Here is a 71797-nt window from a genome sequence, read left to right on the forward strand (position 1 = left end):
GTGCTAGCGTACGTGGTCGACCAGTACAGCTAATTGCTACTACTGGTTAGCTTATTGCTACAAACACCAGTGTAGTAAAGTGGCTGGAAAAGGTATCGCGAGATTCAAGAAAGAAAATACCCTGTTTAGTAAAAGTATCGCGAGATAAGGATCGAATGACTGACCACGTATTAGTATGATAGCAGTCTGAGAGTCACGTGTTAATACAGCGTTTCAACCATCAATATCGCAGATGGTCAGATTTTATGATTGCGTGGAGCGAGATATACACGTGACCGTGTTCCCTCGTGTTCTCAGATAATTAACCTGAACGCGTGACCCAAATTCCAAAGCAGGTGCAGGACCAGGGCCCCTCTAAGGACGTTTAATTTGTTTCGTGTTACTTTCAAATGTCAGTGCCCATCCTCCTGAGGAACACGTGGGTACACGTGGCATCTCGTGTAGATGAATGGGAGGCAATCACACGGGTGTAGCTCACCGCTTTCACACCAGCGGTTTAGTTAGATCAGCTAATCTTGTATCTGCAGTTTAGTATTAATGTGTGTTAGCAGATAATTAAAGAGCATTCTTGTTTATTTTTTACTGTAACTCGGTATACACCAATCAGCCATAACATTAGTACCACCTGCCTAATATTGAGTAGGTCCCCCACCACAGATGCCCCCACAACTGATCTGAGCATAAGAGGCATGGACTTCACAAGACCTCTGAAGTTGTCCTGTGCTATCAAGCGCCAATATGTTAGCAGCAGACCCTGGGGCCTCCATGTATTATATCAATGAGCAGTTGTCAGTTCACAGGTGGACCACTTTTGGAAGTTACTGCACAAGACCCACAAGTCGTCTAGCCGTCACAGTCTGGTTCTCAGTGGCTCAGATTCTTATGCTTGCCCACTTTTCCTGCTTTTTACACATAACCTTCAAGAACTGACTGGATCACTTCCTGCCTAGCATATCCACCCAGATGCCACTGTAGGTGTTTTTTACTTCACCTGTCAGTGGAGTTAAGGTTATGACTGATCAGTGTGTATTTTTGGGGATTTGTTAGCTCTTCATTTAAGTTTGGTAGATTGATTGACACTACCAAAGCACTACCTGGCCATCAGGAGGCCCAAGATAATTCCCAGTGGGTTGCTATGGGTGTAGGCCATTGAGAGAGCCAGAAAGCGGTAGCTAGTGTGTGGCCCTCAGCCAGTCATGGAAATGCCAGCTCAAGTGCAGAATGGATAAACTGACCTTTTTCTTGATAATCCATGCTGTCTTCCGTTTAAGACAATATCGGGGTAAAACGTACTTCCACTCAATACAACTACTGCGACAACTGTGTCAAAATATCACTGTAGCACCATCACTCAATCACTAATCTATAAACCCCCCATTTTTTTGGTTTCATGCATTTCTTAAAGACAAGACAAAGTGAAAAGTGGATTCAGGCTCAAAGCACTGAAACAGAGCTAAACCGAGGATGCTGACCTGGTTAACTTGGCTAACTGCAAAAATAGTAGTAGAAATACAGAACAGTCTCTGTAACAAGTACAGTACACCAGCAATTTCTCAAATATCTATGAATATCTATGAAAAAGACAGCAGTGTGTGTGGTGTGAGTTTGATAGATTTTTTTTATATGTATATTTCACTAGCTACTCTACCTAAAAGCCACCCAAGCTACGCTTGCTAATACTGCCTTCAAGTCGCTGGAAAAATGCTGGAAATGTTCCCTCACACATTTTCAGCTGCGCATACAAGCTCTCCTGCTGTTGTCCGTCTATGCCAGTTATGAGGGTTTGTGACAAGTCCTTAATTCATACCATGAACCCCAAATAAAGCTGGTTGTTCTCTCTTCTGGAAAGGTGCCAAGTAAAAATGGGGGTCAGCAGTGATTGTATCATCTGAAAGATTTGGCTGTTAGTAAGCATATTGGACCTGGGAATGGTGCTGATGAGGCCTCATTTTATAATGTCATCTTTTAGATGAGATAATGTTCCCAAGGTTCTTGATAGTAAACCAGATCTTGCTTGTTACCACTTTCACATTAAAATTGGGCTGAAACTGATCTACACTCACTAATCACACACTAATCAAGGTGCTTATCAGGGTTCTTGGAAGTGATACTATAGCAGAACATCTTTAGATTCTAGATGCTTTTAATGTCCGGTTCTTTAAAGAACCCTTTTAATCCACATAATATAGCTATTTGTTTCTTTTCTGAGAACGGTACTCCTCCAAGGTAAGAACCATTTAGGAGGCTTTATTTATACGAGTGTACAGCTCAGCTGCCAGCCCCTTTTTCCACTCTTGCCCTTCGTAATGAACTGTGATGCTGGCAAGAATGCCAGTCTGCCACTCACCTTTCTCTGAAGCCGTAGCTGAGGGTGGCAGTGGGGGGAGGGGGGTGGGTTTGATGGGTGGTTCTGTGGGTGAGAGGGCAAAAATATTTCAAGACCCCATTCCAACTCTCCTCCCTTGACGCTGCTAGCCTAAATATAAACTCCCTCACTGCCACCCACTCCCAGCTGCCTCAGCGTAGGCACTCCAGACCTTCTGACCACGCACTAAAAGATAAGACTCACCCTCTTATCTTCCAGGGGTGGCACAGAGTAGCCAGACAAGGCTTTTCGCATTGAGCTCACGACTCGCTTTAGAACAAGTCATTGGGAAGAACAAGGTGTTTTGCAATGTGTAGTAAAGCTGTATGCTTTCTGTAGGAGAATTAATAAGATTCTGTTTAATCTGATGAATCCAGAATTTCACATTAGGGGTTAAAGGGGAATTCCACCAGTCCTTGTCTTCAAAATTTGCTAGCATAAACTTTTGAGACATTACAAACAATTGAACTCAGTTAGAGGGGTTGGATGTGGTCACTAAAGAGGAACCTATGGATTTCTTTACAGTGGTGTTAACAGGAACCAGCCATTTTTTCTTTTACTCTAAAATCACTGGTAACTCTACTCAGCTGTTATGAGTTTGTAATGTATTGTAATATACACTATAGAGACAAAAGTATTGGGACACCTGCTCTTTAATCATTTCTCCTGAAATCAAGGGTATTACAAAAGAGACACCTGCTGTATTACACCTGCTCACTTCATGTGACTAGTATCTGGAGTTGTATTCTGAAAAGATTTTACCCACACGCCCTTACACTCAGTAATTAGATGTTTCTCCGGTTAGTCAGACCAGATGGAATATGCAAATTCTCTTGTTGCGCTGCAATTATTACTGGTGTCTGGAGTGTACTGGGGGCGGTTTTGATTGTAGAATGCGTCTTGGAGAGACGGCAGCGTTTCCACTGCTATAACATATGGCTCAAATATATATATATATATATATATATATATATATATATATATATATATATATATATATATATATATATAATATCCTGATACTCAAGACTTATAAAGTGACCAGGTGTAAAGTGAGTGACACTTCATCCTGCATTTGTTGGAGTAACTTTCTCTACTGTCCAGGGAAGGCTTGTAACTAAATTCTGCAACGTTAATGAGGATCAGAATGAGCTCTAGCCCATGCCTGGCATTAGGCTACTCCAGAAGGTCTTATTATATTGGCAGGACTTCTCGACGGGAACTAGACAAGCTATGTGTGTGCATTTTTGCACATCTGTGTCAGCAATGGTTACAACTTTAAGTTGCTGAATATATTCATTAGTAGAGGTGTCAACAAACATGGACATATAGTGTAAGTAATGTTGATAGTGATAAAAAAGTAGCACCAAAATCTTATTTAGGCAATAGGCAATGTATTCTTAACCATTTTGTCTAAAAGCCATCTGTTAAGTTGCTTTTGGAGGCATTAAATGCTTCAGACGTTGAATCCCCCCGCCCCCAACACTGTACTATGCTATTTTTTCCATGAGGTATTGATAATGGATTACCTATTGCTTGTCTAATCAGGCTATGTTTATATCTTGGGGGTTATATTTATTCATTTCCACTTCATTGCTAACCTCAGAGTCACATGACTCAATAGAAGCAAGGTCAAGATCACATTAGTAAACAACAGTACTGTGCGCTCTGAAGACGTGCCAGTGGGAAAGCACTTCCTCACCGATTTTTCCTCACGTATTTCACGTTTATGTGGAGTTCATGCTGGAATTATTTAACAAAGACATGTCCTTCAGGCATCAGGAAGGTCACAGTTTGCCTGTTATCATCAGGACAACATGATCTCATATCATCCATCATGACTTAATGACCACTTTAGATATACGAGCAACTGTATCTGATTGAGTTATTCATTCACCACAGATTAGAAGGCATTGTAATATGTGTTTGTACACAGTGTTCCCTTGTTAACAATAAAAACGCAACACGGAGGGGATTTGAATGTCTTTCAATGAGGATCAGTCCTTTGTTTTAACATAATAACATATGCTGACAGTACAGCGTTAGCCATCATGTTATACAGCAATCCAGGTCTACTCCATTTTTGTATATAAAAGAAAACCTACATTCAGTTAGGCAATATAAAATTCCAGGCTTCAGCCATTGGCTCAAAAATAAGTTATTTCTTTGATCATATTTACAGAATTTGTTCTATGGCAGAAGGTGCTATCACTTAAACTACTATTTACAGTTCTATACACAGGCATCTTCAGGTGGTTCGGACCCGCTGAAAGAGAAGAAAGAGAAAATCAGGGTTAAAATACTGACACTATAAAAACTGGCACACAGTAAACAAAGAGTGATTCAAGATCGAGGGCTTTACCTATAAGCTATTCAACAGGGTGTTCTGGATGTCTTCGTAAACCTGGTTGTAGATGTCTTCCTTCGATTTCATACCATCCAGATATTCTGTGGGAGCAAAAGAGGAGTGTTAAAACAGTGAATTCCTCAAAACACTGTGATGTATGTAGTGCCCTCACATTTCAACCCATAAGGGGAAGCTTGGGTCACTTACGAATGACTCTGCAGTTGTTCTCCATCTCTTTCCTGTGTTTCAAGTACATGGGCCACACATGGCCGTCAAACAGACCAGGAGGGTCAGGCACTGTGTAGGTTCTTGTTCTACAACAAGATAAAACAAGGAGAGATTAACAAGACTGCCCAGTAGGTAGTGAGGATAGCAGATCTCTATGGATGAGGCAACTCATGGACTCCTACCTTCTCCTTCTTTTGCACTCCTCGTATGGAATGGTGACGTAGTAGCACTTGTTGAAGATCTCAATCAGAGGTCTGCAAGAAAGTTTAGAAATTTTGTTCAAAAGCAGTTCTGTGGTATCATTGGCCAAGCAACGCTTGCCAAAGAAATCCAAGCCTACTTGTAATTGTAGAGCAGAAAGCCCTCGACAAGAAGAATGTGGATTTGACTCTCTGGATCAGAACCATCAGCCAAGGGTGACAGGGTCACACCATGAGAGCGAGCAAATTTCACCGGGTTCTCGTTCCAGCCTTTTACAGTGTTCACCATGGCTTCCATGTCCAGAGCGGTGATCACTGCACATGGGCAACAGAAGAAAAAAGAGACAACATCTCACAAACCAGAATAATGGCACTATGAATATTATGTAACACTTTTTTTTTCTTCTGTATTGTTTTCTTCCTTTTTCTCTTTTTTACATTAATAGTTAGAATGTTAACATTTACAATCAAATCATAAGAATTATTTTTTAAGATTTTAGGTTTGAAAATGCAAAATTGCAAAGGCAAAATCGAAATGGTCATGGAAAGATGAGGAATACATTACTGTCGTTTTTTCCTACAGCCGAAAGCCACTCTTACCATCCCACTGTCTAAAGCCGTCCTCCCCGACCTCTATTTGATCTTGGGGCTGCAATAACAGTGACCAATAAAACATTGCTGCAGATCGCTCACGCAGTGCTGATCCCACCTGGACATATAATGCCAAGCCCTCAGGCTAAATATGGCTGTCTTTCTTCGGTGTCAGTCAATCAGCCATAGGTGTTGAACTCGGTTCGGTTGACTGAACCTCAATTAGGCAATTAGGCCTTAAGGTTCCAGCTGAATTTACAGCAGTGGATGGAGTGCACAGATTGGAGTGCACATTTGTTTGTGGGTTTGGACTAAAATGGTCATCATTAATATGGTGGAATTTGAGGTTACTGAAAAGTACAGAATGGCATTTCAGCAACTGAAAAGTCACTGATAACAGTGAGCCACTGGCAGGTGAGGTATGAAAAGGGCCCTTTAGAGATCAGTAATGTGTATTTAGCTGTTCTGCTGTAGTGTGTATACTAGAGACTGAGGGAAGTGATAAATCAATGGATGGCCGTGAGAATACAACTAGTGAAAATAAAACTTCTGAAACACAAATGAATGTCAGCTACCTCTAAATCCCTGCTGCATGTAAGGTTAGTCAGAGGTAGCCAAAATCATTCATTTTATGCCTCCTTGAGGTTGGCTGTCCAGGAGAACATCAGCATAGGAGTGTGTAGTAACCACATGCCACGGACAAAACACCCACAAACACAGAAGACAAATCCTACAAAGCTTACTTTACCTGTACAGTCTTTCTAGAAGAAATTCTAGAAAGACTCTACAACACTTTAGGTTATTTACAGTCATACATGCTAATGAAATATTAGCTAAACACAGTTTTCAAAAACAGTCTAACCTGACACAGATAGACACACAGATAGAAAGTGATCTATTTTAATACCTTGAAGAAGTCATCTTGATGTATCACACAACAGTTTGGTAGTATCTTCTCAAGTCTTTTCGTCAGTGTGGTTTTCCCACCGTTGGTCACGCTGTGAATAGAAACATAGGCCTGCATTAGTGGTCGTCACAGTAGATCACACCTATCACATTATCACCTTTGTATTAAACTGTATTGAACTGAAGAGGTAATGACCTGGCTTTGCTTCATTCAAACAGATACATCACCTTCAACTGAATGAAATACTACTACTAATAATAATAATACTCATAACCTGGATGTAATATGGATGTTATATATATATATATATATATTGTCAATGTCACACAAAAAACAGGTGTATCTCCAACTGATGAACTTTCAATGGGAGTCAATGTGGAGCAATTTCTATTGGTCCATTTATCATCAAAGTTGGACAAAATGTAAAGAACATCTGTCATGTTCATTCTGAGTCCAATTATGGCAAAAAAACAACTTTTTTTTCGAGATACAAGGTTTGGTACATTCTTCAAAAGTAAAAAAATAAAAATTAAAAATAAAAAGAGAGATACCATGCTGACTTACCCTCCTAATCCGATGATGAACTTCATTTTCTCTTTCTATTTCTTGGTCTTTGAGTTGCTAAAGTTGACCCTACTCGCCAGACAACTTAAATCGCAAGTAAAAGTAACGCGCCGGAATGCTTTCTAATGCTTTCTCCTGCTTTCTCCTGCTTTCTAATGCTTTCTCCTGCTTTCTCCTGCTTTCTCCTCCCTTCTCCTCCCTTTCTTCTCCTCCTCTTTACTATTTCATTGATGTACTTGACTTTCCTCATTATATAGAGCAGTGGGCCGGACGCCGGGTCGCGCATGCGCAACTCTCGCCAACGAGACCGCTCTTCCCATAACCACTCATGGTCAGCTGCGCAACAGCTCCGTCCAATCACATGGCTCTAAGTGCACGAGGGCAATATGGCCAGTTTTGCACCTGTCGTTCTTCGTCCGTCGCCACGTGGCTGGAGCAGTAAAGGTTGGGCATGGGGAGGAGGGTGAGGGGGTCGTAAGTGCCCACCAGGAGTTAGTTCACTTAACACTGTTTAACACTGGAAATACACAGCGTTTAATGTCTGATATCACACAGCCCGGCCGCCACTGATGTGTGTGTGTGTGTGTGTAAGGTGACTGGATAAAGCACAGTGACGCGTTTGGGTTGTTCCAGTCTATAACTGATTCCATATCACTTTCTTATTAATGACAGATCTATAATTATAGGCTAATAGCTCGTGACCTAGAAAAGCTCGAGCTGCTTTTTGAAGGGAAATTAGACAGAAATGGTTATTTTTAACGGGCACGTGGGAAGTTGAGACCGGATTTTTAGGGAGGGCTGGGTGGGCTGTGCTAATCAATGGCGCTAAAGGCAGATTCAGGGCTTTGCGCAACGTGGCGCCTCTGTCAGGTGCAAAAAGAGGGGTTCAGTGAAAAAAGTCACATGGAGTATACATTTCTTTTGGCAGTTGTTCTTTACATTATATCAGAATGTCACGATGAATAGACCAAAAGAAATGCTCCCAGAGGGAATATTTCTGTACACTGACTTAAATAAGAAAAAAAATTCATTTTCCTGTAAAGCTGCAATTTGGGAAAGACAGCTTTACCTTTGACAGCAACAATAACTATATGTGTATCCTTTTGGCTTTTAAAGTGCAGGAACCTGGGTGTAGTTCATGAGCCCACCTGGAATTGTACTTACACTAACACGAACACTGCACACCACTGCACACCGACTCTTTCACCCCTCACTATAAGAGCCCATATGTAATAACAATCTGTAACATCTGTAGATTTATTCGACTTTTATTAATAGGTGGTATGTTTAAACTGTGCAGCAGTTGTATGGGACATGTATGTAACACATATATTCTTATTATTTTATTTAATAAGTCATTTTCTGTCAAAAAGTGAAATACGGCGAAATGGAGACAATGACGGTATAGTGTATGGTAATGTGTAAATTCTTTGTATTTTACTTATTTTATATATACATATATATGTATATATGTAAATATAGTTTATTCAATATTCATTTATGTAGCATTTATAAATTCATTTTCACTAGCACAAGTTATTAACTCCTGTGTTTACACACTTATTTACACCTGTGCTCATGTGACATTAAAATAAAGCTGATTTATTAACAAATATATACAAGCAAATTAGTTTTGACTGAGGTCCGGAAAGACCATGAGTTTATTACATTTTCTGGTCCTGTTTTCTTGTGATCACATCTTATTTTCTTGTTTTCCCTAGGATAACTCTATTTTTTTTGTCGAGAAGATAAGATATTTAACACGGCCTCTCTGGATCACTGTAGGTATGTACAGTGGGGAGAACAAGTATTTGATACACTGCTGATTTTTCAGGTTTTCCCACTTGCAAAGCATGTAGAAGACTGTAATTTTTATCATAGGTACTCTTCAACTGTGAGTGATGAAATCTAAAACAAAAATCCAGAAAAATACATTGTATGATTTTTAAATAATTAATTTCCATTTTATTGTGGGAAATAAGTATTTGATCATCTATCAACCAGTAAGAATTTTGGCTCTCACAGACATGTTACTTCTTCTTTAAGAAGCCCTCCTGTTCTCCACTCATTACCTGTATTAACTGCACCTGTTTGAACTCGTTACCTGTATAAAAGACACCTGTCCACACACTCAATCAGTCAGACTCCAGTATCTCCACAATGCCCAAGACCAGAGAGCTTTGTAAGGACATCAGGGATAAAATTGTAGACCTGCACAAGGCTGGGATGGGCTACAGGACAATAGGCAAGCAGCTTGGTGAGAAGGCAACAACTGTTGGTGCAATTATTAGAAAATGGAAGAAATGCAAAATAACGGATAATCTCCCTCGGTCTGGGGCGCCATGCAAGATCTCACCTCGTGGAGCATCAATGATCTTGAGGAAGGTGAGGAATGAGCCCAGAATTACACGGCAGGACCTGGTCAATGACCTGAATAGAGCTGGGACCACAGTCTCAAAGAAAACAATCAGTAACACTCTACGCCGTCAAGGATTAAAATCCTGCAGTGCACGCAAGGTGCCCTTCCTCAAGCCAACGCATGTCAAAGCCTGTCTGAAGTTTGCAAATGACCATCTGAATGATCCAGAGGAGGAATGGGAGAAGGTCATGTGGTCTGATGAGACAAAAATAGAACTTTTTGGTTTAAACTCCACTCGTCATGTTTGGAGGAAGAAGAATGATGAGTACAACCCCAAGAACACCATCCCAACCGTGAAGCATGGCGGTGGAAACATCATTCTTTGGGGATGCTTTTCTGCAAAGGGGACAGGACGACTGCACCGTATTGTGGGAAGGATGGATGGGGCCATGTATCGTGAGATTTTGGCCAACAACCTCCTTCCCTCAGTAAGAGCACTGAAGATGGGTCGTGGCTGGGTCTTCCAGCATGATAACGACCCAAAACACACAGCCAGGGCAACTAAAGAGTGGCTCCGTAGGAAACATCTTAAGGTCCTGGAGTGGCCTAGCCAGTCTCCAGACCTGAATCCAATAGAAAATCTTTGGAGGGAGCTTAAAGTCCGTGTGGCCCAGCGACAGCCACGAAACCTGAAGGCTCTGGAGGAGATCTGTATGGAGGAGTGGGCCAAAATCCCTGCTGCAGTGTGTGCAAACCTTGTCAAGAACTACAGGAAACGTCTCATCTCTGTAATTGCAAACAAAGGTTTCTGTACCAAATATTAAGTTTCTTTTTCTGGTGTATCAAATACTTATTTCCCACAATAAAATGGAAATTAATTATTTAAAAATCATACAATGTATTTTTCTGGATTTTTGTTTTAGATTCCATCACTCACAGTTGAAGAGTACCTATGATAACAATTACAGTCTTCTACATGCTTTGCAAGTGGGAAAACCTGAAAAATCAGCAGTGTATCAAATACTTGTTCTCCCCACTGTATACTGTAATACATTGTAATGTAGAGTGTTTGGTCTGTATTTGAATGTGGAACCATATTCCTATATGAATAAGGGCTGTTTCTAATGTTCTGCAGTAAATGTGGTGTGCATTGTAACATTTGAAAAATGACATACAGCATGTTAGTTCATCAAGCTTTAAATAAGTTCAGTAATAGAGCTAATTTGAAACAGTTATTTCAAGGGTGTATTACCATGTTATGTAAATAAGTGAATTATTTATAATACATGTATATGTATCTGTGTAAAGGTATTTGTATGTATTTACTGTTAGATATTAATAGAAGAGTTTTTTATTTGTTCCAGCTTTAGGACTGTACAGCTTTGATATAAACCATTATTTTCAATCCCATGCTGTGGTATTTCTGTGATGTGTCATGTAATAAGGTGTTTAAGGTGCATGTTTTCCTATCCTGGAATTGAGCTGAAGACACTATCCTGATTGTTTTACTCTACACAACAACAACACACACAGGACAAAGGCGAGCAGCAATACTCAACAGAATACAAAGCCGTGTTTTTTTTAGGTAATGATATGTTTTGCCCTCTAAAATAGGAAAATAGCATTATTTACTCCACAGGTAGCACAAAGCCCAGCTGTAATGGGCACTTGACCACTAGAGAGGTGCCTTTGGAGCTAGTCCGTAAAAGCCGTCCTTGGTTTCGACATGACCCTCAGGCTGCCATGCTGCTGTTCTACATTGCGTCCGTGTATCGCTTTACCCCTCCTGAGCCGGCGCTTCTGTCACTTCTCCAGCATACCACTCATGATATTTCAATCACAATATCAACAAACGGATTGGAGAGAACCTCAGGTTGGAGAGAAAAGCCTGTAGCAGTGTTAGATCATATACGCTGGTCATCTGCTAGCTTGGTTTAGGTATGGGAACTGCTCTTTTGCTGGCCAGACTGCTGAGACATTTTATAGCTGATATAATTATAGTTATGTGGACTGCTGTGGAAATGTATATCACTCCATTCCCTAAGAACGACAGCAGGGTTCAGCTCATGGTATCACATGGAAGAGATTAATCCCTTAAACAGGCTATGGTGTTATTACAAACTTCTATTACCAAAGAATAGACCCACCAATTTCCACAGAAGGGGTTAACTTCTTAAACTACAGGCTTATTTCACTGCCTACTGTAAAGCTAAAACGTACAGTACGCGGTCATGATAAATGAGGAATTTATGTTTGGGCCCATATACAGACTCAAATCTGTACTTTAACCCTTTAAACACTAGTCTAAGTTTGAGTTATTAATCATAATATTTATTTTTGAGTAATTAATACATGTATAAACTATTTGGTCACTAGTGTAAAACTAACATGTATGTTATGGAAGAGTAAGAAGAAAATTCTCACTCACAGACACACTGTTGGTCTAGTTTCTTTAGAGAAGTACTACCAATACTATAGGACTCTCTGGAGCAGATAAACCTGAACCTATTGGCACTATGCCAAATGCCAGGCGTAGACTAGAGGGGTATAGGTGGAACAGTGGGACTGTGTTCTCTGGAATGATGGATAGTGCTTCATCCAGTACTTGTTGGATGAGCTGGGAAGTTGGGGATGAGGTGGGATGGTAATCATCCAACATCCTGACCTCACTAACGCTCTTTTTGCGGAATGCAATCAAATCCTCAAATCAAGTGGAGACAGTTACTCCAACAAACCCTTTTTAATAACCGATTTTAATATCCTATCCTATATTTTAGAAGAAACAATGAATGGGTGTCCCAATACTTTTGTGTAGCTAAGTGAGTTCTCCCATTGTTTGGGACTTCACTGGTAGAACAACAGGCCTAACATGTCAGATTAACCACCAACACAGGGAGGAATTAAGCTGTAGAATATATGTTGTTGTCTGTTACAAGCTATGAATATAGTGCACTGCCGTTAGTCTACAATTACCTTCCTATATGAGGGGCTAGCAGAAATTAGCATTGTTGTACAGGGGGGCTTTACCCTCTTTTGTGACTATGTTGTGATCTGCACTGAAGGCCTGGGTGTAGTAGTACTGCTATTGGGTCAAGCATTGGCATTTATTTCCTCCAAATAGGTAGCTGTATAGAAGAAGGAAAAAATGTTCATACACTAGGACAAATGTATCGGGACACCTACAAGAGCTTTAATGGCTTTAATGACGTCCCATTCTGAATCCATATGCATAAATATGGAGGTGGTCCGCCTTTGCAGCTCTTACAGCAGGTCTGGAACTTGGCAGCAAAACGTTGGACACTTAATTGCACTATGCCCATCAGCATTCAGCGACCCCGCTCTTTACGTGATCTTCCACTTCGAGTTGCTGTGGTTCCTAAACGCTTCCACTTTTCAATAAATCCACTCTCAGCTGATGGTGGAATATCTAGAAGGGAAGAAATTTCACCAGCTGACTTGTTGCAGCAGTGGCTCCTATTACATACAGCACCACCCTGGAGTTCAGTCAGCTCTTTAAAACCACCCACTAATTCAGTAATGTGTGTAAAGGCAGACTGCACGGCTAGGTGCTTGATTTTATACATCTGTGGCAATTGGACTGAATAAAACACCTGATTTCAATGATTAAGAGGTGTGTGTGCCCCAATACTGGCTCATTGGAGTGCTGAGGAGCGGCACCAATGTTACACTAGCCACATCCGAGTCACACTACAACAATAGAGCATGATATAATGTGATACGGTAGATACCAGTCCATACAGTAATACTACTTATCTCTAGTGTTAATGTAAAGATTTTGGCTCATTTCTATTGGCCCCGTTGTGATTCCATGGTTTAAAAAAGTAATAATTAGAAGGGTTTAATATGATATTGATGAGAGGCATTGCTTAATCATGTGCTTTTCCTGTTCATCAAAGCGTTTCTAATTGCTCTACTTGCGTAGCTTGCACATCGCGGCGGAATTTTCAACAGCGGGGGTTTAAATACTCCATGCCTGGGCAGATCTCAGTGGACCAGGCCCAGCACTATATTTGTCACTTTGCGTGTGTGTGTGTGTGTGTGTGTGTGTGTGTGTGTGAGCAAGGTGCCACCGCGTCACAGATGCTTCTGATGCAACCAACTGGAATACTAGCATGGCTCGCAGACATGTGATCTGTCCAGACTGGTCATGCTCAAGTCAGAAGTGACAGATGTTCATGTCAATGTGATGCCATTTTAACAAACCTGAACCATTGTGTTCCTCCATCCTGATTGGATCCAAAACATTTCCAGGGTGCGACGGCGGGTGGCCCTTACAAGTTCACCCATTGATTGTAATGGTTGTAGCTGTTTATCGTTGTAGCCCTTTATTGTCAGGCCAATTGAAAGATCAGAGGCTTTATTAGCAGGGCGGCCACATGCCTATGCTGTGCCCGATCTATCAGTATAAATGCACTTTCTTTCATGCATTTTGTCAATAGCTAAGTGTGCTGAACTAGTGGATATCAAGAACAGCCGAAGATCGTTTGAATAATTTATGATCCCAACCTCCTTAAAAGAAAGGTGCCACAGAAGCGTCTTCAGTTCTAGAGAATAGAAGGATCTTTAAAGATCATTTTTTCTTGGTAAATGATATGTGTGAGTGTGAAGAACTTTTTTAACCTCTTAAACTCATCGGAGCCACTGGTGAATCTAGAACATCTAGAATCTAGAACTTCTAGAAAAGTGCCACAAATGGTTCTTTGAGTGATCACACACAATAACCACTGTTTGAAAATAGACCTAAAGAACCTCCTCTCACATTTATACTGATCAGCCATAACATAAGTAAAGTGGTATCTGTCAAGGGGTCGGATCTACATATTAGGCAGCAAGTGAACAGCCAGTTCTTGAAGGTGATGGAAAAAATGGTCAAGCATAAAAATATGAGCCACTTTAACAAGAACCAAATTGTGATGGCTAGACAACTGGGTCAGAACATCCCTAAAACATCAGGCAGGTCTTGTGGGGTCATTCTGGTATACAGTGGTCAGTACCTTCCAAAAGTGCTCCAAGAAAGGTCATGGGCGCCCAAGGCTTATTGATGTGATCAGTGGAGGTCCCACCTCACAACTCTCAGAACTTAAAGGATCTGCTGCTAACATCTTGGAGCCAGATACACAGGACACCTTCAGAGGTCATTTAGAGTAACGTTGAATGGTCAGATCTGGTGTGGTGGCACATGGGGTCACCTACTCAATATTAAGCAGGTGGAGCGATGTTATGGCTGAGTGTATATTAAAGAAAATAAATGCCACTAAGGGTACCTTGAGTAATGCCATTATAGAATCATGTGCTCACATGAAGAACATTTTAAAGGAACCGTCACATAATGTAAGGATTCATTACCAGAGCTTAAGGGATCTTACTAGAACACATTTACATTATGTGGAGGTTTGAGGATCTTAAAAGTTTCTTTACACTCAGGCATCTCATTTACAAAAAATGTTTTCCAGTAAACCAATAGTTTCTCTACTGTAGGGTTGGGTATCAGGGGCTGGAGTCCAGCACAGTCAGCTGATTTCCTTGCTAAAACAGACCCACCAAACCTGGTAATTAACAGGTGAGTTGAATTAAGTCTGCTTGAGGGGGGAAATAAAAAGCTGTGCAGAAATCCTATATACCTATATAGCCTGTACAGAACCTGTAGGGTTCATCCTCCAGTGTTTTGAAGTGAATTCTACTGTAACAGCCGATTGTTGTTGTGGTGGTGGTGGTGGTGGCAGCTTCTTTCCAGGAAAGATGTCCATTATATTTTCAAGCTTTTCCACCAGAGCAGAACAGCCTGGTGTACACTGAAAACAGCCCACATCAGAAGGGTAATAACATTGTTCGGATTGTGTTATGGCTTTGCTAACGACATGTCCTGTGGAGTTAGGTCAACAGTTATGAGCCACAGAATTCCAGAAGTGATAGGACACATGGCATTCAGTTTTTATTTGAAGTCTCTTGGCTGAGAACACACTGTAGCAAAACTAAATGCTACCTGGCTATATATTATGTTTATGCCATACTTCAGTTCATTAGCCCCCTGAGGTAACTTGAGGTTAGGTGACTCAATAAAGGGCACAGTGACTATCATCAGCTTTGACAAACTCATGATGAGCTCTTAGCTAATGGCTTTGCATAACTATGGTTTGTTTTTTTGACCCCTAGCCTAGTGTCACTTATGAGCTGCCTGGCTAACATAGCGCTTGGACTGAATGCTGTAATGCTACACATTACATTCACATGTAATTTGCTTTATACTTTGGTCCACTGGCTACTACAAGGATCCCCACTCACTGGGACTGAACTCATACTTACCTCACTGTGGTTTGCTTCTTGATGCCTAACCTACCTGTTGAGCTAAGGGTTCATGTAACCCCCCCATCCCCATCACTAGCAATACCCCCAACAGTAGGAGTGTGAAGACTAGCACGTCTCCTCCGGCTCTTTTCCGAAGCCCTGAAGCCACTATGTAGCTGCCTATGAGAGCAAGGCCAATTGTGCTTGCTTGGTCTCAATCCACATAAAACCGCAAGTGTAAACCAGATTTCGGTCTGACCAACCAGAGACACATTTGACCACCGAGTGCAAGTGCACGTAGCTAAAATCTTACTAGTCATATGAAGTGAGCAGGTGTAAACGGGGTCTTAGCCATCGATATATGACGTCCTGTACCTTGCAGTTAGCTGTTTTGATCAAGGGCACAGTGACCATTAACAGCATGGACTCAACTCATAATTAGCTCTTAGCTGTTGACTAACATGCTTCCTGACACCTATCTTACTGCCCTTATCGAGAAGCTGGGTTAAGCTTTTTAACTCATTATGTATAATAACATTATGTTTGCGTTGTTTAGCTTTTACTTCGGTCTGTTAGCTACTGATCCACAACGTCTTGTCCCTTGGAGTTAGGTGCTTAGATCAAGGGCACAATGGCCATTATGAACCCATTATTAGCTCTTAGCTGATGGCTAACACTGTGGTATGCTTTTTGACCTCTGGCCTACTGCCCACACTGAGCTACCACCAGCCAGCTACCTTCACTAACTACATAAACAGCCGACCTCAGGGTGACCCAGAGTGAACCCATTGCAAGCGTGTGCCAGGCGTGTTTGACAACATGTAGTTGGAGAATGACTTTGGCGATGTTTGCCAACACCTACTTCGAGAAGGAAGGTGAATGAACTGATGAGTAGCGTTTTTAATAGAATCTTCTTTTTACCAGTGGAAATTTAGTTTAGAATTTAGACTGTAGGCTGTGATATGCAAATAGATACATTATATGTCCAAATGTTTGGGGACACCCCTTCTAATGTGTTGCACAGATTGTTTAAGGCCCTGTAGAGTAGTACTGCCAATAGGACTCTCTGGAGCAGATAAACATGAATCTATTGGCACTATGCTGCCTAATGCCAGGCTTGGTTTAGAGGGATATAAAAACCTCCAGCATTGAGCTGTGGAGCAGTGGAACTGTGTTCTCTGGAATGACGGTGCTCCATGCAATACTTCTGGGAAGACCTGGGGATAAGGTGGAGATCATCAACATTCTGATCTCATTAACGCAGAGTCTTGTCGCTGAATGCCTTGAAATCCTCACAGCAGTGCTCCTTCAAAATCTAGTAGAAAGCCTTCTTCCCTGAACAGTAGAGACAGTTACTCCAACAACAGCTGGATAAACTCTTTTTTTTTTTACACACCCCTAACAATGAATGAGCAGGTGTCCCAATACCTTTGTCCATATAGAATACTTTCATTGTACTGTGCAAGGAATGCATGCCATTGAATCAAAATAAATAATCTGGGCACGAATCAATGTCTATACTTTATTACACGTCATATCTACTCCAACATCCAATATTTTCACCATATTCACGTCATATATTATCTATGAAATTGATCTCATGATACAAATGCTTTACTTACAGTCCACTGTACAACAGTATGATCAGTATACAAGAACAATGTACAAGAAAGAGAGACTGCAGTATTTCACAAATCCCTTCAGATGCGTAAAGAACGTTTAAAACTGCTTAAGTAACATTATAGTAACAGTTGGGAACAGATGGCAGCACCCATCAAGAGTGAGCAGTATGAGCAGTGTCGAATAATCAGACTACTGAGGTGGAATGTGTGGTCAGAATTTCCCTGCTGTTCACTATTGCACTTATTTTTAGCATTTCACCCACATTTATTATGGAATGTAGTTATATCTGTTCAGGATAAATACCTTATAGGTGACATAAGATGTTTGACACCTCTAAGAACCTGTTCAGTGCATTTTTTTAAAGAATCAAGATGTCTTTTTAAAGTTTAAAGAACCTCAGATTGGCCAAGAACCATTCAGGAACACCTAGGAGTGTACAGGACCTTCACATTAGGTGATATTAGGAACCATCCATTAAGCAGCGTGCTATAGGGAACTGAAAGAGGTTCTTATAAGCTGTATTATTCATGTAATTAATTATTTTACACTTTAAAATAAAGCAAAATAATAAAAAACCCTTGTAGAAGATTCCTTAAGGAACATTTCAATGTGTGTTTGTGTGTTTTTCTGTATTCATTCATTTATTTATTGGTGTTACATGAGATGTAAGTGTCCAAAAACCTATTAAAGCTTTTCCTGGTTTTATACTAAGCATTTATTTATTTATTTATTTTTATTTATTTATTTATTTATAATACATTTGGTTGTCAAATTTTTCCCTTTGTTCTCACAGTTTTGTGCTGCCAATTAACCCACTCGTTCATAACTCCTCCAGCTCTAGCAATGCCTCCTCTGATAAAAGCTTTTTGAACGGCTGCTGATGTGGCGTCGCCTGGCAGCCAACACGCTTAGAAGAAAGCTCCGGGTCCCCGGCTCCACTGCACCAGCCTATGCCAGCCAATATTGCTTAAAGTGATGAGGGGAGATTGTGCTCTCTCTGACTCTGGCTGCTGATGACAAAGTGTCATGGCTCGGGACCTCTAAGCCATAGGGTATTATACTGCTAAATCAAAAAATAAAGGTGCCAAAAGGATTTGTATGCAAAGGGGAACCTCTTTTGGTTTGGCCCAAAAAACGTTTAGTGGAAGGTTCTTTAAAAAAAGCACCTTAATGAGAAATGAGTCTGTAAAAACCTTTTTAAACACCACATAATGTAAAGGAGGTTCTAAGACAACCCCTTAAATTAGTAAAATCCTTTAAATTGGGAAGGTTCTTGATATCTGTAAAAGACTTTCCAAACATGGTTCCTTAGGGAACCAACAGTGGTTCTTCTATGGCATTGCTCATGGAACCCTTTTGTTTAAGAGTTCTTGTGGAGGTTTTTTCTCTATGTTTGAACATCATTTACAAAAATAAATCCATCAGTAAAGAACCATCAACTGAAATGTTCTAGAGGCACCCAGATGTGGTTCTTTTGGAGCATTTAAGGGATTTACTAACTAGCTATGCTTAGTGTAATGTCAGCATTAGGAGGAGCTTCTCCAGTTGAGCTAGCGTAGAGGGGTCATGATACATTATACAGCATTTCTAACAGTCCACACGGTCCTTCTGGCTATGTGAGACCACCACCAAGGACCCTGGCACTAATTACTACTATACAGTACAGTAACAAAGTCCGTTTTGCTCATGTAAATGATGTTTGGTATGTAGGCTAGTGCACACAAAATAATGACCCACTGATGGAACATACATCGGTAACTAACGACTATTATTGTAATTAGCTAAGGTGTACCAACAGCACAACACTAAACATGGCTATGTACCATGAGCTGCTTTCCAGTCAGTCCTGTTACTATACACTATACTGTATATGGACAGTTAAAAAGAGTAGACCTGAATGAGTTCTCCTCTTTTCTTCCTTTTAGGGGAATAAAGATGACTCTGCAATATGTTGCTGCCACATGAGAACCTCGTAGCTCCATTTTTTCACACCATTTGAGAACGCCAGCTGCTTTTTACACTGTCTGGACACTTTGTAACCAGTGGGCCAAATGAACCCGACCTAAATAAAATCTAAATGTTAAAACATATGAATGCTTTAAGTTCTCCTGCAGAGCTGCCGTTTTGTAGATATTAGGTTCTATTGCGCCAGCGATGGACGGTTCCTTCTGCTGGAAAAGAAGCACGATTTCTACATTACAGTCCTACACTTGGCAACATCATGTAAAAACAGAAATTCTCCATGAGCTCCGAGAGAAGCTGGCTAGAAACGAGGCTGGATCATTCACTGGAGGGCTGGTTGTGCGTCTATTTTGTCAATCTCAAAAGATCTTAAAATAAGTTCTTGACTGTTCCAAAAAGTCATGTTTAAAAAAGACACTTTGTGAAGCTGCTGGAGTTTTCACAGGTGTCGCAGTTCGAGTGAAAGAAAACAGCTATTACACAACAGTCTCTTTTTCCATTCTTCATTTGTACAGCTGTGCCCCTCAGTTCGGGTCAAAATGTGAGTGACGCAGATATGGAGACCATTAACAGCTCCTCTTTAGACAGAGGAATGAAGATGAATTGCTGGATTGTAGGAAATGATGAAGATGATGGACTTAATAGAAGAAAGGTCACACAGCTATTGATGTTGTTGCTTTCATAGATCCTGCAAATGAAGTCAAAGAAATCACACTGAAAAAAAAATGGGCAGTGTTGAATAGATACATATGATTTAAAGGTGGCAGGTGGCTGCAAATGAAGAAAGTGTCACATGAACACAGTTGTTGCCCAAACTGGCAAACTTAAAGGAGCAATATGCAAGAATTGCCATTTCTTGCTTCTACACTCCCCCTAGAGGAATTTCTGCTTTGGCATGGACAAGGACGCACTTTCCACATGCATTTCTGGACAGGCTGAGGGATACAGAACAGACATTGAGAGTAAAATCAGTGTGGACTAAGGTGGTAGAATACAGGCCTTTTCAAACCAAGTACACCCAACTCATCAGTGCCTTTTGCTTTTTCTGTGCTCCCTATCCAGTTTTGCTCTCTTCACTTTCTCTCCTCCACAGTGAAAGCTACATAAAATTCCTGTTAAGGAATTAAGTTCTCACCTTAATTTCTCAGTATATGTATATAATGTATACAATATGATTTTGAAGCTACAATTGTAAGGTAAAAGTTTGAATGATATGGAATGGGGGGTTATAGGTTTCCATTACTTGTTGGCTAAAGAAGACTTTGGACACAGGTCAAAAAAGTTGTATGACCTGGCTGATCAAGTACATCTGGGAGGAAACTTGTGTTCACTATTCTATTAATCAAGGCTGTGCTTCCTAATACCTTCACTGGACATCAGACACTGTTGCAAAATACACTCCTTATTCATTCGAACATTCTGTCTACACCTAATAGAGGCTGCTTTCTTGGAAAATGCAGACTGGGTCATCACCATCCATACCTAGAAGCATGGTGGATAAGTGACCAAATTCAAGCCTCCACCACCTCTCAGTTAAGGGTGTAAACATCTGAACTCAGATTCAGTAAAGTTATTAGCAAATGATGGAATGCAGAAATCCTAAATTTACAGTACAACTTTCAATGGACGTCAATTTGGAGCATTTCTATTGGCCCATTTATCATAGAATTCTATAATAATGTAATTAGCAACTGCCAGATTCACAAAAAGTAATTATTATTATGCAGTATATTACAATTATATATGCATCCATATACCCAAGCTCAATGTAAGTTGCATTTCCACCTTCAGATTGACTGATGTCCCTCATACAGTTTTACACCACTACTCTTCACTCTTAAAAATAAAGGTGCTACGCAGGGTTCTTTGGGGGATGCCATACAAGAGACACTAAAGACCTGCTGTTTGTGTAAAAGGTGTGTGTATGAGAGTGTGAAGGATGTTTAACCTGATGTAGGACCTTTAAACTGAAATGACAATATTTAAAGCCACAATGCACAATATCTATCAAGATATTCTGGCATGCAGACAAAATGCATCAGTGGTGTCAGGCTCTTAAAAACTGCTGTTCAAATACTCTCCTATACTGAGTACAGTACAGTAATTTGTATCGGCTGCACTTTATCTAATTAAACGCCACTCATTACACTGTCTGTAGTGAAATGTGCAGTTAGTCAGTGGTCTTTAAGCACTGACGATATCCACGACATGCTTGCTTGTGTCAAGATAACGAAATCTATTACGATTTTTTTAATAATCTCGTCATATACCTCTAGTTTCAACCCTGAATGCTAGATAGCCTTGTGTTGTACTCCATCTTTGGATTCCACTGTTCTGATGGGATAAAAAGTCAACTTTTCCTCAAATTGTATGCCTATGAAGTTTTTTTTTTGATGGCAGGTGATAAAAGAAAAAAAAAATACATCGCCTCGCTTACAGTATCGTAATATCTCAAAATCTCAACATATTGAATCGTAACACCTGTATCGTGATATGCATCGTATCACCAGGTTCTTGCCAATACGCTGCCCTAGACCAAAACCCCCTTGTAGCACCTTCATGTTTTAATGTTGATGCATGTGAATTTCATCTCTCACCTTCTCGACTGCTCTGGACTAAGGTGGGTGAATGTGCCCTCAACACATTTCAGCCAAGTCACAGTGGCATTAAAGTAAGCTCTCCCTGTATGGCCACTGACAGCCGGGTGAAATATGCTCCAGTGTACCCAGTGCAGTGATCTGTAACAGGTAGGCAGGCACTCAAAATAAAAGATAAATCACTGAGGAGAGAGCCAGAGAGGGAGAGAGGGAAAGAGAGTCTGTATATGTGATCTCTGACGCTCTGGACACTGCGTAGCAGTAACCCATGCACCGGCAAAAAATAGCATTGATCTGAGTTGGTGTTCTGGCTGGTGTTCTGAAGAGGGGAGCAGATGTGTTTTATGTAACACCCAGCGCAGTGGAGCCTTTGAAAAATTCCACTGAGCCGGGACCGGAGAGGCTCGCCCATTCTGGGGGGTGGAGTGGGGTGGGCCTCTCGCCCAGTGGTCATTAAACTAGCCCAGTGGGATGGCCTCTACTGTTACTGCCACTAGTCTGGTGCTCTGACCTGCAGTCAGAACAGACCTAAAAGATTAGCCAGGTTATGCAAATATGATACACTGAAATAAGTGGTGCAGTTGAAGTAGTGAAATTTGCATGAGTCAAACGAGTCATGTAAATTCAGCCCGTGATTGTATCAGTGTATCATTTCAGACAATGTGTTACATCGATACAATCACTTTTTTTATAAGAGTGAAGAGCATTTTAAAGGTCTAAAAAAACTTTACTTAATAATAATGTTATTTATGAATAATAAAGAAGATTATAGCAGATTCATCTCTATTGCAGATAATGATTCTTTAAGGAACCAAAAGTGGTTCATCTATGGCATTGTGTAAAGAACCATTGGAAGCATCTTTATTTTCGGGACTGTAGAAGGTTTACATCAGAACTCTTTAAGTATAATGTATGTGCAGAACAATGATTAGGTGCTCTTACCTACAGTCATGGACAAGCCTCCGCAGCCACCGACACAGGCCTGAAAATCACATGAGATTAAGGGTCAGGGTCTGAAACAGAGCTGGCATTAGACTCATCCCAGGGGGTGGCGTTACACTTTTTTTTCTCTATACAGTGTCTACTTTGGAAATACAAGGTTTCCACATGTGAGCCATGATTTGAGACCTTAGAAATATAAGATATTATGGACAAAAATATTGGGACACCTGCTCATTCATTGTTTCTTCCCCAATCAAGGGTATTAACATTATATCATTATCACCACTCACAGGTGAAGTGAAAAACACTTCATCTACAGAGGCACCTGTCATGGGGTGGGACATCAGTCTGTTCTTTGTCAAGGTGATGTGTGTTAAAAGCAGGAAAAATGGGCAAGCATAAGAATCTGGGCCAATTTGACAAGAACCAAACTGTGATGGTCAGATGACTAAAGGGTCAGAGCATCACCAACACATCAGGCAGGTCTTGTGGGTTTGTCTGGTATGCAGTGGTCAGTATGTACCAAAAGTGGTCCAAGAAAGGATAACCAGTGAACCGGCAACAGGGTCATGAGCACCTAGTGCTCACTGATGTGTGTAAAGAGGCCCCACCTCACAGCTTACAGGACTTGGTCTTAGTCTTTGTGCCAGATACCACAGGACACCTTCAGAGGTCTGGTGGAGTCCATGACTCGAATGGTGGCGGCACAAGGGGGACCTACTCAATATTTGACAGGTGCTAATGTTATGGCTGACTGGTATATATATATTTTACATCAACACACTTGTCTTTCACTTCACTTACTATAGGCAACAGTTGTGTTGACGTACAGTGGGGAGAACAAGTATTTGATACACTGCTGATTTTTCAGGTTTTCCCACTTGCAAAGCATGTAGAAGACTGTAATTTTTATCATAGGTACTCTTCAACTGTGAGTGATGGAATCTAAAACAAAAATCCAGAAAAATACATTGTATGATTTTTAAATAATTAATTTCCATTTTATTGTGGGAAATAAGTATTTGATCATCTATCAACCAGTAAGAATTTTGGCTCTCACAGACATGTTACTTCTTCTTTAAGAAGCCCTCCTGTTCTCCACTCATTACCTGTATTAACTGCACCTGTTTGAACTCGTTACCTGTATAAAAGACACCTGTCCACACACTCAATCAGTCAGACTCCAGCATCTCCACAATGCCCAAGACCAGAGAGCTTTGTAAGGACATCAGGGATAAAATTGTAGACCTGCACAAGGCTGGGATGGGCTACAGGACAATAGGCAAGCAGCTTGGTGAGAAGGCAACAACTGTTGGTGCAATTATTAGAAAATGGAAGAAATGCAAAATAACGGATAATCTCCCTCGGTCTGGGGCGCCATGCAAGATCTCACCTCGTGGAGCATCAATGATCTTGAGGAAGGTGAGGAATGAGCCCAGAATTACACGGCAGGACCTGGTCAATGACCTGAATAGAGCTGGGACCACAGTCTCAAAGAAAACAATCAGTAACACTCTACGCCGTCAAGGATTAAAATCCTGCAGTGCACGCAAGGTGCCCTTCCTCAAGCCAACGCATGTCAAAGCCCGTCTGAAGTTTGCAAATGACCATCTGAATGATCCAGAGGAGGAATGGGAGAAGGTCATGTGGTCTGATGAGACAAAAATAGAACTTTTTGGTTTAAACTCCACTCGTCATGTTTGGAGGAAGAAGAATGATGAGTACAACCCCAAGAACACCATCCCAACCGTGAAGCATGGCGGTGGAAACATCATTCTTTGGGGATGCTTTTCTGCAAAGGGGACAGGACGACTGCACCGTATTGTGGGAAGGATGGATGGGGCCATGTATCGTGAGATTTTGGCCAACAACCTTCTTCCCTCAGTAAGAGCACTGAAGATGGGTCGTGGCTGGGTCTTCCAGCATGATAACGACCCAAAACACACAGCCAGGGCAACTAAAGAGTGGCTCCGTAGGAAACATCTTAAGGTCCTGGAGTGGCCTAGCCAGTCTCCAGACCTGAATCCAATAGAAAATCTTTGGAGGGAGCTTAAAGTCCGTGTGGCCCAGCGACAGCCACGAAACCTGAAGGCTCTGGAGGAGATCTGTATGGAGGAGTGGGCCAAAATCCCTGCTGCAGTGTGTGCAAACCTTGTCAAGAACTACAGGAAACGTCTCATCTCTGTAATTGCAAACAAAGGTTTCTGTACCAAATATTAAGTTTTTTTTTTCTGGTGTATCAAATACTTATTTCCCACAATAAAATGGAAATTAATTATTTAAAAATCATACAATGTATTTTTCTGGATTTTTGTTTTAGATTCCATCACTCACAGTTGAAGAGTACCTATGATAAAAATTACAGTCTTCTACATGCTTTGCAAGTGGGAAAACCTGAAAAATCAGCAGTGTATCAAATACTTGTTCTCCCCACTGTACATGTATATGTAAAGTTTATAGAACTTAAAATTATTTAAAAATAAATATATGATTAAATAAATAAATATAATAGTAAGTAAATAACGGTTGTAGTGTAGAATTAAAACACAGACTCTTAGGCCATCATGTAACATTTTTCCCATGTATCCCAGCTTCTATTATGTGACGAATAGCAACCCTGTCAGAACAGAACTGTGCCAAAGTCAATTTGATGTGTTCATCAGTAAATAGGAAGTAGGACAGAGAGTATAGAGAGTTTTTTACCTTTCTGGGACTGAACATTCTGTGGGTTTCTGGTCTTGTTCAAGCCTGTAAAGAAAAGAGTGTTTTAAGGTGAAGTGTAATTGAGGCTTCATCCAAACACAATATTTAACCTCCAAACAAATATCCACGGTCAGTTCCAACCTAATCTTTTAGTTTACCATGCAGCATACTGTCATGTTCATTAAACCAGTTTCAGACAACTTTCGTTTTATGCATTATCATGCTGGAAGTAGCTGTTAGAAGACGGGTAAGCTGTAGTCATTAAGGGATGCACATGGCCAGTAACATTACTAACAATAATAAGCTGTGCCATTTAAGTGACGACTGATTGGTATGAACAGACCCCAAAGTGTGCCAAAAAACAATCTCCACACCATTACACCTCCTCCACCAGCCTGGACTGTTCACTCAAGGCACGTGGGGTTCATGGATTCATGCTGTTGGTGCCAAATTCTGACCCTGCCATCTGTGTGCCTCAGCAGAAATTGAGATTCATCAGACCAGGTTACGTTTCTCCAGCTCCAGCAATGATTATCCAGCTGTCCAGGTTTGGTGAGCCTGTGCCCACTGCAGCCTCAGCTTTCTGTTCTTTGCTGAACCTAATGTGGTGTTCTGCTGTTGTAGGTCATCCAACTCATTCATTGTTTCTTCTAAATCAATGGAGTTTTGTTGGAGTAACTGTTTTTACTGTCCAGGGCCAGCTTGGATAATCACCACACCGCCTCATTCCTAATTCCACAAATTATCCAAAATTGGATGGAGCACCCACCATCATTCCAGAGAACACAGTTCCACTGCTCCACCGCTCAATGCTAGGCGGTTTTATACCCCTCAGGCATACGCCTGGCATTAGTCATTGTGGTTCATGTTTATCTGCTCCAGAGAGTCCTATTCTAAAGGCAGGTCTTCTCTAATAGGGACTAGACAAGCTGTGCATACATTTGCACATCCGTGTCAGCAATGGGTGCAACTTCAGCAGCTGATTGCATTCATTAGACAACTGTATGGATGAGTAAGTGTACAGGGATTCCTAATACAATTTCTATCATTGTTAACCTATCTATCTGAACGGCTAGTATTCTGGTCATCTAGCTTCTAGCTTCAGAAAAAAGAAGAAGGTGAAAAGCTCATAGGTCTAAAAACTCACTACACAACACCCAACCAAGCAGAGCAGTAAAAAAGAGCCCCATATAAGTTATAAGATTATATCTATATAAAGTTATCAGGGGGTGCAGGGTTCACGGCCTCTTGTAAAGGCCACTGGACACTTGAGCAGCACCTGACGGTTTGCTGACCCACAGACCCCTGCAGTTTTACCTTTCTGTCTGGACCTTCAGACGCTCCTCATCAAACCTAAGAAAAGAAGAGAACGTGCCTAGTTATCATACTGACACACACACACACACAAGCACTAAACACACTGTGCTTTAACTACCTTCAACACTGTAGCATTGTACTGCCTGAAACCTGAGACCTGTACTAGCATGCCTTCACACAACATTACTCTGGGTCTTTCTGTGACAGAGGTCATTCAAATATATTTAAAATGTGACGTTTTTGTAACAGAATTGAAAAGCATACTCCAAAAATATTAATACAAGCCATGACATTAGCAACAGGTCTGACATTTGAACTTTCAGACGTCTGTTTTTATTATCTTTTAACTCTCAGTGTCTCTTTCTATCCCAAACATTAGCAAAAGTGTCTGGCAGCCTTTAAGGCGTTTGTTGTCTCAACAGCTCTCCTTGCTGGTGGGTTGTACTCACTGCAGCACACACTCAGGAATCTGCACATGCTCCATGGGGACGATCTGAGCCAGCTCCTCCAGACTCTGGACATAGCGAATCTTATCCAGGAACTTCACACTACAGGTGGAGAAGGGCAATCAGTCATCATGTTACCTAACCCCCTTTGAATTCTCTACCCTCCACTCCGTCACTCTCATAACTACATAACTTACATATTAGTTTCACAGAAAACTACCGTAAGTACTCGTAGCAGTTACTGAATAATGAATCCCCAACGACATCTTAATAGTACACCTCAAGGAGTTGTTGTTCTTACCTGATGAAAGGACGGGAGATGGCCAGAACAGTTCGGATGAACCAGGAGGGGTGTGCGATGACCAAGCATTTCAGATTCTTCCTTAACCTTAACAAAGATGAAATAAAATAATACAGTGTTCAGTGTAATTAGTTTGAATGTGGTGTACCGGATTCTACAGACCAGTGACATGCAAAGGTTTGCTGACCATGATATTACTGTGCTTGATTAGCCAGCCAACCCTCTGGACCTGAACACTGTAGAGAATCTAGGTCATTATCAAAGCAACAAGGGCTTCAGTTACATCTGCTTTTATTTACAAGACAAGCTGATTGCCTCGATGCCAAAAGATTGAGCAGACTCTAGGGTGGTGGTGCACTATTCTACTGTGCAGCGACACCTGCACAAATCCTGCACGAGTCCTGCATCCTGTTCAGAAGTGGAAATTAAGCCATTTTTACTTGCTTGGCTCTTCACACTTGGCTCTTCATTATAGTTACTGAATAAAAAGTTTTAAAGAGTTAATACCTTCGATCGATCATCTGGTAGCACCTCTTTAACCAGGTGATGCCGGGCATTCTCCTGCGTGGCGTGGCCCCATTCAGGTAGATGATCATGTAGTCCTCAGCTACCAGCAACTCCAAACTGCTTATAACGTACCTGCACCAAACAAACAGACATGTATAAAACCAATAAAGACTGACTATATGGACAGACATGTACACAGTCATATCAGAATATTGTGACCACCTATTGGTTTGGAATAAACTGGGCTCATTATTTCAGCTCCACTGACCATAGAGGAGCATTCTGTAGTTCCATAATTATTGTCTGTAGTCCATCTGTTTCTCTGCATATTTTGTTAGCCTCCATTCACCCTGTTCTTTAATGGTCAGGAACCCACAGGACTGACCACCACAGAGCAGGTATTATTTAGGTGGTGGGTCATTCTCAGCACTGCAGTAAAATTAACATGGTGGTGGTGTGTTAATGTGTGTTGCGCTGGTACAAGTGGATCAAACAAAGCAGTGCTGATGGAGTTTTACATCTACAAGGTGGACCAACTAGGTAGGAGTGTCTAATAGAGTGGACAGTGAGTGGACACAGTGTTTAAAAATTTCAGCAGCCTTCTGTGTCTGATCCACATGTACTGCGCAACACATGCTAACAGCCCACCACCATGTCAGTGTCACTGCCGTGCTGAGAATGACCCACCACCTAAATAATAGCTGCTTTGTGGTGGTCTTGTGGAGTCCTGACCATTGAAGAACAGGCTGAAAGGAGGCTAATAAAGTATGCAGAGAAAAAGAAAGTCTGCAGTTGACAGACAACTACAGAGGTTCTCCTACATGGTCAGTGGAGCTGATATAATGGGCCAAGGTCATTCCAAACCAGGCTTGGTCATAATATTGTGATATGACTGTGCATATTGTCTGATCTGATACTTATATCTCACAGGAATAATGATTTTTGAATTTATTTGGAAAATATGTTGTGAAATTGAATGTAATTTAATAAAATCTGTGGCTCATAAAATTGGCAGTGTTGACCTCAGAAGCTCATTAAGGTCCAGCTGGCACCATCATATGTGTTAATTCAACACTGAAGATGTTAATGTGAACCATTAACAGATGTGTCCTAAATTATATAATAAGCTGTAATGGCTTGTTGGATGTGACAGACGAAATTAGAGCATGTCCAGTGTAAAGTATGTGTTCGTAGTGGGTATGTGCGTCTGAGAACCAGCTAGTCTTACAAGAAAAGATTCTCCATGATGTAATTGTAGTCTGTACAGCCACTGTCGGGGAGGTAGCATGCTGCAAACACGATGATAGCACTCAGACCCTCGCCATAATAACCTGTAGAAAAAAATGCTTTGTGTCAAAATTTCACCTCAAACATATTTGTCATGCACATTTATGGCACTAGGGGGCAGCATATGCTGATCTCACTCCTGAGTGTTAGTGAGGTCAGGATGTTGGATGATCACCAACTCAACTCATCCTGGAAGTATTAAATGGAGCACCATCATTCCCAAGAACACAGTTCCACTGCTCCACAGCTCAGTGCTGGGGGTCTTTATACCCCTCTACCAATGCAATCAAATCCTCACAGCAATGCTCTGGGATTTAGTAGAACGCCTTCTCTGGACATTCTCTGAACTCTCTAGCTTTAATTCATTAATAGGCATGTTAGCAATTATTGGTTAACCGTTCCTTTATTCTGGCCACCTTCTAAAGTCTGCACTGACCTCCATGAGTGACCACTCGCAGATAGGGCCTGATGACCTGCATGTCTATCCGGTGCTCCTGTTCCCCAATGATCACAGTCCTCCAGAGACGCCCTGTCCCCTCACCGTCCTCATCCCCTTGGCCTGAGCTGTTACCCGGAGCCCCTTTAGCACACGCTACCAGGGTGTCATCTGTGGGAGAATGGTCACAGCTCAAATCCCAAAATTTCAACAAACAACACAACTGAACTGTCCTCTGTCTACAAGTCTACAAGCAAAAATACAGTTTCCTCATCTGGAGTTCACAAAATAAACCATTAATCAGTTTAAAATATCAATCTTGCTATATTGAACATGTCAGTCTGATTCGTGTGATGGTTATTCAAGTCAAAATCAGATGTGCTGTTTGTCATAAAATTGTTTTACAGTTCAGAAAGACAGACTTCAGGATTCTGGTTTTCATCACTCAAATTGTTCAAAAGCTGCTTGACTTCACAAGATGCAGACTGACCAACCTCAGTGTTGTTGATGATATGTAGAAGCAGGTTATAAAAAACACTGCAAAAGACACTGCCACTGTTAATTTCTAATGTTCTGGGTAAACCCCTAATTGCCCCTACCCAGTGATTTTAACATCCTTGTAACATCCAGCTGTTCATTACCAAATTTTACTATGAACGAACCAATAAAACGCTTCAAAATGATTAGGAATAAAATATTTTTACATTGACTTCCATTAAAAGCTTAAAAGTCTTTTTCCTTCTCCTTCAAATTGCCATTTTGGAGATGTTTCATATATTAAAAATAAACATGTTGAGCTCATATACCTACCAGCCCATTTCTGTATGATGTTAACTGTTTGCAACAGGACAAAACATTGATCAGTCTCGGTCCACCACTATGGAACCACCTACATATGTCTCTACTTGTCCACCTGTCGGCCCTCCTGCATGCTTACCAACTCACCCTTTCATAGAGATTAAACGAAGAATCTTCTGCTTGCCTCTGTCTGAGTACCTGTCTAATTAACCTCCATACACACATACTTCTATCCTGCAGTTACACCTAATTTTGAAATGTTCAATTCCCACCCACTAGCTATGACACCCCATCACACAATGCTATCAGTGCTGGGAGGGTAAAGGTTAGCATGCGAAGCAAGCACAGGAAGCAAGTTGAACGCTTCTTTATGAACTTCTGGTACACAAGCTATCAGCTCTGTTACATCAGTTAACAGATAGCCGCACTGGCTCACACGAGTTGTGGGGGGAGAAGGAGGCCAATCCTGGCCACTCAATGATTGTGAACAAGCCGTGGCCTGCCCAAATTATGCTCTCTGGGACTCAAGAGAGACTGAACCACCATGTTCCCAAACATGATAGGGCTGATTTTCTGGTTTTCTGGCCCTATCATTGTAGCTAGACTTGCCTTCTTGTATTCCTTATAGTGTTAGCTGGTTGACCAAACAAGGACGGCTCCCCTTGTGAGCCTTGGTTCCTCTTAAGGTTTCTTCTTCCTTCTCTGAGGAATCTTTTGCATGCCACTGATCTTTTTTAAATTGAATACATCCAGATTTCTGTAAATTATATGAAATACCCCAACAAAGTAGAGTGTCTAATTTTAGCCTGCTCTAGAATTCATTGCATACATGTGCATGCTAAAACACATCAAATGCATCCAGGGCTTGTGTGACCTCCAGAAAAGTTAAAGACCCAGGCATCTGTACACTTCAACTGAGTCACGTAATCATGACATTTGGCCTTGTACTCACCTTCCCACTCCAGCTCATTTCCATTGGTGATGAACTCCAGCGAGTCAGTTTCGTCCGGTGTGTCGATGTCGTCTACGTTGATGTCCAGGTCATCAGGAGTGTCCAAGAAGTCGTCGGACAGGAGGGAACCTTCGCTCTGGTCCAGAGATAAGTTGATGTCCGGGGCAACCAGTGTCCGGCGCTTCCTTTGCGCTGCTGAGCCTCCGTGGCCTCCATGCAGGGAGCCGGGGGGAGCTGAGAAAGGGTGCATAAGGGGAAGGGGTAACATCATTAGACCTAACAACCATACAACACTGGACCTGAGACATGTAGTGCTAGGTTGCTTTGATTTGATCTTTGGTTCCTTATCCTGAATTCATATTAAAGTGCTCTGGATGCAAGCAACACCATAGCAACCACCTAGCAACATTCTAGTAGCATCCTAGCAACAACCTGGGACATCACTGTAACCACTCAGCAATACTAACCACTTGGAACAGCATACCATTACTATAGCAATCACCTGGATACCACAGCAACTACTTAGTAACACCATAGCAACCGCCTACACACACAGAGAGATCAAGACCAATCATGCTGACCTCTGTAGCATCAATGCAGATCGAATGCTCAGACAGGGCTGATGATAGAGCCAATGCTTACAGTGATGACAGTGTTGAGCCTCTTGGGAGCCAGGACTCTTTATTTTTAACAGTACATGTTATGGATGTGTGATTTTGGAGCTACTCACAAGTTCTGTCGTCAGTCAGGCCGTCTAAGTCTCCGTCCTCTGGCAAAGGCCTGGGTAGACAGTAACACATCAGTAAATCACACTGCAGAATATGCAACTTCAGCACAGGGCCACAAATACACACAGCATTCCTCATCATTTATAGAAGAACCGCTAATGCCAACCGAAACCTCTGGGCATGCAGATTGGCAAGATGCCCTTTAGTTTCAAGAACCACAATGATATGTCATCCATTTTTAATGCAATCATAATAATGTGTCTGTGTGCTGCAAATCTGTATCCATTGTGCGCTTCTTTTCTGTCCTGTTCAGGGCATTGTTCCAGGACGGCCTACAGTGGACGACAGCCTAAGTCAGCACAAAAGCCATGCAGCGCTATCTGCTTTCAGAACAATAGACTTTTCCTGGAGAATATATGCCTGTGGCAAGAAAACAGGCAATTACTGTATCACCCTTGAGTGCTTGTATGTGTAAAGTGTTGGTTTGTTCCTGTTTGCTAGTGTGTGCAACCACAAAGCTACTGGCAACTGGCTTTGAGCTGTAGCTTCTGTCTCTGGGGACATGCACCCCCTGCTGACTGCACTGGGTCGGTCACCCTGTAATTAACAAAGTCCTAACCACTGTAATATCAGCACTAGGACAAGCTTAATGATGGGGGTAAAAGGTGTCTTGTATTTGTGACAGAGAAACAAGCAATATGAACTACTAATTCAGATGAAAGAGATGCACTGCTTCCTAGTAGACTGCTACACAGGACTCACTATGCCTCTGTGTAGTAATAGCACGTTGCATGACAGCACTGACAGGTCAGGCCAGCACAAAAAGAAACAAAAAGGTACACTTCAAGTTCTGATGAATGAAAAAAAGATACAAGTGCAATGTTGCACTCACTGACAGCTCAGGGCAGCATGAAAAGATGTGTTTTGACACTCCAGTAGAGACCATTCAACAGAAAGTATTTTCACACACTAGGAGGTGTTAAACTGCATCATTGCACTGTGCATTGATTATGGGATTGTGTATTGAATGGTAATGATATTCAGTAAACGGGGTGCTTATTTTTTGTCTAAAATACAATTTCTGCCAATTTTTAAATATATTTTTAGCTATTGTTTAAAAATAATTCTGAATCGTAGCCTAATAATCAGAACAAACTGAATCATGGTGAAATTCCATATTTTTTAATGTACTGAATGGTCAGTTACACCTAATATTGTAGAACAGCGGTTGGTGTAGCGCAGTGAGTAACAACACTACCTTCCCTGTCTTAGCCAGGGGTTCAAAACTCTAGATGGGTGTCCCCACTTATACCAGTCGAGTTGCAAACTAGCATAATTCAACAATTCAATAATTCAAGACGGGAATTCCTTTTAGCGGACCTGCTAATGCTAGCAATCTCACCTGTGACCATAAACTAATGTCTAACCACATATAGTGCTTCTCAACCTTTGCCAATATGTGTTTAAAGCATGAGGCTACACTGCAGGCTCTCAGCATTGCTCATTCTGGCTGCTCACGTGTTTGAGGTGATCACCTGACTCGTGCCCTATCCACCTCACTAGCTTTATGCGTCACGTTTTTGATTCTGTAGGCTAACGACAGTGTTAGTTTATGTCACTGGCTTGGAATAACATTTGCAGTGTAGGAAAGTAGGAAATAGGAAAATAGCAACCTGAAAACATGACTAATGTGCTAAAACACCTCTGCCCGCCTGCAGAACTGCATTCGTTGGATGACTCATATGAGAAACTCATGAATATTCTCATGACTAAGTTGTTTACTGTTTTAGTGCCTAGATGCCATCTAGTTTTACATATTATTAAAGTATACTTCATTGAAGTAGCTAAATGTCAGCAGTTTATCATGTTTTATCCTTTCATTAACATGTTCATTATTGTATTATCAGGTTCTATTTATCACCTCCCAGCATCTGATCAGCAACGGACAAGGAAAAGCTCTCTCTGTAAAACCCTCAATCACATTTGCACTTTCTAAACCTTAGAACATCTTCAAGCTAACAACATCTGTTCATGGTTATGGAGCAAATTGTAAGTTTGGACCTCTACCTCACTGGCCGCAATATACAGCATCCCAGCCAACATGTCCATGTTTGTTCCACATGGATTAAAAATAAGCCATGAACTTGGGGGCAGACCGGTTACAGCACACAAGAGTAGTCTAACTGTGGCTCACAACTTGATCAATCTAAGACCCATGACTGTAGCCTAACTGGGTCCCACAGCTATAACCCTATGACTGCAGCCCATGTACCACCCATAAAAAAAACCCCACAAACTCCAATGTAACATCCATGCAGCCCAGCTAAAGCCCACAGCTGGGGCCCACAACTATAGCCTAACTAACCACAAATGTAGTCTAACTGGGATCCACAACTTGACCCAACTGGGACCTATGATTGTAGCCTAAGTTGGGCCCACAACTATAACCCAATGGAGACCAGAACTTGACCCAACTAGGATCCATGACTATAGCCTAACTGAGGCCCACAACATGGCCCAATTAGGATCCATGACTATAGCCTAACTGAGGCCCACAACATGACCCAACTGGGACCCATGACCATAACTGGGATCCACCACTAAAACCCCATGGGCAGTGGTGTTACCCACTTCACTTTACTGAGCCAGAGTTTTTTTGAGTGCCCACAGATGTAGCCCAACTAAGGTGCACAATTTGACCCAACTAGGACCCATTATTATAGCCTAACTGGGGCCCACAACTGTAGCCTATCTAAAACCTACAACTGTAGTCTAACTGGGGTCCACATCTTGACCCAACTGGGACCTATGACTGTAGCCTAACTGGAGCCCACAACTGCAACCCAAGGGGGCAACTGGGGTTCCACTACTAAAACCCCATGTGCAGTGGTGTTATCCACTTCACTTTACTGATCCAGAGTTTTTTTGAGTGCTACCCATTCCCCCACCGAAAAACCTTTTACACCCTAAGGGAGCATTTTCTTACCGAGGAAAGTCTTCATCCTGCCACTCATCCTTCACCTCCAGGTTTTCCATCCGCAGAGTGGCTTCTGTTGTGCCCATCCCCCTCTCTGGAGGCTCAGGCAGGCAGCCCTGCAATGTAGGGAAACCAACTTCAGACCAGGAATCCTTTATAGCTTCATCAGCAATTCCACATTGATTCAAATCTGAATCATTTTAAGATGATGAAAGTGTGGCTGCTGTAACTGTAAGGAAGTTAAGGTAGGCAAATAAGTTAGGTAAGTCCACTGCACATAACAAGCATATATGGCTTAAGTCTAGATTTGGATTTGCAATACCAATGCTGAATCACCACCAAAATCCTTTTGAGTGAAGGCTTAGGCTTCATTTAGGTCTGGGAAACAAGCCCACTGGTTGCATTTTGCAATACAAATCCATGACAAGTCTACTGTATTTTCCATAGCAGTGGTGTAATATATCTGACTTGAATGCTTGTAATTATAGTTATTTCATAATAATTGAATATAATTCAGTTTAATACATAGATTATTTTACTAGTTGCCAGAATGCATTGCAGCACAGCTTATCTGGCAAGTAGCAGATATTTGAATGCAGTTTCCCCCTTAGCTACTTATACAGATATGAATGAGTGACAAATGTGATACTGGAGAATAAGTCATTGTATACATGCAAATCGGTGCTTCGGGACCCATTACATCAGTCCACTTGGTTCTGATGTTGCTTAAGGCTACATGACTCGGGTCATAAGAAAATGGAATAATAAGTAAAAGCAGTGCCTCAGGCATCATGAAGAAAATAGCTCCAGCCCACAGCTTATTCATATAAGATAGTCAGAAATGGCATTTTCACTGTGTTATATTTGATATATCATAAATAATTCTGTTCCACATGGACAAATAGCATATTTCTGTAGTAAACGTTTAATTTGTTTAGTTTATTCCCGTCTGCAGGGTAGAACTCCCCTTATTACATGACGTCCCTAGACTGGGAAGCTTTTGGCAATGGAGAGCAGAGGTCTTGCTGGGATTTGAACTGTTGTTTCCTCACACTTGATGAGCAGCAGTTACGGTACATGTCCACTTGCCACTTTGCCTCGTCGCATCCTATTCATTTCAATGAATGGGGCATGATGGGTTGCACTGCATTGTATTTTCACTGTACGGCGAAAAGTTTAGATTACATTGCAACTGTATGCAAAGAAATATAGCCACAGAGCTGTGTCTCGCCAATCAGGGAATTGCAGGGTGGTACGTCATGAGAATCACACAGAGAATGGCAGTAGATGTATTTCCAGAATTTGATTAGAATACGATTGAAATCTTAATCTAAAAATCTTAAAATCCGTTCCTTCCGCTCTGGGGTGGTGCAACTGTCTAACTGCCTGCTTGTCAAGAGACAGGAGATCATAAATTACATTCCTGTCAAAGCCACAGACCTCTATGTTCAGGAGTACGACAATAGGAATGTGATAGGGGGGGATTCTTGCAGATGGTAATTAACCACAAACAAACTGAGGTGGAGAAGCCACAGACTTAAACATCTTACACAACATGTGGCCCAAATCACCACACACTTACCCTGACTTGCACTTGAGTTCTTATAAATGGCATGTGCAGATCTATCATAGAAAGACAAACGTCTAAGAAAATCTATTTTCTCTTATTAATAAACCTGACAAAAAAGGGAATGTGCAGTGTAGGATGTACTGCTCATCCTCAAGGCCTTTGCTGGGTGCTAATAGAAGCATTAGCCGGACAGGAGGAGATTAGTGTGTGAGGAGTGACGCGACAGATGTCATCAGTCTGTTCAGCAGCTGTGCTCATCACCCACGCGCCAAACATCAACAGTACGCCCGCATGCGCTCGCTATACGAGATACGGTTCGAGCAAAGACAGCAAAAGTCTAGTTAAGATGATGGCACTATTATTCTGTCTGATACTCGCGGACACAGAGACAATCACCAGTCAAACAAATAGCATCATGCTGAGGAGATGTCAGTAATAGCAATGAATATGGGGTCTTTAGGTTTTGGTAGAAGTTCATGTGACAGTCAGGACAATGTTTTTGGAATGTGTGATAGACACAGAGGGGTGTGTATCCTGCAGCTGGGAAAAGACTGGGCATGAGACGAGCATTACACACGAACAGTGTCCACTATAGTGAAAGAGATCCTCCAGTCAGGAATGGAAAAAGACATTTAATTAGGTGCATTAAATGGGGCATTGAATGTGAGATAATCAATAAAGAACTGACACAGGGGCAATAACAGCAGCTGCCCAATCCACACCAAAACATTGTGGGCCAGCGTGTGGAACATGTCTAACACACATCAACACAAATGATAGCACTTAAAGAATACTCACAGCAGAATGGATTAGTGTCTTTACACGAGCTGTTCCCCCTTCTGTTTTCTCTCGGCTCGATCCCTCAGGCCCAGGCTTGCTCTTTTTTCAGCCGGCACCCACTTAAATCCATAACGCTCCACTGTAGGAAGGGGAAGTCGCCAGCACTATGCCTCTCTTCCTTTTTCCTCCCCCTCTCTTTATCTTTTTCTCTGGCTGGGAACGGACAGTTGGTGGTTGGCACTCACGCGTAGTGGCTCCTCTCTCCTGAGCTGGTTCAAGACAAAGACGGGCGAAGATTTGGGGAGGGTGTGGAACTGAGTAAGAAAATGACTGCAGACTAGATGATCAGCACTCACTGCAGTTGTAGCTACTAGACTGCAGATCCCCAGTGACTAGATCTTCATGACCTAGATTGTTAGTCACTAGATCCCCAGCAACTAAATTCTTAGTGACTAGATCTTCTCTAAGTAGACTGTTAGTCACCAGATCCCCAGCACCTTAATCCTTAGTGACTAGATCTTCTCTAAGTAGACTGTTAGTCACCAGATCCTTAGTGACTAGATCTTCTCTAAGTAGACTGTTAGTTACCAGATCCTTAGTGACTAGACCTTTATGGTCTAATTGTTAGTCACCAGATTCTCAGTAACTAGATCTTCAGTAACTAGATCCTTAGTGACTAGATCTTCATTATCAAGTTTGTTAGTCACCAGATCCTCAGAAACTAGACCCTTAGTGACTAGATCTTAATGATCTAACTGATAGTCACCAGATCCTTAGCAACTAGATCCTTAGAGACTAGATATTCTCTAACTAAATTGTTACTCACTAGATCCTGAGAAACCAGATGTCCAATTAGACTGTTCTTCACCAGATCCTCAGCAACTAGATCTTCTCTAACTAGACTATAAGTCACCAGTTCCTCAGCAAATAGATCTGTAGTGACTAGATAATCACTGACAAGATCTTCTCTAACCAGCAGCAACTAAATCCTTAGAAGCAAGATCATCAGTGACTAAATCCTGCAGATTTAGATATTTCCCAACTAGATCCTTTGCAATTAGACCCTCAACAACTAGAAGCTCAGTAACTGCATTGTAAGTGGCTGGATCTTTAGCAACTTGATTCTCAATGACATGATTGTCAGCAACAAGCTCTTCAGTGAGTAGATCTTACTCTTCAAAAAGATCCTCAGTGACCTTGATCTTCACTCTTCAACTAGACTGTTAGTGATCCTCAGCAACCACTTGCTTAATCACTACATCCTTATTAGCTAGAACCTCAGCAACTAGTTCTCTCCTCTGTCTGATCGGGATGAATCTATTTTAATCATAAGTCTCAGAACTCTCGGCTGTGAAACTCTTCTGTCTGGTGTCAACCAATGAGGAGAAGTTTCCCCTTTCTTATGTTCTTAGGAGGTTTTTCCTTTTGAGTCTGGATTCCTCTCTGTGTTCCTTCCCTAGGCTCTTTGTAGTTTTTCCTGCAACCCTCAGCTTGATTATTATGGACTATGGACTTTTCTCTGTAGTGGCTTTGTGACATTGTTCCAAGGAATCCGAACTGAATTAGGCAAATCCTAAGTACCTGAAGGCCAGTTATCTTCAGCACCTAGATCATCTGCACTTAGTTCCCCAGCAACTAGATCCTTTCCTGCCTGGTTCTCAACTGAGATTAGGCTTCTCAGCATCCATAAACTGCGGTCCTTACCTAGAAGAAGTAAACCCAGGCTGCCTCTGCCACCTTTGCCTGCTGCTGCCTGGATGGATACCCCACTGCTGGATTTGGTTCATCTCCACAGGGGCTGAGGGAATTCTCACTTGTGTGTTCAAAATAGATGCGGTTCCAGCCAGGATACTATCATAATCCCTCTCCAGCGACGACCACCAAGCAGAAAGCAGTGCTGGGATGATTACGTAATCTCACCTTGGGGATCTGCCTCCTCCCTATGCCGTCTGCATCTCTCTTTCAGGGCATGAAAAAACACTTGCTTGTTAATCTGGGCTCTAGTACCCCTGTATAAGGGAAGATCACCTTGCGTGTGCCCCCGTTTCTGCTCCGATGCAGGCTGGAAAAGATGGTCGACCGTTCATTTTCACTGTTCCCTAGCAACAACATCACTCTCTCTCTCGCTCCCTCTCTCTTCTACTTTCACACAAGCTGTCTTTCGGGAGCTCCTCCCTTTTCCCATTCCCCCCCTTTTCTTACTGCTCTCTGGCTCTCAAGCTCCTCCCTCACCCTTTCTCTCTTAGCCTCCCTCTCTCTCTACAGCTGCTTTCCACTCTCATGGCTGCTTGGCTGTGTCAGTGAACAGAGACTCATCCCTCTGCCTTTTTGAGCTCTGTGATTGGACAAGCCCCATCACCTCCAGGCTTTCTATTGGACGAGACATCTTGTTGCGTCTCCACACTCTGCACAATGATGTCATCGGTTCATTCTTATGGGGTTTTCACATTGTAGCCTGCAGCCTCGGTGCAGCACACGTGGCACATCATATAATCCATCATATCCAGACTTTATGAAGTAATGTGCAAAGGCCAGAAAAGCATGAACTCTTATCATGTAGCATTAAATCTGTAACTGACCTAAATCTAAATATGGTCACTTTGGTCTTTCCCCATACCACCAAACTAGATCAAGAATGATCAAAATGTGAATGTAGCGTATTTGTCATCTCAGAGGCCTGCAACTTCAGCAGTCCACTGCATTGGTTTCAAACATTTACAGACTACAGATTTTTCGAAGTAAAGTTTCCATCAGATGCAGATCATTTTGGTGCAGGCAATGCTGCACAGTCGAATGGTGCACCACCACTCCTGTGTCAGCTGCTATTTCCTGCAGGTTCTTGGGCAGAAATGCAAGGAAAGTGCAGCCAAACATGTAGCTTTCTACACTGTGTTTATATGAAAGACAGCTCCTGAGGGTACACTCTGGATGAAGTTGGCTGACCGGTGCGTAAGTGCTCTCAGTGTAGAGTCCATTAGTGGGCAGACTGAGCAGTCAAGCAGAACTTAATGTTATCAGTCAGAGCTTCTAAAAATACATTTTAGCCAGTCATTTACTTTTTTCATGCCCCAGAATTCTTTTAGGTCATGCTCTTTAAAAAACCGTCTTTAATTGATTAGTACAGACGTGGGATTTTACGTCTAATTCATCGCTTTACTACGTCTGTTCAGGTTAGCATCACAGGGGCCTCACAAAATACATATTCTGAGTAATTTGATTAATTCATTCAGATCAGACAAAACAGATGTGTTGAAAGCACTGACTGATCCATCGATACACAGCTGACACTCATGCTTCCATTTGAGTGTCTGGCCTTTTCCACAATTTGGGAATTTAATGAGCTGTATTTTCCAATACTTCTACATATGCAGCCACCATACTCACATGCAGTTAGCAGTCCTACAGTATCTACAGGGTGCTTTCTGTATGGTGTTTTGTTTTATTGACCACTAGATGGCAATAGAGATCAGCCAGTTCATTTGGAGGTGCTCGACAAGAAAAACAAATGAGGTCACATGAGGGGTGGATCTCATATCTCTACTTGCTGCCTCCTTGATTTTTCTATGGTAGCCTAATAGCAAGGCTTCTCCTCAGGGCTCATTCACAACCATCTGATACAGCTTTTTAATAAGCAGGCTTTTTAATGATGCCATGTGGGAAGGATTGTGGGTCACAGTAGGTCTTGATGGATACACCGGGTGTGTCCTTCCATTGCTCAGAAACTAAGGATGCCTTTCATGGCTGGATTCAAAAGATCCTACAAAACAGAAAAACAGTTTTCAGTGACGTAACAGTTGAGAAAAGCAGCCTTTTTGACTGCAGTTAAGGCTTAGGGACACTTATTGATTCTGATCATTCTCTCATCCATCTTCCAAAAAAAATAAAAATATTGTTAAAAAAGAAATAAGGTATGTTTGGAGGAAAATGAACAGCATATGAATGTTAGCTGTTGCCAACTGTTAAGCATGGGGGTGGATGTTTTGGGGTTGTGTGGCAGCCAGTGATACAGGAAACATTGCAAGTAAATAGATAAAAAGGAGTCTACTAAATATCAGCAATTCTGAAAGGAAGTGTTACCCAGTCTGTCAGGAAACTGAAGCTGAAAAATTTGGCCTCTTCAGGAAACACAAGCTAAATTTTCTCTGAATATAAAGTGATCAAATTAACTGTGTATTGAGATTTGCTAATTGCTAATTTCATTAGCAAAAGTAGCATTACAGATGAGGCAACATACGGAGCAGCCAGTCAGAACAGAGTTCACTGACATATCAGTCGCAAAGGCAAATAAATCCAACACCTTTGATTAAAACACCACAAAAATGCAGCATATGGGCCCTTTAAAATAGCAGTAATGCTAATATCCAGTTTCATATTAAATATTTGCTTATATGACATTCAAATATAACAAATATTATTTCCCATATTTCTACATTGCAGTGTTTGTTGTTGTTGCTGTTTGTATTGTAGTACTACAAGAGCTGGGATAATATCTGTAGAGACCTTGTCTCAAGGTGAGATGGCCCAGCTGTCAGTGAGAGGTTTGTAATAAGCTAAGCCCCTGAGCCGTTTTACCCCCGATATTGACACCCAGCTTCTCTCACACCTCAACGTCCACACTTCCAGTGGTGCAAATGCGTAATGAGAAGAAAGTGCTGGTCGGTTTCTCCACCTGTTTCCAAGATCTAGGCTAGGTTACGCTCTCAGTTCTTTTTCTCTCCAGCGTTTTGGGCCGTTTTGGGGCCGTAATCGTACATCTTATAACCTCTCCAGAGAGCTTCAGTCTACCACACCTCGAACCTCTGAATCATGGCGTTCTTAATGCAGCAGATGCTGGGGGATAAGTTGAAGAACATGATGGGTGGAGGAGGGGAGGACACGGGGGCGTCCGGAGCGGATGGGAAAGAGACTGCTGAGTCTAAAGGAATGAGCCGAGAGGAGTTCGAGGAGTACCAGAGGCAGCTTGTGGAGGAGAAGTGAGTAAAGCTAAATGCAGAACCACAACAAGCTGGGCCAAGCAGCTCCAAAACCAAGCGTAAATATGAATTGTAGAGTTTTTCACTTCACCATTAATTTGATTTTTATTAGGGTTAATTGGGAAATGAGTCACTGTATCATGAACTTCCATCAACTATTGATTCCATTGATTCAGTTCATATATTTTGATGAAAAAATATACAGTGAACACACAAATGTAGCTGGAGGAACTGACAGCATAGTAGTGCTTTTTATTGTGGTTTATTGTGGGACAAAAAGCAATGCGTACTTTGGAATAATAACAGCATAATTCATTATAACAATGACATATTCTAAATCATCCGTCTTTTACAGTTTTACACCATTGAAAAGACTACAAGATTTCAAGGGGATGCGATTAATCAAAACAGGGATACAAATAGAGTCAGTCAGTTGTACTACACATAGCTAAAGAACTTCTTAAATGGGTGGACAAAATAACGGAAACAGTTTTTTATCAGCATACCTTCAGATATTCATAGACAGTGCTTCCACAGTTCTTGAGCAATTTCTAGCCAGATCTTTAAAAAAAAATCTGCTGTCATGCTGGACAGAAACTCACAAAAATGTGTTCAAAAGTATGATTGAATTTTCTCAATAATGATTCAAACAGGTTTTTTAAGGTTTTCCTTAACAATTTTGGTTAGTAAAAGTCCAAAACATGGCCTGTCTAAAACATCAGCCCAAAGACTGTGGATTCACCACAGTATGATATTGAATATTGTAGTGAAGTGAATCTTTACTGAATCATTTTTGAATGAATTCTTTTCAGTTATCACTGTTAAAATGCTGGATGCATATTTTAGGCACAATTTCTTTACAAAATATTAACTGACTTCCACCCCCCACATTACGGACTGTCTTTGCCATCTGATTTATACATTCAACTTGGATTTTACATAAAATAATTAAGACTAATTTTCAGATTAGTCTAAACCTAAAGAGTTAGAAATATGTCATTCCAGCTATTAAAAACAATATTTTATGTCTGGTCTGTCCCAGTGTTCTGGTCAACTCTGAGACTTATAATACTGCATAAAATCTGCAAACATTTCTAATAAACAACATGTGACCTGCACCCAGTGATGTCACTTCCTCTGGCAGGTAACATGTGGAAGGCCATGGGATATGATGACTTCTAATGTCAATATTTTGTATAAAGTGTTGAGGATAAATCAACCGTATATTAATGACTGGTCACATCTGTTACTGATAAGTGATATTGAGTGAATCTCTAACTCAGGTTTTAATAAACAATAATGTGTTAAAAACCCATAATAAAAGTGAAATTGGCAGAATGTCTACAGGTGTGGGTGCAGTGTAGCTAACTCAATAGATCAGATCCAATCTGACACTGAACCCAAAAGTGCTCACTGGCTTTGCCGAAAGTTCCTATTTACTTTCAGATTGTTTTCTGCAGATAAATTAGGGAGTGAAGGACCTGAGATGGGTTAATGAATCAGTTTAATGAAGTGTTTTAGGATTATTTGAATAATTTTGAGCATTTAACCCTTTTCTATTTAAACTGCAGGAGTTTACATATGGGTCCACACATCAAACCAGGTTTCACACAGTGAAATGAAGTGAAGTAATGCATGGCTAACTCTTCCCATTTAAAAGACTTCTAAACTATAACACTATGAAAGCATGACATGCACCACTTGTTTATATGTCCAAATGTTTGTGGACACCCCTTCTGACATTGCTGACACAAATGTGCAAATACACACACACCTTGTCTAGTCCCTGTAGAGAAGTATTGCCAATAGAATAGGACTCTCTGGAGCAGATAAACACGAACCTATTGGCATCATGCCTTTTAATGCCAGGTGTGTGCTAAATGGGTGCAAAGCACCGCACTGTTAAGCTGATAAGCAGTGAAACTGTGTTCTCTGGAATGATGAATGGTGCTCCATCCAATGCTTGTGGGATGAGATGCGGAGTTGGGGATGAGGTGGGGTGGTGATCATCCAACATTGTTGCTGAATGCAATCAAATCCTCACAGAAAAGATCCAATATCTACTAGAAAGCCTTCCCTGGGCAGTAGAGACAGTTACTCCAACTAAAGCAGCATACAATATACTAGATTCTGGAGCATTGCTGTGAGGATTTAATGGCATTCTGCCACAAGAGCATTAGTGAGGTCCGGATGTTGGATGATCACCACCCCACCTCATCCCCAACTCCCCAACTCATCCCAAAAGTATTGGATGGATCACCAACCACCATTCCAGAGAACACAGTTTCACTGCTCATCAGCTTTATAGCCCTCTAATCCACACCTGGCACTGAGCATTTCTGCTCGAGAAAGTCCAATTCTATTGGCAGTATCTCTCTACAGGGACTAGTCAAGCTGTGTGTTTGTGCATTTGCACATCGGTGTCATGAAATTGGTGCAACTTAGAAGTGGCTTCCATTATGTAAAAGTTTGAAATAGAGACAAATACAAATAATAGGCAATAAATCATCCAGTGTAATTCTTACCGTCTTCTCACACAATCTAATTATCTGATAATTTCATAAGATCATGGGGTTTCTGTGTTCTCCACACTCCCCGTCATATCTTTGCCTTCCACTAGAGACAACAGAGACAAGCAACCACAGGACAACTGCAATGACATCAAAGCAACAAGTGACAAACCAATTAGCATCAGCAGTTTGAGAATAGGTGCAAGGTCAGTGCCGTGGCAACTGTTGCAACAGCAACAGCACATATAGAATTCACCATGACGTCTTGGAAAGGGGGTTCCACGCGTCGGCCTGACGTTTCTTAATGTTACCTGTTCCTCTTATCTGTTTATATAACACCTGAGAGCATTAGGCCATGAACTGGGTCATCAAGGAGGTAAGAGCCCTAATCGGGTCAAATGCCAAGCCTTCCAGACTGGTCCTTCTCCAGTAGAACTGACATTGACGTTGGCCCACTTTGACCCATAAGCTTGCAATAATCACAATTAAAGAAATTCTACAGAAACGGTATAGAAAACTACTTTCATCCTCTGGTGGCAGCACATGTTGTTTTCAGGCGTTTAAGGTATAGGCCTGGTTCAGCTGAAAGAGATCTTGTTGGGGACAATGGCCTTTGCGGAGATTCTAAAAAATAGCCCGGCAATGGCCGAAGGTGGTGAGAATTAATGCCCTGTCCTCTTCTGACTCCTGATCCGCCTGCCCCTTATCTTAACCCTAAACCCCTTTGCTGTCATGAGAAGAGGCCTTCACAATTTGTATTGTTATGTCCTAGTATGCCTTTTTAAGTAAGCATGTAAGTAAGTTCAAGTAAGATATTTTAATGTATAAATAGTATGTGTGTGACTTTGGTTGAGGTGTAAAATGCTCAGGTGCTGTTTTACTAACCAATTTACCACCCTGTTATTTGGCCTCAGAAATGTTATTTTGCCTCAGATTTCCCTTTACAGAGGGCTTGCAGGGGGAAAAAAGTATGACTCACAGTAGCCGCAAAGCATAGGCAAGCCTAGTCTAGCATATCCTACATCTGTAACAAGAACATGAAAAAACATTTTTATGATTTTTTTTTTTTATCTTACTGGATAGTGTTTCCCTTCTCATATATTTAACGGACAACTTTCCATTTCACAGGACTTAATGCTCATTCATTCATTAATGACATTTAAAATATTTTGTTCTTTGTGTGCTCCACCAACAGGATTGAGAGGGATAAAGAGTTTGCAACAAAGAAGGCAGAAAGAGCCAATCTGAGAGGACTGCTGAGGGACAAATACAGACTTCCACAGGTAGACTAACAGGCCAGATTACACAGCAGGAATCGGTGGAGTGTATCAATGATGCTGCACAACGAAACAGCCTAACATAAAGTAATTAAAACATACCGTTTATGGACAGTAACATTTTTATCATTTTTCCCCTGTACAAAACCTCCATGGATTTGTACACACAACAAGCAATCCAGAGTGTAAACTTTCAGAAAAATGAACCATAGTCTCTCCATTCTCACAGGCTAAAACATAATGGACAATTGGCTGATAGGCAGTTTTGTGGCCTGTTCCCCTAAGTTCAGGCTTATCACTGTCAAAGTTTAAAGTCAAAGTCTAGAAATGCCTTCTTGAAAGTAAATACAAAGGGGTTCCTTCATGCAAACCACTGTAAGGTAACAGTCAACAGTAAGGTCAGATTAGATAGAAGAAACAGGGCATGTGTATGGAGCTGTACCTTCTGCTCAGATTCAGCCGAATGCTGCAAGACTGATAGGATGTGCTTCACAGTATACAAAGGATGGACAATGACACAAAACAAAACATGACCACAAAGAAATATATATGATCTTAAGTGGCAGAACCACCTGACCTCAACCCAACTGAGCCTGCTTTTCTTTTACTGAGAAACACCAACAAACAAGGCCACTGCAATGAAGGCCCAGCAAAGTCTCTCAACAGAGGTGATGTCCATGGGTTCCAGACTACAGGCAGTCATTAACTAAGGGTTTGCATTTAAGTATTAAATTTAACCCCTATAATGCAGTAAGGCTTAGTACACAGTAATGTCTACTGAGTAAGGACTTCTGTATAAACTGTAATAGAGGTTTATCTTTAGTAATAGAGGTTTGTAATAACACGTTCAGCCTGCGGGTGGGCCATTGGCTATTAAAGGGGTTAAACAGTAGATTTGTAATTATAATAGTCTGTCCAGTTATTGTATGTTAAAACTCTTGAATTACAGCTGAAAAACAACATTTCCATCATGTCTTTATCACTGCCCATCATTGCCCTACTTTTTAGAAAACCTGAATGATTGATTTTCTACAGACCTGGAAAGAGTTTCAATGGGAATTGAACTCGCAACAACCATAGCACTATGCCATAGCAGCAATATGCCACAACATTTGACATTACTCTTCATTTTGTTGACAGAGTGCCCAGGACGATGCCATGGTCCAAATGGCAGGCGACGACATAGACATACCCGAAGAGCTGGCCAAGATGGTGGATGAGGATGAAGAGCAGGAGGAGACCAACGACTCGTTTATGGGCAAACTCCAAAACATGGATGTGGACTTTGATACGATCAAAACCAAAGCTCAGACCACCATGACAGAGGTGAAGCAAGCAGCAGAAGACAAATGTGTCCTGATGTGAAAGTACAGTCAATGAGTCGACAAGTCAGTGTAGTGGAAACGCATTAGATCGGTATGTATTAGTGTAAGCGGTAATTGGATTTTATGCAATGATTTGTGAAAAGCTTCAACAGGTCCATCAGGAGGCTATATTTCAATTCAGCTAACTTTGTATTGGATTAAGAAAAGGCTTGACCACACTGTCCGTCTTTCAGAGCAAAATCTACACATGCAGTGTTCATTTTTGTTTAGATGGGCAGAAAAAAGCATATTAAGTGTTAATTCAACAGTATATGTTACTCCCCTTTAATCAATTGAAGAGAACACTTTAAACCACTTTTAAAAAAATCAAATAAAAAAATCCCTTCATTTTTATAATCCAGTCCTCATTGAGCTGATTATTTGGAGGCCCTACATGACACCACTCCTTTTTCAGGTTAAAAAGGAAAAAGAGCAAGTAATACAAGCTAAAATAAGCACAATTAAGAAGTATGTAACTACACACAAAACTATATGCAAATATTCACCAACTCAAATAATTCAACAGCTAAAATACTTTATGCAAGACTATAAATCACATATATTCCAGTAATGATATTCTGGGACATAGAATAGAATGAAAACCTTAGCAGTGGACTGTTTTGAAACCATCTAGAAATGGAGCATTAAAATGCTGCTTGTGTTTTTGAACCAGCTTTTATTTTCATTTTATCTTTTATTTATTTTCTTTCTTAATCTGGGATTTTAATGACTAAACTTTCTTAATAAATAGTATTATGTATTATTATGTGCTGAATATTTTTGTATTACTGCTATTCCTGTCAGTTGTTAGGGTGTATTCATGCTGGATGCACTGCATGTTACAGCCTTTGGTTTGTCATGAGGGTTTTAGAACTGTGGTAATAACTCTTCCCCCAAATGTTCACTCAGTAATATGGGCCTGTAAGAGCGCCTCTAGTGGATAATGACTGTAACATGCTGCTACATGAGCTTGGTATAGTCTGCATGCCACTGGAACTCCACTACATGTAATCACATGCATTATGTTTTTGAAAATTGATTCATATTATTTCTAAGCTGTCAAAATGTTTTAAAGATTTAATCATTTTCTGTTTTCAATTTGATCATGATTTTAAACATTTTACTAAATTTCTGTTTTAATTGTTTCATTGTTTACAAACAATTGTAAAAATGTATTCATACACTTTATTAACAATTTTTTAAACAATCAATTGTTTCATCATAATTTTGAACATCATGATTTAAATTTTCTTAATCAGAATTATTTTATTTTATCATGATTTATGAAATGTGCTACTGTACATACAATAATAAAATACAATTATTTTTATTCATATAGCATTTTTACTCATTTTTACTTAAGCCCAACTACAGGCCAAAGCACAAATTTCTTGGATTACTGTGAAAGATATGAGTGTGTGAATTGCTTAACAGGCTAAGGGTCTAGTGTAAACCTAACCTGCAGCTGAATAAATGACCCACAATGAACAGTAGACTGAAAGCATTTTCTTTAAGGCCGCCAGCTTCAGGGTGATATCTGAACTCACTGAGCTAGAATATTCTTTTATTTACATCTCTTTGTATATTTGTGTCTTTTTTAAATTGTAATTATTAAAAAATATACTATCAAAAAATAATTGGAGCCTCATTTGACCTATATGACAAAAAATATAAAATTATTTACTTAACAGACATATATTTATTACATAATGACACAATGTAAGGCATTTATTTATAATTCTTTTTATTATTCAGTACAGGATGTTTGTTTTTTATGAAGCTGGCTTTAATCTGGATGTAAAGTGCGTGTGTGAGTGGTGGGGGGGGGGGTTGGGAGTGGCGTAGGAGGGCTTTGATTGACAGAGTAAGCAGCAGATTACACCTTGAACTAAAGTATGTCAGTGTTTCTCTGGGATTTGGCGTCATCAACCAACCTAAAATTACCACATCAAGCACTGAGGTGCGCTTAAGATCACCCTGGAGCTCCAGGTAATGTAGAACAACAGCAAACCAGAAACTACAAACTTAAACAAACAAGTAAATAAATATTTTACATTTTATGCACTACAGATAACAATGCCATCAAACTTCAAACTAAAGTATTCTTTGTTTATATGTGCTGACCTAAATGATCTGCATTATATATTATAAACTCATATTGCTTCATCGTTCTCATATTGTTTTGTCACACTGGTCAACTAAACTTAATCCTGGATGTACATTACTACATCTTTCTTCACTGATTATCTATATGTTAAGCTGTATACTTTAATCACTATAATTATACAAAGAGAAAATATGGTGGAGAAGGCTTACCCAGAAGAGCAGTAGGGTAGTGTACGCTAAATATTAAAGATGCTTCAAATTGTTCTTCAGGTGCTTTAAGTGAAGGTTCTTTAGACCCGTTTCAAGAATTTTTCCACTCATTCATCTCTATTACAAACATTCTTCTGGTTCTTTATCAAATCAAAAGTGGTTCTTCTATGACATCCCTCAAAGCACCATTTGAAGCATCTTTATTTTTCTAGGTCTAGGTCATAGGTCATGTACTACATTTCACAAAGGAACCAATTCTGGACCTATTCTGCATCCAACAAGGCCATAAATAAATAAATGAATGAATGAATGAATGAATGAATAATTAAATAAATAAATATATTCTGGTTTCCTGAAGAATCTTGGTTCTTTCAAGAAGTATTTTTCAAAATAAAAAAGTATGAGTGTAAACAACTGTGTTTAACAGGTTGAAGAACCTCCATGTACTGTAAATAAAAAAGTCTACATTAGGTGATGTAGGCAGGGGTGCTGTCAGGGACTCCCATGAAGAAATACTACACTAGGCTCCACAACTCTAACAATTCTGCCATACATTTTTAGGGCCCCTGTCAGTCACAGGTCCTTAGAATCGCTCATACGGCACCCTGGATGTTTGTTCCCTGTCATTGCATTTCCAAGCCAACAACCATTAAAAAATCCCAGTTATTTAGAGTCTATCTGAACCCTGTGGAAAACACCCTAGTGATAGTATGGGATAGGTATTTTTCCCATTGGAATTTGACAGGCTGATATTGTTACTGGGACCAGTCCTGCTCAATGGACGGAGGCAAACTTGACCTGCTCTTTCTCTCTCTCTCTCCCTCTTTTTCTCTCCTCTTCTTCTTTGTTACTCACCCCATCCCCCCTTCCTGTCTCGGTAAGCTGACACAGCTCCTTTATGCGTTAGCTGCTTTGTCACTAATAGGATCAGATGGGCTTAAATTGTCATCTGATAAAACTAAGAGGCTTGATAACTGTGCTGCACCCTCTTAACCAATTTGCACTCAATTAGGATAATGAGGAAACAAGCAAAGAAGGACAGCCTTAATATATTAATGTGATAAAATGATTATTATCCCCTCCTGTGCTGATGTCTCCACAGCAGCCCAGGAAAAATCACTTTGGCAGCTGTACTGAGGCCCTCCGAGGCTCTGAGACTGATACAGTAAATATTACCTGTTGGTGCAACTTTATTTTTACTATTTGTAAGTAGAACCAAGTTCTTAATGGAGGGTCTTAATATTCAACTACTGATAGTGTCAGCATTAATTATACAGTTTTATGTATAATATGCTTATTAATGATGTATAACAGGTATAGCACACCACATACACACCACTTAATTTTGTAAACCAACCGTAATTTTGTAAACTGGCCATCAACTGCAAAAACAAATGAAAGAAAAATAGAGAAGGATAATCATATCTAATAATAGTAGTTATAAAAAATAATAGTTATAAAAATAATAAAACATTGCAACGTTGCATATTCAATCAGATTAGATATGATTCCAAAAGTGTCATAGTTTCTGTATTTTCCCCTCCACATTCTTTCTAACCAACATAACCTTGGATTGTCCATTTCTATGATATACACACAGCTTTAAAAATGCCAGTAGCAACAATAGGGGGCCAACAATGGGCAAAGTTATGTGTATATATGTCCAAAATAGCAACTTTACAGGAAAAGAAAAAAAATCTTAACTTTCAATGGAAGTTTATGTGAAAAAATTTAATTCCATGGGATTTTGGAGCATTTCTATTAGTCCATTCATCATGAAATTTCAACACAATGTAAAGAACAACTGTGAGATTCATTTTATGTTAAAAATGAAAAAAACGGAAAATGAATGCAGAGTTCTACGGAGATATGGAGTTTTCGCCCGACAGCGACGATATTCAGTATATAACTGCTTATGTAAAAAAAAAAATTATATTATTTAAAGACCATTTCCTTAATGTATCTGATATTAAAATAAATGATAAATAATACATAATAAACAAACATAAACTTATTCAGTTCATGCTTTTACTGATGCAGGCCTAAAAGAATAGTTCAGTCCGTAATGCGAATGCTGCCAAAAGTGAACGAAAGTGAATGGTTACCAAATACTGTTACTCACAAAACATCATATGAACAACACCAGTAACTCCAACTGTAAAAGCCACTATTTTCAAGGCTTTTGGTGACTACCAGCTTCTGTTCATTTTTAGCAACTGTCCAGCCATAACAATAGCACCACCTGCCTAATACTGAGTAGGTTCCCCTGGTGCCACCGCAAAAAATCTGACCATTCAGATGGGACATGGACTCCATGAGACCTCTGAAGGTGTCCAAGACGTTAGCAGCAGATCCTTTAAGTCCTGTAAGTTGTGAGGTGGGGCCTCCATGGATCGCATCAATAAGCCTTAGATGCTCATGACTCTGTCACTGGGTTACTGGTTGTCCTTTTCTTGAACCACTTTTGGTAGGTACTGACCACTGCATACCGGGAACACCCCACAAGCCCTGCCTGATGTTTTGGACATCTTCTGACCGAGTCGTCTAGCCGTCACAGTTTGGTTCTTGTCAAAGTGGCCCAGATTTTTATGCTTTTAACAGGAAAATCCCCTTCAAGAACTGAGTGTTCACTTGCTGTGTGATTAATCCAACCCCTTGATAGATGCCACTGTAGATAAAGATAATCAATGTTTTTCACTTTACCTAAATGTGCAATTTTTTTTTAAACAAAACCACTCCTTTAACTGCAGAGAGAGGTTTGAATGCTGCTTGAACTTTCAAGTGAGATGATCTCTGGGTACATTAGAAAAGCAGGAGGTAACGTGCATCATTCTTACACTATCAACACTATGGACATCTGCTGCAGAACTGTAGAATGACTTTTAGTAGTAGTATTTTAGTTTAAATTCTGTCAATCAGCCAAAACATGCTACAAGCTTGCTCCTTTAGTTCAGAACTGCAGCTATGAGGCTTCACTGTAGCTAAACAAGTAATGGATGCTAATAGGCATCCAATTAGCTGATAAAACAACACACCCTCAGCCACCACGCACAAATGCACATGTGGTTTTAAACACTGTATGACACAATGTTATCTATACTGGACATAAGTACAGTATGTCACATGCTTGAAGCAGTGTGTCATTGGATTAAAGCAGGTGTGGGGTTGGCACGTGGGCTTTTCTGGCCCTTTCCCTATCCAAACATCTCGATATAATGTGGTTCCTTGGTAACTGAGGTTAACTTAATACCTCATTGTGCGAGTTAGCCCTTAATAAAGACAGCCTGTAGTATCACTTTACTAAGACAATTAGAAATCAGGCCTACCTGTCTGATTTTTACGCCACAGCCTAAAGTGCACTTACCCAGCCAGCAGCCAGCCTAGGGGAAGGCAGGTTGGGTCTAAAGCTGGGAACGAAAAAAAGAAAGGTGATCAAATCAGGCTAAGATGTGGCCATTGTTCCGATGATATTACAGCATGCAGCAATAAGATACTGGATTTAACCCATTTATGCTCAACAGCTAAAATCAGGTTCTGATTGGTCTAAAGTGACAGAGTTTTGTACAGGCATTTGCACAGACATTGGGTGAGTACCTAATAGTATCTATGTATATTTATAAAATGTAATAAATTAAGTAAATAAACTTTAAAACCTTTATTCACAATTCAAATGTGGATTTTCTGTTGTTTTTCTATAAGGAATATATAGTTGCACATTACCTAAGGGTTAAATCTAAAATGACAAGCACAGCATGCACTATTACAAATGCAATACAGTGATTAAAATGCACATGGTTTAATTGATTTTATTTGTGCTTAGACACGACCCAAACTCAAAATATCAAGTGCTCAAGAGAAGCAAGTCTGCTGAAATTGCAGACTCTAAATCATGCCAATTGAAGACCCACCTCTTCTGAGACTACTTGGGCAAATAGTAGAGTGGTTACCTTATTGACTTGGGTTTAGTAATGTCTTAACCTAGAGGTATCTTTACATTTTTAGCCTATTCAAACTGTCGGCTAAATGCCTTAAATGTAAATTTTATGCTCACAAGTAGAAGAAACAAGTCTATTATGCTTTACATTTGAAGGAAAGTCACTGTGCACTGCGTCTGTTTTTGCAGAAAAATAACTTTTACAAAAATGTCACACATTTGTCCTGTTGTAGCATTAAAACACAGTTGGAAAAGCATGCTCAAATGCATTGATACAAAATTAAAATGGACTTTTAAGCTATTTAGTAACTTCTTAGCCTAACCAAACATTGAATTATGCAATTTACATTGACTTTTTTTAGTAAAACAACAGTACTCACTCTAGACTTCCAATAGTTAACTAGGGCACTTGGGATAGCTGGTGTGTGGAGTCCAGCATTATGGAGCTTTCACTCAGCCAGATGGCCTTCAAGCTTTATGCGCTAATGCTTCTCTAAGAGAGCACTATCCAAGTCACTCATTGCTCTCCATCAACAAATCTTAGTCTTCTCTATCCATCTGCAAGCTCTTAATTGACTTGCTACTCTAGGCTTTTGTGGAAGAACAGTTTTAGTATTGCAAATCAAGGAGATTCTCCTTTAGCAGCGACATGTTGCAACTCTAGAGCAACGACCAAACATGAACAATGAGCTTCAATGTGAATGTATGTATATTTGAATGTGTAAATGTAAAAGTAAATGTATTAGTGAAGGCTAGCCTATTTGGTCCTGTTGTGCAGGACAGCTACTGTAATGTTGGGTAGGTCTTGTCTCAAAGGATCAGAGCTGTTTTGGTGGACATACACTATATGTCTGAATGTTTGTTGACACCCCCATTAATGAATGCATTCAGCTACTTTAACTGTAGAGAGAAGTACTGCCAATAGAATAGGACTCTCTGGAGTAGACAAACATGAACCTATTGGTTCCCCCAACTTCCCCAAGTCAAAAAGCAAGCACCATCAGGCCCCTGCAACTCATCCAGATTGCAGCGGCATGGGTCGTCTTCAATGTTCCTAAATTCAGCCATGTCTCTCCACTGCTGCGTTCTCTCTTCACTGGCTTCCTGTAGCTGCTGCCTGAATCAGATTCAAAACCCTGACGCTGGTCTACAAAGCCAAGAAGGGACCAGCCCCTCCATACTTGATGGCTATGGTCAAAAGCCGATCTGCACCAAGAGCCCTTCGAGCTTCAAGTACGGCTCGGCTCGACCCACAGAAGACGAGCGTCCAGGCTTTTTTCTGTCCTGCACCAAAGTGGTGGAACGAGCTTCCCCTGAGTGTCCGAACAGCAGAGTCGCTCACTGTCTTCAAACGAAGACAGAAGACCCACCTCTTCAGAGAATACTTGGGCGAATAGCAGAGTGGTCACCCTATTAACTTGTGTTTAGTTGTGTCTTAACTTAGAGGTATCTTTGAATTTTAGCTTATTCAAACTAGCTGAGGATATTCTTAAGTACATAGCAAAGCACTTTTGTAAGTCGCTCTGGATAAGATAAGAGCATCTGCTAAATGCCGTAAATGATGATGCTCCACCAACCCAACCTGGTCTTCTTGATAATCATGATCAGCACAAGGCATACGAATCCAATGCAAAAGATGATACACATTGACTCAATGCACATTTACAATAGATGTCAATCTAAACTTGCTTCAGTGACTACTCACTGGCTCATTTCATATGTGTGATATACACAAACGTAGTCAGACACACTAAAAAAGGTAAAGGTATTTGTCACTGTACAGTGTACACTGTACAGCAAAATGTGTCCTCCGCATTTAACCCATCTGGTAGTGAACATACACTCACACACACACACACACACCCAACTCAGCAGCCCGGGGAGCAGAGAGGGTAAAGGGCCTTGCTCAAGGGCCCAACAGTGGCAGCTTGCCGAGCCCGGGAATCGAACCCACAACCCTGTTATCAATATCCCGGCGCTCTAACCGCTGAGCCACCACTGCCCTACATAACACATTTAATACATACACTATACTGACTAAAAGTATTGGGACACCTGCTCCTTCATTGTTTCTTCTATTAAAAAATAGTTTATCCTGCTTGTTGGAGTAACTGTCTGTACTTTCCAGGGGAGAAGGCTTTCTACTAGATTTTGGAGAAGCATTACTGTGAGGATTTGACTGCATTCAGCGACAAGAGCATTAGTGAGGCCACCTTATCGCAAACTCACTAACTCTTCCCAAAAGTATTGGATGGCGCACCAGCCATCATTCCAGACGGCACAGTTCCACTGCTCCACAGCTCAATGCTGGGGCATTATACCCCTCTCTCTAGCCCACGCCTGGCATTAGACATGGTGCCAATAGGCTCATCTTTTTCTACTCCAGAAAGTCCTATTCTACTGGCAGTACATCTCCAGGTACTAGAAAATCTGTGTCAGCAATGGGTGCTACTTAAAGCTAAATTGCTAAATGTGTTCATAAAGGGGTTTCAACAAATCTGGACATATAGTTGATACATTACATAATCAATAATGATAATAATAAGCGTATTACAAGTAGAAAGTATCTAAGGCTTCTGGACAGGTAAATAAAAAGCCATTCAAAAAATCACTGATATCCCGTATGGACGCTTGTGAAGATTCTTAAACATCTTTTTAGATTTCATTAAGGTCAGTGGGGAAATCTCTGCAATACTGTAGTCTCGTTAAGACCTGGGTTGATCTCTGTGACAGTTAGCCTCCCCAAGCTGTACTGTGGCCAGCTGGCAAGGAGAAAAGCGTGCTAGCTTAGGGGTTCATATCTCCAACACAAAGCAGCAAGGACATCTGAATTGGCTAACGGATCAATACGTCTGCTGGTAGATCTGATCAATAGTGTGTCTGATGGTGCTGGTTTGATAGCATTTGGTCAAAGTGGAATAAACAGCCTCAATTATTTCAGGTAAAAAAAAATAGTTTATCTAAGATCTTTTCCATAAACTAAAATCTACTGATAAACCTAAACTTTGACAAATAACAGTACTAGGAAGGGTTTTTTGGAGTGATGCCATGGCAGAACCGTCACAGGAACCCTAAAGTACTTTATTTGTCAGTGACAGTTTCTTGGAATGATTTCTGTAAATGAGATGTGTGAGGGTGAAGAACCTTCTAAAGTTTGAAGAAGCTTCACATAACGCAGATGTTTAAAGAGAATCCAATCAAAGAGAACCTTTTCTGAGAACCGTACATAAAAAACAAATATATTTAGAAATCTTTATTTTTAAGAGAAAATGGAAGATATGTGGTTTGGTTTATTTATATATATACTTTGTTTACAGAAGGGTAACTTTACAGGAGAAGCAAAAAACAGCCTAAACTTTGAATGGAAGTCAATGGAACAACTGATTTTAAAGAAATTCTGTTGGTCCATTCATCATGAAATTGTTGTGATAACATTTATTTAGGTGTATATAAAAAGTGTATAAAAATATAGTTATATAGTAAAAAATCTAAAAATATATAAAAATAAAAATTAATATTTTTAAAGATTTATTTAACCCCTTATGCTTCCTGACTTTTATTACACCCTAACCCTTACTAATCTGTACCTACATGCAAAACAATGCAAACTGACTTGTTCCTAGGTTATGCAGTGGGGTAAAACAGCCAGGAAGCACAAGTCATTTCAAGGAGTTTAGGACGTAAAAAAACTGAAAACGAACATTCAACTGAAAGATTATTCAGGCAAAGAAAAATTAATGTTTATGGCATTTCACTGAAAATCCCTTTTTGGCTTATTTTTATCATAGAGTTTATGGTCAATGATCAATAGAAAGTGGCACCAGTCTAATCTATAGCAAATCTTAACACTCGTTTCTATTTATTACTTTTTTTGCCCAAACTGTTCTATAATAAGTGATCTGTCACAATATTTGGGAATCCAGAGAAAGACCTGCTAACGGATATCCATCTGTTGCAGTGTGGTTCGACCTATCTGTCACTAAAATAAAACAAAGCAAACTTTTATCAGCGAGCAGTGAATGTAAGTTTATGTTGCTCACTTTCTATGGAGCCCTGTTATGGAACACTGAACAGCATTCGGTGGTACTGACAGGGGGAAAAAAAACACATCTTAATACATGTGTGTTTTCTTTGTTGTACGAGGGATTAGGGGACACTTTCAGTGGGACGCCATTATCATTTAAACAAAAGATTTTGAAAGAAAGTTTTGTCAGGGCTTCATTAGCGCTGGCCTCCCTCTGTGGCCGGACCACGGCCGCCGTTTAGAGCAATTACTCCAGCAGAGAACAACTGTCAATCATTCTTAAAGGGGAAGGATTCCAATTAATAAACCTCTTAAGTCTTTTCCTTTTACCTCCATTCTCTCGTGCGCTTGGTCAGCGCGGGCTGCTGCGGCTGCTGGGACGGCTCGGCCGTAAAGATCAGGACCTGTCAGCCCGTGGTGTTTGGGATGGGACGGTTCTGTGTGCTATGGAGTGTGTTTTTTTTTTGTTCACCATTGTGACTGCAGTCGGTTAACGCTCGTTAACAGTTGCTAACGGCCAAAGAAGGTGGCACCCCAGCAAAAAAAAAACCCACTCGCGTTTGCTGTCTTTAGCGTCATTAGTACGGCGACAGAAGCTGGAGGAGGACGTTGAGATGTGGATGGCCTAAGGAGTGGAAAAGGTAGAAGAATTACTTTCTTTTTTTATAGTTTAAATTTATAACAAATTCTGGAATCACTTGTGCTACTTAAACTTATTAATAAGAATGCAATTACTGACACAAGCGAGACACAACATTACTCTTCACTAACTTAAACACTTCAAGAAATTAAGAAAATTAAGAAATTGTATTTGGTGCAAACACAACAAGGGCAAGTTTTATTAACAAACTAAACTGAATTATATATTTTAACTCTGAGCACCACCAAAAAAACACCTGTTGATCATTTTGAGAACTTTTCCACAGCTTCATCAGTGCAATGATGACATTTCCAGCATTTTCTGTTGTGTAAACCAGCTGATGCAGTACTTCTACACTAGCTAACAAAATATACTTTGAATCTTCCTTTTTATATCTCAGTTTCTAAGGTTTGCCAGTTGTTTTTTACACTGTTTCATCATGAGTGGACCAATAGAAATGGTCCAAAAATGGATCGGAATCAAATCGTTTTACACTGATTTCCACTGAAAGTTAAGAAGGCTTTTTCTATTCATGTAAAGTTGCTTTTTGGGCATACAAGGTTTTTGTGTTTCAGGGACAATATGAATGTTTGTATTGTTTAAATTGTTATCATGTGACAGTGACAACATAAACAAAACTAATTTCAATATTTTGACCGACATACCGAGACCAAATGTTACTCAAGCTAAACTTATATTACTTCTTACATTAACATACTGGAGCTTTGCACTGCACTTGCGTCGCATTTATTTACTGTACAGTACAGAACTGTTGACGTGATCTAGTAAGTTTAATCATTACAAAAACCCGGTTGAGCTGAGATGCCAAGATGTGGATGGCGTGCAAAGCAGGAAAAGGTACAATATTTACTTTAGGTTTAGTTATTTATAGTTTTTGATTTGTAACAAAATTTCGAATCACTTGTGCTATTTTAACTGATTAATAAGAATACAGAGTGCAAACAAAACAAGGGCAAGTTTCATTGACAAACTGAACTGTATATTTTGAGAGCACTGAGCACCACCAAAAAAACAGCGATTGATCATTTTAAGAACTTTTCCACAGTTCCAAATCAGTGCATTGTTGAAAACGTCAGCTTTTTCTGTTGTGTGAGCCAGTCAATGCAGTACTTTTACAGTAGCTTAAAAAACATAAATTGAAAACTAGCAATGTATACAACATATATTTTAGCTGTTGAGCAAAAAACGTATGTCTAATTTTTTTCAGATTTTGGTTTGTACCTTTGGACATAATGTGAATCTAACAGTTGTATTTAACCTTCTGTCCAAACTGCTGTTGAATGGACCAATAGAAATGCTCCAAAATCAAATCTTTTTACAATGACTTCCATTGAAAGTGTTTCCATTGAAAGAAGGTTTTTACTTTTCCTGTAAAGTTGCTACTTTAGACATATGAGGCCTTTGCATGGCAGCAAAAATCTACTACACTTTTACATTTTTGCTGTGTTATCATATGACAGTAACAATATAATACCAACCCTATTTCAATATTATGACGGACATACCAAGATCAAATGTGACTCAAGCTAAACTTACATATTTAAGCTTTACATGGCACTTCTTTGAAAGCCATATTAATGTGTCATACAGTACAGAACTGTTGACGTGATCACAAAAAATAGTCACAGTTAGGCCAAACATCACCTCTCACTGTCCCCCTACATGAGAATGTAGCACGTGAATGAGCTACTGCGCACATAAAAAGAAAAATCTGTGCCCTAGTTCTCTTTCATGGAAACTGATGAAGCATGTGTTGCTCTTGCTACTTTTTTACATAACTGAGAATAGTCCCAGGCTGCAAGCTCTGCACATCAGTGAGTTTTTCAGTAAATGCATTAATAGAAATCATCCAAAACAACTTGGAATTAAATCTTATTAAAGTTATGTCAGTGACAATAAAGTACATATACCACCAGCTCTTCTAATTCACATCAATAATAATGATACTAAGATCTCATGGGTCCTAGTTGGGGAAAAAAATATTGGGGGTCCTGGTATTAAAATTTACCTTTAATGAATTAACGAAGTAACTATACATTTGCTTGTTTATGTGCTAGAGATGGACAATTCCGGTCCAGAAAGTAAAAAATCTGGCCCAGGATTTAGTTTCAACTGCCAGGGCAGCCTGACTGCAGCTAAAGTTAAAACAAAATCCTGGGCTGTATTTTTACTTTCTGGGCCTGAATTTTTGCTACTTCTACTATTTTAATGGAGAATCACTAACGGATTTGAGTGCTAAAACCTATGAGTATAAAATATACCAGTAGCAATCTACGCGGCCCAATAAACCCAGTAAGCAGCACTCCCCCACCCCCCCACCGCACAATGCAATTGCCTGCCTGCTCTGCTAGTAGTTACAGCACTTTCTCCAAACTCAATCAACTCTTCAACAACACTTCAACATAATCATGCCCATTACTTGCTATCTTTAAAAGTTCAGAAAATCAGAATGGAATGAGCTACAGGACTTTACTGTTACAAAAAAGTCAAAAATGGCTTCCTGGCTTAGACGTATGGTTCTAGAAACATTAGTACAGGACATTTATATTATTGATAATGCGGAGGTTCTTAAAACTTCTTGAAAAGGTTTTTACAAAAATGTCTCTCAAAGAACCACCCAGTGGATGGTCCTTTTGGGGAGCAATTCTGTATTATTAGAGAGCATCTCAAACATTCACTTTTACGGGAGCCATTGTTAGCGGTCCCAAAAGTTCAAACGTACTGAACTTTGAGACTGTGCAAATGTTCAGATGCATAGCTAAGCAGCAGCACCATTTTTTGAATGTGTTAATGTAAAATATCAGAATTGTGTAGTTTCCAAGTTTTCTTGAATCACAAAATAAGTTATTGAAGGGTGTTGGTTTGAATCCATAGGGTAGTGAAATCATAGGTGTCTTGCCTCTGTTTGCCTCTTATTAAGAGAGAATTTCACTTCCTAATTGACCTTCATTTTAAATTCCCAACAGCAAACTGAAGAAGCCCGCTTTGTGTTCTGCTCTCAGAAGATGGTCCTTTTTTCCACTTAGACTGACTTTTCATCTCATTCCAATGGTCATTCTCTGAACCCTCCCTTCATTACTTTGGATTCGCCTTTAAATACCTGACCTCTCCCTGGACATACGGTTCATTCTGCTGTCCCGAGGAGCCGCGTCCGACGAGTGTGTTCGAATGCATTTGTCTCTGGATACCATAAACATGGCGGACGATGGCTGCCTCTCGGCGGACAACTACCACGACCTGGGGAAAGGAGGCGGCTCAGGCGTTGGTGGCCGGGTCCACAGCATTGATGTCATACTTGGCTTCAGCAAAGACCAGGACCACTTGCTCAACCCTGTGGGACCTGTGGGGAGCCATAAAGTGGATGGAGATGATCTGGGGGAACAAGGAAAGCATGTGGCCTCTGACCCCTATGCCCACCTGCCCAGCCTGTCCGACAACTCACAGCAGTCGGCTTACCATGGTGAGAAATTATTTTTCAGTCAGTTTATGATTCAGTTTATGATTCAGTTATCCAGCTTTGATCTGATTGGCTGCCCAGTCAACAAGCCCTAAGGACCTGAAACACTTCTTATGACATCAGTGGGAGTGGGCGGGGCTAAACTGACATAGGTCAATCAAATAAAAAAAATAAATACAAATAAAACAATGAATTAAAAAAGACTTATTTTTTATGGACTTTATGAACAAGAAGTGAGCAGTATATGTAAAAAAAAAAAGTATTTTTATGATTATAGATTTAATGAATCTATGCTATTACAATATAGATTAGTTTAGTTGTAGTATTACATTAATAATATTACTAATATAATACTACGACTAATAATAATAATAATAATAATAATAATAATAATATTGTGAGTTACACAAATGCATGAATTATTTTCATTTGCAGCATAAAACTATCTACATGAACTACTGTGCAATCTTTGCATCCTTAGCTCATGTTAGATAAATAACCTTTAAAATAAGTGTGTTATCGATGCCTCTTTACCAGCAGGCATAAATAAAGCCTATGCTAATGTAACTGAGGCCGCTGCTAGTTTAATTAGCTAGTACCTTTGCTTCAATGGTCTAATATGTAGGATTTCTGCTAGCTTATACGGTTATATGCGGCTATAACCAAACCACATACAGCTATGAGCTATCATTACCTTGTCTGTTGTGTGACTGACTTTCTTTAACTATTTACAAACGTCCATTACTCCGTTTAAAACGATGTATATTGACTCTGACTGAAAGCGTTAGCTAGCTGCTCAAGCTTTGGGAAAGACGCTGCTGGGGCATTATGGGAAATGTAGTTCCCTGTAGTTCTGCTCGGCCATCCAGGACATTTTACCGCCAAAACCTATTTCCAACTAATTATGAGAGTGAAGAGGTTGGGCCTACATGTGCCCTAAATGGGGTTTAGAGGGTTAATCAGACTTAGCACTGCTGGATGGACTTGGATAAATAAAAAAACGGGAAAAAAAATAAAAAATGTACAACATTGAGATGGGCTTTATTAATGTATCCAGCTTGTCCTGGGTGCTGGACATGGTTAGATTACTTCTCCCTACCAATTATGACAGGAATATAATAAATACATCACTTCACAATTGACAGTGCTCCTGATGGAGCCTCATACAGAGCTCAGGATGCAGGATTTCACTGCCAAAATGGAAGAATTTGATAGGATTCTTTGATTTTATAGTGAAATAATGTAAAAAGGATTCACAAAGTGAACTAGGAGGAATCAGTGCTGCCTTCAAGTCTACTTTGGAAGTTCATACTTGTGACTTTGAGGCTCGTAAAGCTGCGTTATTTCTGTTCAAGTGGTTTTCAATGGCAACAACACTTTTTTAATTTCTGTTTTTCTGTTGCCAACAGAAAGCAAGTATATTTACAGTTACTGCAAACACTGCTACCAACAAACAAGACAAAACAACAAAACAAGAGCAAAGAATTATAATTAGGTGACTGATACTTTTTCCAGTACAAAGTATCAATAGGTTACAGTGTGTAGGCCCACATTTTAAAAATATTTTCCTCAATAAAACTTCCCCACTGTGGGAATAATAAAGGATTATCTTATCTTATCTTAAACGACATGCATTCATTAGAAAAATATAGCAACAATATTCAGGACAAACCATGACATTGTGGTTAAAAGTGTTAACGATACCTTTTCCAGTACAAAGTATCAGTAGCATGTACTTAATTTAACACTAGATGACAAAAGTATTATTGACTGACAGCTTAATAACCAAAAAAAACATTGCGATGAATTAACGGTCACAACCGGCCATGTCTCCTGAGAGGCTTCTGCACACTATGTTACATAATGCTTAGTGGGAGGCTGCACACACCGTAATGCTATGCTGACGTTAACAGAGGTAGCAGACGTACTTAAAGGCTGACTCTTACAGATTTAAACACTAGCTGATGTCTAATTTAGATGTGGGCTAATCCACAAACAGGACAAACATCATCGTCCGTTTTACACATAAAGTCTGTATTTGCCCCTGTCAGTATGTGATAGTGTGTGGGCCCACATTTTATACATACTTTCCCCAATAAAAGACATGCATTCATCAGAAAAATATAGCAACAATATTCAGGACAGACCATGACATTGTGGTTAAAACTCTTAATATAAAACAGACGCAATGGTTTTTAGATATAATACACTTTACGGACAAAAGTATTGGGACACCTGCTCATTCATTGTTCCTTCCGAAATCAAGAATATTTTAAAAAGAGTTTATCCTGCTTTTGTTGGAGTAACAGTCTCTGCTGTCTAGGGAGGAAGGCTTTCTACTAGATTTTGGAGTAGCATTGCTGTCAGGATTTGATTGCATTCAAAGACAGTGTGTGTGAGGTGTTAGTGTTAGTGAGAGTGTTAGTGAGGCTAGGGTATTTATAAATGATCACCGCCCCACCTCATTCCCAACTCCCCAGCTCATCCCAAAAGAATTGGATAGAACACCAGCCATCATTCCAGAGAACACAGTTCCACTGCTCCACATCTCAATGCTTTGGGGGTTTTCTACCCCTCTTGCCCTCACCTGGCATTAGGCATGGTGCTAATGGGTTAATTGTTGTTCTGCTCTAGAGAGACCTATTCTATTGGCAATACTTGTCCACAGGGACTTAAGCTGTGTTAAAGAATGCCTCTAATGAATGCTTCATTAGAAGCGGTGTCCACAAACATTTGGATACATAGTGTACATTCTCATGAATGGCAAAACAAGTCACACATAACGTTAAGATAAGGGGATCCTTCATATTTTCAAAATGCAAAATATTATCCTTAATAATAATATCTGTTTTGTTTTTTATTGGTTTTATTGTATTGGCAGAAAATTGCTTTAAAAATATAGGCATGGTTATTTAAATGATATTACATTAACTGATATTAACTTACATTAATTAAATTTAAGCAGAATCGTTATCCAGCCCTCTACAAATGATTGTGGCACTACTCCATAGTGCTATCCCGGGAAGATTTAGCCTTAGTTTCTGTTTTATAAATGTTAATGTACTCTCATTAGCAAACACAGTGGAGAATTATGACTATTAGACCTGGCCCAATACTCCATCAACAAATAAGAACTCCACAATACACCCTAATATATAAATTCTATACTTTGTTAGCGCTTAGCTAATAGTAGTACATATGAACTGGCTGTTTGGCTAATCTACACTATTTGGACACCAACACATTACACCTACAGGAGCTTTTATGGCATCACGTTCTACATCCATTAATATAGAGGCAGTCCTCCTTTGCAGCTCTAACAGCACGTTTGGAACTCTGCAGTTATTGAGTTAGCAGAGCGTTGGAGACTCTCGGAGCTCAGCACTCTGCGACTTTACGAGTTGCTGTGGTTCCTAAACGCTTCCACTTTTCAGTAATACCACTCACAGTTGATGGTGGATTATCTAGGAGGGAAGAAATTTTGACAGACTTGCTGCAAGGGTGGCATCCTATTATATAAAGTACCAAGCTAAAGTTCAGTGGGCTCTTTAGAACCACCCATTTCTTCACTAATGTGTGTACAGACATGGCTAGTAGCTTACGTTCATACATTCGTGTCATGAAACTTCTGAATTTAATGATTTAGAGGCGTGTCCCAATACTTTTGTCCATATATTGTATATATGATCTCGTACATTGCAGTTTCAGGAGTCAGTAAAGAGTCCTGCCTGGAATATCCAGCAGGCCTACACTGAAGTATCTTCTCACATCACTGGTTCCACCTAATTGGTTGAATTCATTGGATCTTAAGGTCTTCAGTCCTGCTTCTGAAGTCCTAACCAATAGCAGAGCATGCTTATGGACATTTTCATGCTGCATGTTTGTAATTCTTTCTAATAGCCTAGGTGAACATGGTATTTCTTAAGTGGTCAGAAAAATAGTGGTCAGCGCCTAAGAGACTCACCCCTGCCACTACTGGAGCTGCAGCGCTGCGAACAGCAAGACATTTAACACTGGCCCACACTTACACTGAAGCAATGATCTGATGATAATCTAGCCTAACTTAATTAGATTCATTTGCGATCTGCTCCCACCACAACATGTGGCTCGCTTTGCTCCTTATCTGTTTCTCTGAAATGAAAATCTCTGCTTCTGCCAAGCATCTCCCCTCCTCCTTCATGGACACAAAGAGGCTAAGGGAGGTTTTAAAGCGTTTGGATTAGCAGCCCAGGCCACATGAGGCCTTGCAGGTTTAACAGGTGACATCTGTTTGCCTGCTCAGGGATTACTGAGGGGAACTGCACAGAGCGAAAGATGTGCTGGAACTCACTAGTGTCCCGTTGGACGGTGGGGTGAGGATGTAAATAGAATGGCTATTATGGTGAATGCTAATATTTATTTTTTATATATGCTTAATTTTATGCTTCCTCCAAAGGGGGAAGTCCAAAATCTTCCTGAACCTACAAGTTTGGATGTAACTTTTGTACGGTTCAACTGAAATCTGTTGGTTTAGCTATCAAAATGACTTATTTCATTAATTTCATTTAATTTAATTGAATGAAAATGTTTTTATTTACATTTTTATTTTCTTATTTAATTCATTAAATTGTATTTTATTTTATTTTACAGTGTATAGAAACTGGCTTGCTATTTTGCCTAAATATATAGTTCATTATGGCATACAGTGACTATCTGCACAGCACTTGATGAGTACACTCATGGTGCTAATGCTGTCCTTCCTACTGAGCTGGTCCCTTCTATCACTGTCCCTACCCGAATCGTGCCCCCTGCCCTATTTCTGCCAAGCATGCGTATGCATGTGCAGCACAAATTGGCCGAGAGACGCAAATCGGGCAGCGACAGGGCTGAGTCTGAAGTGGTCGTGTCGCTGCCATCCCTACTCCGTGTTGGCTAGCACACTAATGCTAGTGGTGGGTTAGCATGTTTAGCCAGTGCAAATATGGCAGCAAGTTTGTGACTTGCCAGCCTTGACTGTTTGTTTATCCTCCTCAAATCGAGATTACTACTGGATCAGTCCATCAAAACTGCACTCGAAAATGTTCATTCTAAAGTATGGATTTGTGGGGATACTCAACTTGACACTTTTATCTATATTACACACTACATACTCAAAAACTAGTTGGGCCGCAATTAGGAAACACTCACTGTACATAATGCGGTTAGCTAGCAGTAATTAGCTAGCTAACTACTGCTCGCTAAACTCTGCCTTGCCCAAGTGGTGCAAGAGTAGATGTTTGGTAGCAGTTTTGGTAAACTATCTACACATTTTAGAAATGTTATTTTCCTAATATTCATTTAATTTCATCTGTGCCTTTCATATAAGCAATGTAAATAACCAGGCTTGGGCCACCAAGCGACCCAGCCTGATCAGGAGGACCACCACAGTACCCACACCTGTTGCGGCATTCTTCTAGCAATTCTAGCAATTTTATGTTTTACCATTAAGGTTGTAAAATGTGACTGTATTATTTGTACATGTGAGCAAATGTTACATTACACTTACTATGAAGTCTAGTGCCTTGGGCCAGTGCTAAGAATACATGCCTTTTTGCTAACTAGGCCAGTCTAAGTACTCTAGATGATGGTAGATGCAGTAGATCCAGTGAACAGTCATTTTTTTGACAAACTAATAGGTTGGCACATCGTTCACTGAGGAGAAAAGTCCCTGTGTTAAAGACGACTACATCCACATTCAGCACTGTACCAGCACTTTACCAGTTAGCGTTAGCTTATTAACTCATCCGAATAGGCAGCCTCTATGACTTATCTGACACTTAAACATACTTCTCTAAAACAGATTTCTATGATGTCTATTCACTTTTTGAAAGCCCTGTCGCCACTGTGCTAACATTCTCTAAAATAACACACCAAAAACAGAATTAGTCTGAAAATACTAAAAGAATAATCTCCTTAAATGAACATGCAGCATAAAATGTAACATGTCTTATGTCTTACGACAGTGCCTACATGAATCGTCTCAATGTCTTTATAAATGAATAACTGCACTGTTTTCAATCCCAATTTTTTGTCCCCTTATTTCTAGACACAGGACTGTTCTCCAGTGATAAGTGTGATGGAGACCTTGGTGATCTTCACCGGGGAGGTGTGGAGAGTGACAGCAGGTCCCCCGAGCCCCCTGAGGAGGACCAGCCCAAGAAGAAGCACAGACGCAACCGAACCACCTTCACCACCTACCAGCTGCATGAGCTGGAGCGCGCCTTTGAGAAATCCCACTACCCTGATGTTTACAGCCGTGAGGAACTGGCCATGAAAGTTAATCTCCCAGAAGTTCGTGTGCAGGTAGGCTTGGGGGAAAAAACAGGTCGACTTAATGTTATTACTTGTGTAAAGGTGTGAGTAATTATTGTTAATTTTATTAAATTGTTGAAATAGGGATTCTCTGTGTGGGGCTTAAGTTGAATAGTCCCAATAGCAGCAGGTAATGGTGTTAAACTGTGGAGGTAATGTGTTAATGGGAGGACTATTGGGTAGTGTAAACAGTGAGACCTTGTTCTAGGAGCTTTGTTTAATTGACAGTATAAGGGCCATTTAAGGCCTCTAATCCAGAGGCTTTGGAGCTTTCCTGTCCATCGTATTAGTGACTCCAAGTCAGGACCACTCCTTTAATCCTCAGCAAACACCACCTACCGGAATATAGTCACCACACTTAAAAAAAATAAAGTAAACCTTTCAATCCTGGCTGCGTTATATTGAAGGTGCTTGGAAACAGGTAAAATCATTGCATTTAAAAGACAATATAAGGGTAAATTTAATTAGTAAATGAATTAATAATAGAATTTTACATGTCTCTGTTCCTTTCAAAACATACTGGTTATGTCTCAAACGAACCATTTATGTGACCATTCATCCTTTGTGTAACTTATATGAAAACTAATATATTTACATTTATCTGCTTATCACTGCTTATAGCAGTTTAGCTCCGCCCTCTCACACTGAAGTTACAGTAAAGTGTGACACTGAAGTGTGACAGCTTGGACTGCTGTTTTGAATGCTGAGGCTTTTTAGGCTCAATACAAGGACCCAATCAGAACAGAGCTCGTATAACTATATTATAAAGGCACAGAAACTAATGAACTTTCATTCTAAACAAGGTTGGTAATGACTGTGTAAGAAATGGAAATTTAATTAATAAAGGTGCCAAAAAGGGTTCTTTAATACCAAGTACCTTTAGCCCCCTAAAGCAACATAATGGGAAAATTGGATTCTTGCTCCTGGGTTTCCCCTACAGTGTAATTGTCGTGCAGGTCGTGCGCTGAGCCACCACTAAAGAACAAGGTTTTCTGGGCGAGCTGAGAGATGCAGAACCGGTACTGAAAGTGAAAGAAGCATGCAAACTGAGGCGATAGAGTAACATTACGGGATTTTTTCACAAATATGACTTGGGTTGTGCAGTTCTTACAAGCGTTTTCCTGCCCACGTCTCTAAAGTTACATTGCACAGTTAGCAACGACAGCGACGTTATTCTTTCTATTACAGGTTAGTGGAGCATCACAATGCTTTTACGGAAAAAAAGCTACAAGGTGTTGTTTAAAGCCCCTTTTTGTAAATAAGATGTGTAGGTGAACCTCAACATGAACTTTAAGATCTGTACCAAGCAAACGTTATTTTTTTTTCTATTACCAACAATAACTCCAGAACCTCATGTTCTATATTTCTAAACACGTATCTGTTTATAAATCTTCTTCTAGGTGTGGTTCCAGAACCGACGTGCCAAATGGCGGCGCCAGGAAAAGATGGACACCAGCAGCATGAAACTCCATGACTCTCCGATGCTCTCGTTCAACAGACCCCCGATGCCCTCCAACGTGGGACCGATGAGCAACTCCTTGCCCTTAGACCCCTGGTTGTCGTCCCCGCTTTCTAGCGCCACTCCCATGCACAGCATCCCTGGCTTCATGGGCCCAGGCCAAAGCCTGCAGCCTGCCTACCCCAGCCACCCAGGGTTCCTCAACTCATCTCCAGGCATGGTCCAGGGCATGCAGCCCATGCCTCCTCCACCGTACCAGTGCCCACCAGCATTCAACGACAAGTATCCTCTAGAGGACGTGGACCGCAGTTCCAGCATCGCGGCTCTGAGAATGAAGGCCAAGGAACATATCCAGTCCATGGACAAAACCTGGCAACCCATGTGATGCAAGGACTGGATTGTATGGATGAATGATGTAAAACAGTGTAAAGTCTTATAGAATCGGTTAGAACCGTGCAAGGAGAACGCATGTGCTCAGCACTGGATGTTGGAACTCTTTGGAGGATTGAATTGCACTCTAAAGCTCTCAACATCGAGAACTCAAGAACAAAAACCCTCTGCACGTCTTGATTACGCTCAACTTTGGATGTCTAAAGCTCATCAGCAAGGACTGAGGAGTCACCTGTCATGTTTAGAGTAGCAATATGTATCTTGGCATGAGATAGCGAATGAATTTCTACTCATTTTATACTGGCATTGTTGGGACTAAGCAAAGAAAACTAAGGACCTCAAACATTTCAGAAAACTGTCATAGCAGTACACCTTAAGAAATAGGATTCCTCAAGGGTTCTTATGGAAAGCCAATGGTCCTAACCACCTAATTCCGCCACACCAACTTTCAAGAGTTTGTTTCTCCCAGAAGTTTCAGTCATTTCTTATCAAATAGTTTATGGTCGTATCCTATTCAGAGCGAATGCAGTCTGAAGTAGCCTGCCGATGTGGACACTGATCATAAAATAGCTCGCTATGCTAACCCAACATTCCAACAGGCTATTTAACGTTATTTAGAGCAGATTTAACTAGATTTCCAGCACAGCACCAAAAGATCTTGTGTGGTACCCTATGCGTCTATGGTTGAAGGTTCTAAATTCCAAACATCCATCCAAATGTCCATGCTTATCATTTTGTGAAGCATTTTGGGAAGCTCAGTTATGAAGCTCCAGTGAAGCGGACTTATCTGGTGTTTGTAGGACGTAAGCCTAAGAGCTAACCTAGCTAGCAAAGAGCTTCACAAGCACCTGGCGCATCTGCTACATCAGAGCTTCATAACCGAGGTATTTCTCAAGGGAAGGATGTTCTGGTGTTAGTTTCCCCTCCACAGAATGGTAAGAACAGACATATGGACAATGCTTTTTAATTTAGCGCCTTCAACCATAAACACAGGTCTTCTTCTTTGGAAGGCGCTGGTGCTTCTTTTTGGAAGGTGGCGTATACAAGTCATATGGTTTTCAACAACACTCCCAACCCACTCCATCTTTTTATGTTGTGTTTATAAGCAAATGTTCTCCTCTTCTTCCAGTTATCTTGACACCTTCGATCTGTGCGTATTCTACTACTCACCTTATGTTTATGGTCACTGTGGCTGTAGCACTGGACATTCTAACACAAGGTTACCAAGAATGACCACCCTCGTTGTTTAATGGAAATTAAGGTGGATATAGAACCAGGATATGAATGCTTAAATGGTTCCTTGCCTGGT

At 40.5% G+C, this 71797-nt stretch overlaps 4 protein-coding genes across 6 annotated transcripts; 2 read left to right on the forward strand and 2 right to left on the reverse strand.

Moving 5' to 3' along the window:
- Nucleotides 1-4336: 4336 nt before the first annotated feature.
- nmrk2 (nicotinamide riboside kinase 2) lies at nt 4337-7409 on the reverse strand. 2 transcript variants are annotated; one of them, XM_072668558.1, is made up of 8 exons: nt 7203-7409; nt 6639-6729; nt 5741-5789; nt 5281-5455; nt 5123-5194; nt 4920-5026; nt 4728-4813; nt 4337-4631 (listed from the first exon to the last, which is right to left on the reverse strand). In XM_072668558.1, exons 1-7 carry the CDS (start codon nt 7226-7228, stop codon nt 4728-4730), a joined length of 606 nt encoding a protein of 201 aa, XP_072524659.1. In that variant the 5' UTR covers nt 7229-7409; the 3' UTR covers nt 4337-4631. The 2 variants fall into 2 exon arrangements, with proteins under 2 accessions (XP_072524659.1, XP_072524660.1); XM_072668559.1 differs by lacking the exons at nt 5741-5789; nt 7203-7409 and having other exon boundaries at nt 6639-6728.
- Nucleotides 7410-17375: 9966 nt separating this feature from the next.
- atcayb (ATCAY kinesin light chain interacting caytaxin b) lies at nt 17376-39996 on the reverse strand. 2 transcript variants are annotated; one of them, XM_072668656.1, is made up of 14 exons: nt 39498-39996; nt 37812-38062; nt 35453-35559; nt 32469-32518; nt 31739-31972; nt 29989-30159; nt 29494-29596; nt 28266-28397; nt 27759-27845; nt 27461-27559; nt 27012-27047; nt 25695-25739; nt 22996-23031; nt 17376-20140 (listed from the first exon to the last, which is right to left on the reverse strand). In XM_072668656.1, exons 3-13 carry the CDS (start codon nt 35527-35529, stop codon nt 22998-23000), a joined length of 1068 nt encoding a protein of 355 aa, XP_072524757.1. In that variant the 5' UTR covers nt 35530-35559; nt 37812-38062; nt 39498-39996; the 3' UTR covers nt 17376-20140; nt 22996-22997. The 2 variants fall into 2 exon arrangements, with proteins under 2 accessions (XP_072524757.1, XP_072524756.1); XM_072668655.1 differs by having other exon boundaries at nt 22992-23031.
- Nucleotides 39997-42599: 2603 nt separating this feature from the next.
- On the forward strand, nt 42600-47983 carry cplx4c (complexin 4c). The gene is made up of 3 exons (XM_072669091.1): nt 42600-42766; nt 46472-46559; nt 47694-47983. Exons 1-3 carry the CDS (start codon nt 42600-42602, stop codon nt 47916-47918), a joined length of 480 nt encoding a protein of 159 aa, XP_072525192.1. The 3' UTR covers nt 47919-47983.
- A 14037-nt stretch (nt 47984-62020) lies between these two features.
- On the forward strand, nt 62021-70483 carry rx2 (retinal homeobox gene 2). The gene is made up of 3 exons (XM_072669065.1): nt 62021-62312; nt 68374-68630; nt 70040-70483. Exons 1-3 carry the CDS (start codon nt 62021-62023, stop codon nt 70481-70483), a joined length of 993 nt encoding a protein of 330 aa, XP_072525166.1.
- Nucleotides 70484-71797: the final 1314 nt, after the last annotated feature.

Source organism: Salminus brasiliensis, chromosome 23 (genome assembly GCF_030463535.1).
Source record: "Salminus brasiliensis chromosome 23, fSalBra1.hap2, whole genome shotgun sequence".
Taxonomy (NCBI): Eukaryota; Metazoa; Chordata; class Actinopteri; order Characiformes; family Bryconidae; genus Salminus; species Salminus brasiliensis.

What these genes read in the sequence shown, in the direction of transcription:
- cplx4c (XM_072669091.1), top strand. Translation starts at nt 42,600, where the DNA reads ATGGCGTTCTTAATGCAGCAGATGCTGGGGGATAAGTTGAAGAACATG. An exon ending in AGGCAGCTTGTGGAGGAGAA is followed by an intron (nt 42,767 to 46,471) that starts GTGAGTAAAGCT and finishes CTCCACCAACAG; the next exon opens with GATTGAGAGGGATAAAGAGT. An exon ending in ACAAATACAGACTTCCACAG is followed by an intron (nt 46,560 to 47,693) that starts GTAGACTAACAG and finishes TTTTGTTGACAG; the next exon opens with AGTGCCCAGGACGATGCCAT.
- atcayb (XM_072668656.1), bottom strand. Translation starts at nt 35,529, where the DNA reads ATGGGCACAACAGAAGCCACTCTGCGGATGGAAAACCTGGAGGTGAAG. An exon ending in CAGGATGAAGACTTTCCTCG is followed by an intron (nt 32,519 to 35,452) that starts GTAAGAAAATGC and finishes CTGTCTACCCAG; the next exon opens with GCCTTTGCCAGAGGACGGAG. An exon ending in AAATGAGCTGGAGTGGGAAG is followed by an intron (nt 30,160 to 31,738) that starts GTGAGTACAAGG and finishes ATTCTCCCACAG; the next exon opens with ATGACACCCTGGTAGCGTGT.
- rx2 (XM_072669065.1), top strand. Translation starts at nt 62,021, where the DNA reads ATGCATTTGTCTCTGGATACCATAAACATGGCGGACGATGGCTGCCTC. An exon ending in ACAGCAGTCGGCTTACCATG is followed by an intron (nt 62,313 to 68,373) that starts GTGAGAAATTAT and finishes CCTTATTTCTAG; the next exon opens with ACACAGGACTGTTCTCCAGT. An exon ending in TCCCAGAAGTTCGTGTGCAG is followed by an intron (nt 68,631 to 70,039) that starts GTAGGCTTGGGG and finishes ATCTTCTTCTAG; the next exon opens with GTGTGGTTCCAGAACCGACG.
- nmrk2 (XM_072668558.1), bottom strand. Translation starts at nt 7,228, where the DNA reads ATGAAGTTCATCATCGGATTAGGAGG. An exon ending in TTCATCATCGGATTAGGAGG is followed by an intron (nt 6,730 to 7,202) that starts GTAAGTCAGCAT and finishes TTCTATTCACAG; the next exon opens with CGTGACCAACGGTGGGAAAA. An exon ending in GAACAACTGCAGAGTCATTC is followed by an intron (nt 4,814 to 4,919) that starts GTAAGTGACCCA and finishes TTGCTCCCACAG; the next exon opens with AATATCTGGATGGTATGAAA.